This window comes from Zingiber officinale, chromosome 5B (assembly GCF_018446385.1).
Source record: "Zingiber officinale cultivar Zhangliang chromosome 5B, Zo_v1.1, whole genome shotgun sequence".
NCBI classification, from domain to species: domain Eukaryota; kingdom Viridiplantae; phylum Streptophyta; class Magnoliopsida; order Zingiberales; family Zingiberaceae; genus Zingiber; species Zingiber officinale.
Window position 1 is genome coordinate 41,363,745 of NC_055995.1, and position 72,089 is coordinate 41,435,833.

The 72,089-nt window shown below is 38.9% G+C and overlaps 1 protein-coding gene and 1 long non-coding RNA gene across 3 annotated transcripts; one reads left to right on the top strand and one right to left on the bottom strand.

The window, feature by feature from the left end:
* The first annotated feature begins 35,134 nt into the window (after positions 1-35,134).
* LOC121984372 lies at positions 35,135-52,083 on the top strand. Of its 2 annotated transcripts, XR_006112865.1 has the most exons (4): positions 35,135-35,749; positions 47,278-47,362; positions 47,448-47,510; positions 48,944-52,083. It is a non-coding gene; the product is annotated as an uncharacterized LOC121984372 (long non-coding RNA). The 2 variants fall into 2 exon arrangements; XR_006112864.1 differs by lacking the exon at positions 35,135-35,749 and having other exon boundaries at positions 44,099-47,362.
* LOC121984371 (probable inactive receptor kinase At5g58300) lies at positions 38,026-56,182 on the bottom strand. Its single transcript, XM_042537273.1, has 3 exons — positions 56,017-56,182; positions 52,771-54,118; positions 38,026-39,013 (listed from the first exon to the last, which is right to left on the bottom strand). Exons 1-3 carry the CDS (start codon positions 56,020-56,022, stop codon positions 38,403-38,405), a joined length of 1,965 nt encoding a protein of 654 aa, XP_042393207.1. The 5' UTR covers positions 56,023-56,182; the 3' UTR covers positions 38,026-38,402.
* Between the last annotated feature and the right edge of the window lie 15,907 nt (positions 56,183-72,089).

Consider the following 72,089-nt stretch of genomic DNA (forward strand, 5'->3'; position numbering starts at 1 on the left):
ATGTAACTTTCGGCGACACTAAGTTTTAAAGCTAGTATGTGTAGATTTTTTTTAACTAAGTTTACTCATGTTGTTCCTTGTTATGATGTCATGAAAATTGAGTAGGGTTTCCATGCTTTTAGGCCATATGAAAAACAAAAACCTAACTCACATGTTTCGGCCACCTTTGGATTAAAGGACTAGGAAAACTTAGAACTCAACTCATATATGTTCATGATGCTTCTTGTGGTAAGTACTATGAAATGTAGTTGTGGTTCCATGCTCTTATGCCACTAGAAATGTAGTTCATGCTTGTTAGGGTTCGGCCAATACTAGTGCAAAGGCCTAGAGAAATTTTGAAACCAACTTACATTTGTTCATGATGTTTTTGTGATAAGTACCATGAAATGTAGTTGTGATTCCTATGCTCTTATGTCACTAAAAATCTAGCTCCATGATTTATATGTTTCGGCCATTACAAGTTTAAAAGCCTAGAGAAAACTTAGAACCCAACTTATATATGCTTATGATGTCTTGTGATATATGCTATGAAATGTAGTTGTGGCTACCATGCTCTTATGCCACTAAAAACCTAATTCCATGAGTTATGGGTTTCGGCCACCTTGAGTTAAAGGGTCTAGGAAGTTTGGAATTTAAAACAAATATGCTTATGTTGTTTCTCATGAAAATGTATAAGATATTGGCTTAAGGTTCAATACTTCCATGCTACTTGTAACCTAGAAGGAGACATGTTAGGGTTCGACCATGATAAGTTTGGGAGCTTAAGGAACTTAGAACCCAAACTAAATATGCTTAAGTGGTTCCTTATGAAATATGATATGATATGAGCTTAGGGTTTACATGTTTGCATGTTATTTAGAACTTGTTTGCTCTACATGAAAGGTTTCGGCCATGAAGAATTTGAAACCTAGGAGGGCTTAAAAATTTGGGTTAACATGCTTATGACCTTTATTATGCTAGTATGTGATGATATCATGAGATTTTTATATTTGTATGTTGTCTAGATATCATGCCTCTATTCATGACTTTTGGCCATATGGGTTTAGTGACCTAGATGTACCTCACATGTTATGAATGAATCAAGAGATGTTATTTAATGATTCCATGAATGGTTATGTCTTTTAGGATAAGTGATATGCTCTCTTATGTATGCTTATGATCCATGTATGTGCTATGTGCTCAATCATGCATGCTTTAGGATATGATAAAAATGATATGTTCATTATGCAAGCTTATGATTCATGCATGTGCTGTGTACCCAAATATGCATGCTTATGATATGCTAAGTGATATGTTCATGATGTATGCTATGATTCATGCATGTGCTGTGTGCCCAAAAAAATGCATGTTTTATGATATGTCAAGAAACATGATATGCATGTAAGAATAAGAACTACGATATGTATGACATGCTACTTTACTTTATGTATGGCTTGTACCAAGGGTGGGCTCCATAAGCGCCCCAGGGTCGATGGACTAAGAAACGGGCCTCGTTAGGGATGGGCTCCTAAGTGCCCCTAAGTCGATGGACTAAGAAACGGGCCTAGTATGTATGCCTTGTAGGGTTCAAGACTTGCTACCTTGGACCTACATAGGACGCGCGCATTTATGTATGTGGTACAAGCCGGGGCCCCAATCATGTTGAGATTATGTTTAAGTATGTATTGTATAAGTTTTCAAAAGACATGTTGCATATGTTGCATGATATATGTTTAGGAATTTACCATGCTTATACTTTATGATTATGCCATGATACTTTATGTTATGTTATGATATGCCATGATATGCTCTTGACATGATACATTTGTCTTTATGCCTTATGACTTATGTTTTTAATATGCTTTACGGTTTTTATGAGTAGGAAAGGAACTTACTGAGCTATGAGTGCTCACAGCTTACTTTCTTGTACCACAGATAAAGGCAAGACATGGATGGACTAGGGGAGCAGTAGGAGGGGCTAGAAGGATGTGTGCGGTAGTGGACTGGCTAAAAGAAATGACCTGCTTTTATTTAATAAGAAATTTACCATGCTGATGTTTTTACCTTATGACTCCATGACCTTAAGTATGTGTTTGGGTATTTAAGACTCAAAAATATGATAGGTATGCTATGTGGTTCTTTTATATCTATGGTGAATTTTTAAGTAAGAAAATATTTTTTTAAATTCTCTAAGTAAAACTTCCGCTGTGTTAAGTATGTATGTGTCGCAAGTAACCCCCGTCGCCTTAGCAGGAGGGGCGGGGCGTTACAGTGTGAGTCTTTCGAAGACTCAAGCTCCCTCTTCTAAAGAGGAGAGAGACCGCATGGATCAGATCCCTTATGCTTCAGCCATAGGATCTATCATGTACGCCATACTATGTACTCGTCCTGATGTCTTGTATGCTTTGAGCATGACGAGCAGATACCAGTCAGATCCAGGTGAAAGTCACTGGATAGCGGTCAAGAATATTCTTAAGTACTTGAGAAGGACTAAAGAATATTTCTTGATATATGGAGGCGATGACAAGCTAGCTGTAAAGGGTTACAGTGATGCTAGCTTCCAAACTGACCAGGATGATTATCGATCGCAGTCTGAGTTCGTGTTTTGCATAAATGGTGGTGTTGTGAGCTGGAAGAGTTCAAAGCAGGACACAGTTACTGATTCTACAACAGAAGCCGAGTATATTGCTGCATCAGAAGCAGCAAAGGAGGCAGTTTGGATCCACAAGTTCATTACTGAACTTGGGGTGGTTCCTAGCATAACTGATCCCATAGAGCTCTATTGTGACAACAATGGAGCAATAACACAGGCTAAGGAACCTCGCACACACCAGCGGACCAAACACATACTACTACGCTTCCATCTCATTCGAGAGATCATCGATAGAGGAGATGTGAAGATTTGTAAAGTACCCACTGAGGCTAAAATCACAGATCCCTTGACCGAGGCTTTGGCATAGAGAAAGCATGATGATCACACTAGGTCATTAGGCCTTAGAGTCTATACTGATTGGCACTAGTGCTAGTGGGAGATTGTTAGTAAGAGCTCTAGAGCCAATCATTTGATGATTGTTGTATGGACTCATTGTATCATATTTCTTATGTATATAAAGGTATTTGTTTATGGTTATTATACTTACTTATATTGGTACCAAATAACTAAGTATAATAGCGTCCTTGAGTAGAAGGTTCTTACCTATATCAATCGATTGGTTGAATCGATATTGAGATGATATAGGAAACACTACTCTTAATCATTTCTAGTCAAGTATTAACATTCAGGGACAATGTTAATGCGACGAGACTAGCATGTAGGTCAACTCAATGACTTGATCTCACAAGTCATGGATATGGAGATATCAAGTTGACACATGGGTATGCATTGGAGAATGTATACTAAATGACCCGCCATGAGAAAGTATCATGGATCGTTATATAAGTGTCATATACTTTCTCATGTAGCTATTAGTATGACTATTAGTCCTTGGACCTGAAGTCACCATGGTTCCCTACATAAGGAGTTACATACTTTGGCTTCCTCAAATGTCACCCGTAACTGGGTGGACTATAAAGGTGATTACTGGGTATGTAACGAATTATGCGGAGGGATGTGAGTGATGTAGATGAGATCTATTCCTCCTATATGACGGGAGTGACATCATTATTCTTGATAGAGTGAGACCACTAAGTGCATGGTCATGCCCAAATGAGTCAATATGAGATGTTGAGCTCATTTGATTGAGTGAGTCTACTTGGGATTCAAGATTTAGATTGATTAGAGGATGACACGGTCTATGCCTCATATTGATCAATCTAGATGTCAAGGATAGAAGGACACTTGTCATATATTGTGAGGGGTCACAATTAGTAGTCATAAGGTGATGTTGGATCTCAACATTCTTGTAACTTGGGTAGTAATGATGTGTTGCTAGATACCGCTCATTACTTATGCTTCTAAATGGGTTTAGGAGTATTGCCAACATTACAAGAACCTATAGGGTCACACACAAAGGACAATTAGATGGAGATTAGGTTCATTTGATGTACCTATAGGATTAGGTTCATATGATGAACCAAATTGGATTAAGAGTAATCCAAAGTAAACTAATTGAGTTGGACTCAATTTGGTTCATGTGTTAAATGAGTCTAATTTGGACTTAGACTCATTGAGCCAATTTAATTCAATGAATAGAGATTCATTAAATTAAAATTGACTTGAACCAATGGTTAGATTTGATCAACCATGGAAGAGAAGTGGTCAAGTTTGACTTGACTTGAGAGGAAGATGAAAGGTCAAGTTTGACTTGACCATTGCCACCTCATTTGTGAGTTGGTATTAAGTGGGCTAATGAAGATATGCCACATCATCAAGATTAGCACATGTGTGTGCCACATCATGAGGGAGATCAAGAGTTGTGACTGTTGATATCCCATGGGGTTTAAAAGCCCCTTCTTGAAGTGGCCGACCATTTTAACACAAGTGGGAGTTTTCATTTTGTGCGTGTAACCTCCTTCTTCTTCCTCTCTACCTTTCTTTTCTCCCTCTCCTCCGCCATTACTGATCCTCTAAGGTTGATAGCATATCTTTAGAGGTTCTCTCCATCGATTTGTTCGATTGGATACATATAGAGGGTTGTACACTTGACAACCTTGAGATCCGGTGAACCTTGTACGAGCGGGATACGCGAAGGGCTTCGCTACAAAGGTATAGGTCTCTTCCTTGTAGATCTAGTGTAGACTAGGCTAGAAAACATGTACACGAAGTTTTTACGAAATTTTATAACTTCGCACAGATCCGGTGGCATGGGATTCGGGATTTCCGCAACGCAAAAAGCGATTTTTGCGGCCCGGAAAACCCAATACAATCATCTCCAATTCATCTAGATCACACCCCAATACTAAAGCTATCTGAGTTAACAACCCTCCTAAAACAATAGGTGTGGTAGAATCTGATTTTCCCAATTTTACTAAATGTTTAAGAAAAAAATAACCAAAATTAATTGCAACATTTTCAACCATTGCTCATAGACAATACAAATCCATAAGTCTTACTAATCCTTCTTTGTCCTCTCTCCCAAATATAGTGCTTTTCATGAATAAATAAACATATCTGAAAATGGGATTAATAATGTGATGAGCTCTAGAATTGTGAGAATTAAAATGTGATTGTTTAGAAATTTGTTGCCAAAAGTGTGAATTTTCAAATTCAGGTAAGATCGTACACACATCATTCTTTGGCAAATCATAACAAGTATTAAAATCACTTAATGTCCATTCATAATCTTCATTTAATAGGAAAAATTTTAATTTCCCCCCACCTTGAACATTGCCAACTATTATAGAATTTAAAAATTCGAAAATAATTCTAGGGTAAGTAGGGTATTTCATATTCATCAAGCCACTCCAACCTATTCTTCCAAATAACCAAGTTATATCATCCCTAAACCCTAATGTATCCAAAGTTGTATTATCCACAAATTTGGTACTCAAGAGAGAACATTTACTTAAAGAAGAATATCTAAGTTGTTGTTCATTGCTAGAAAGATAATACCAAAGTTATTAGAAATACCTTTGAAATAAGAGTTTCTTTCTTTTGTGGCAAGCATCTTTTCCTTCCCTTTTCTTGTAGATGAAATCTCCTTGATCACATTTGACATGGTAGAGGTTAGAAAGATTTATCCTTTGAAGGAAGAATGAGAGGAAGAAATTAGAAAAAGTAGTTTGAAACCCTAGGGAAAAGGAAATTAGAAAGGAGGGAGAAGAAGAGGAGGGTGTGCGGCGGGCACGACCGTGTGAGCCACACACCCCGTGCCCTAGCTTCTTTAAAAATTTGGGTTGGGCCGTGCTTTAATCTTCACACGACCGTGTAAAATTACACGGGCCACACATTCCCCTCTTCGGGTATACCTACATGGTTGTGCTTATTTGAACGGCCGCAACAATCTTCCTCTCGGTCTTGTTCACACGATCGTGTGTGAGGCACTACCCCATCCTTCTCCTTCTCGGGTAACTTTGCACGACTGTGCTAGATGGCACAGGAAGTGCATATTTCTTCTTTGGATTTTTACACGGTCGTATCTGGGACACGACCGGGTACATCTTCTCTTTTGAAATCATCACACGCCCGTGTGTGAGACACGGCCAAGCAATTTTCCCTCTTGGGAGCCCTTACATGGCTGTGTCTTATTAACATGGCCCATGCATCCTCCTTCTTTGCAAGTCATACACGACCATGTATAACACATGACCGAGCTCTATTTTGCCCTGTATTAGATGATCTTTCTCCTTCCCGACTTCTCCAACATTTCCATGCCCATGAAGTAGTCATGGCCAGCTCATGGAAGCAAAATTACAACCTGAAAATAAATGTAACACAAATTTAAAAGTACTACTAATGAAATGAAAAACTAAAACTGAAAAATACTAAAGGAACCCTTGGGTTGGCTCCCAAGAAGCGCTTGTTTAAGGTCTTTAGCTCGACCGATCTTCTTGATTTGGAGGACGAGGTTCAGAGAAGTACAATTTTTGTTTCTCTTCTAAGCTCATACCATGTACATATCTCTTATGATGTTGACCATTAACCTTAATAATTCCCAACTCTTCATTCTAAATTTTCACTGCTCCAAAAGGATAAACCCTTTCAACTTTGAATGGACCCGTCCATCGTGACCTAAGTTTTCCTGGAAAAAGTTTTAACTTTAAATTGAATAGTAAGACTAAATCTCTCTCTTTAAAATCTCTTCGTAAAATATGTTGATCATGTCATTTCTTTGTTCTTTCCTTATAAGATCGGGTGTGTTCATAAGCATCCATCCTTAATTCATCAAGCTCATTTAACTGGAGTTTTCTTTTTTCTCCTGCCAACCTGATATCCATATTTAGTTTTGTAATGACCCAATAAGCTTTATGTTCCAATTCAACTGGAAGATTATATGGCTTTCCATAAACTAATCTAAATGGAGTCATACCAATGGGAGTTTTATAGACAGTACGGTATGCCCATAAAGCATTGTCTAACTTTAATGACCAACTTTTCGTGAGGTGGAGACTGTCTTTTCTAATATAGCCTTGATTTTACGGTTTGATTCCTCAGCTTGCCCATTGGTTTGTGGATGATAGGGTATTGCTACTTTGTGGCTTACTCTATATTTCTTGAGCAAGTTTTCAAACTGTCTTTCTATAAAATGTAATCCTCCATCACTAATAACTGCCTTAGGTACGCCAAACCATGGAAAGATTATTTTTTTAAACAAATTAATGACCGGTTTTGCATCACTTGTAGGTGAAGCAATAGCCTCCACCCACTTTGATACATAATCTATTGCCACTAGAATAAACCTATTTCCATATGAAAAAGGAAAGGTCTCATGAAATCCACTCCCCAAACATCAAATAATTCAACTTCAAGAATGTAGTTTAGTGGCATTTCATTTGTTCTAGAAATGTTTCCTATCCTTTGGCATTGATCGTAAGATTGCACAAAATCCTTTGTATCCTTGAAAAGAGTAGGCCAGTAAAATCCTACTTGTAAAATTTTTGCAGATGTCTTTGAATATCCCAAATGTCCTCCATATGATGAAGAATGACAATAAAACAAAATATCCTTAACTTCATCCTCTGGTACGCTCCTTCTATAGATCACATCATTACATTTCTTATAAAGAAGTGACTCATCCCAAATATAATCTTTAACATCCGAAAGAAATTTCTTCTTTTGTTGTCTAGAGAAATTTGGGGGAAGAACTCTACTTGCTAAATAATTTACAAAGTCTGCATACCAAGGTGTTTTGACACAAGTCAATGCCAATAGGTGTTCATTTGGAAAAATATCATTAATGGGTATATCATCCTCTATATTCTTTTCTTCATTCTGCCATACTCTAGATAAATGATCTGCCACTACATTTTCTGCACCATTCTTATCTCTAATCTCCAAGTTAAATTCTTGAAGAAGTAAAATCCATCTGATAAGTATTGGTTTAGCATCCTTCTTATCCAGTAAATATTGAATGGCCACATGATCACTGTAAACTATCACTTTTGAACCAACAAGATAGGATTTGAACTTATCAATTACAAAAACTACCACCAGGAATTCCTTTTCTGTGGTATAGTAATTTACTTGAGATGCATCAAGTGTCTTACTTGCATAGTTAATTGCATGTAAAATCTTATTTTTTTTCTTTGCCCTAGAACTACTCCTACTGCACAATCACTAGCATCACACATAATTTCAAATGGAAGCTCCCAATCTGGTGCTTGGATTACTGGGGCTGAGATAATAGCACTTAATTTTTTTGAAAGCTTCAATATAATCATCATCAAAACAAAATTCAACATCTTTATTCAACAAATTTGTAAGTGGCTTAGAAATTTTTTAGAAGTCTTTAATAAACCACCTATAAAATCTAGCTTGCCCCAAAAAACTTCTTACTCCTTTTACATTGATTAGTGGGAGTAACCTTTCTATTACTTCCACTTTGGCTTGATCTATCTCAATCTCACGCTCATATATCTTATGCCCCAAAACAATTCCTTCTTTAACCATGAAGTGGCATTTCTCCCAATTCAATACTAAGTTCTCATCTTCACACCATTGAAGGACTATAGAGAGATTTTGTAAACAAGAATCGAAATCATTCCCATAAAATGAGAAGTCATCTATAAATACCTCCATGATTTTCTCTATTAAATCTGAAAAAATTACCATCATACACCTTTGAAAAGTAGTTGGGCGTTACAAAGTCCAAATGGCATACAACGATAAGCAAAAGTTCCAAAAGGACATGTAAATGTAGTCTTCTCTTGATCTTAAGGGTGAATTGGAATTTGGAAAAAACCTGAATATCCATCCAAATAACAAAAGTATGAATGTTTTGCTAGTCTTTCAAGTATCTCATCAATGAACGGTAAAGGAAAATGATCCTTCCTAGTTTCTTTATTCAGTTTTCTGTAGTCAATACACATTCGCCACCCCATAACTATTCATGTTGGAACTAATTTATTATTTTCATTTCTGGACACAGTCATTCCTCCTTTCTTTGGAACTACATGCACTGGACTCACCTATTCACTATATGAAATAGGATAAATGATTCCGGCATCCAGAAGTTTAAGTACCTCTTTCTTTACCACCTCTTTCAAATTTGGGTTTAACCTTCTTTGATGTTCAATTGAATTTTTATATCCTTCCTCAAGTAGAATTCTATGCATGCAAAGAGAGGGATTAATTCCTTTAATATCATCAATGGTATACCCAATGGCTTTTGTATGCAATCTTAACTCTTCAAGCAATCTTTGTGTTTCTAACTTAGTTAAATTTGCATTGATTATAATTGGAAAAGTGGAATTTGGTCCGAGGAATGCATATTTGAGGTTGGGGGGCAACGACTTTAACTCAAGCTATGGTGGTATAATTTCGGGCAAAGTTAAGTCTTGCTCTACCATCTTTATTTCCTCTTTTTGACTCTCCTCAGTTTCCAAATCCATCTATATATTTTTCTCATCTTCATAAACATCAAGACATTCTACCTTTTCAAAAGGTTCTTTTGATGATATCCCTTTACCCAACATTTTTGATAGAGATTCACAACACCAGGGAGCTAAATTTTGAAAATCCTCTTGATTTAAAGTGATGCCTCCCTCAAGCTCATCTTCACATACACTCAACAAAACAGTTGTGAAGTTCTGCTCTAACCAATCATTAACATTTGCTGTTATCCTGCAGATTATCTCATATGTTTCATCCAAGCTTCTCTTCATGAGAGATCCTCCAGATGCTAAATCCAACTGACTCTTATTTTTGAAAGAAAGACCAACATAAAATAAATGTACAATTAGACATTCCTCAATACCATGATGTGGGCATGAATGCAAAAGAGATAAATATCTCTCCCAAGCTTGATGTAATTCCCATCCATCAAGTTGCTTAAAGTTCAAAATTTGATTTCTCAACTGTATGGTCTTTTGTGGTGGAAAATATTTGTTTAGAAACTTCTGCTCTAACTCATCCCAAGTTCTAATACTCTGAGATTGCAAAGTATTAAACCACCTCTTCGTAGCATCTTTGAGACTAAAGGAAAAAACCAATAACCGTATAGCATCGGATGGAACTTTCTCATATTTCATTGTATTACAATATCTGTGGAACTCCATGAGGTGTGAGTAAGGGTTCTCCATCTTCAATCCTCCAAACTGATCCTGCTGAATTTTTGAGATGAAGGATGGTCTAAGCATAAAATTTCTAGCTTTAATTTCTGGTTGAACAATTGGCCCTAGTTCTAGAACAGACTTTGGGGCTCCATAATCTTTTAATGATCTGAATGTCATATTTGAGTTGCTCCTGTTCTTCTTAAAGTCTTTGTAAGATTTTCCTTCTATGAAATGTTCTATCAATCTCGGAATCAAATGGAAGTAGATCTCCTGCAAAGTTAGATCTTCGTATACAAGAACAAGATTAAAGAATTTGATTCAAAGAAAAGAAAAGAGTAGAAAGAATTTAGTTTACAAAAAGAATTAAAGATCAATGAATGCAATGAATGAATGAAATGAGAAAGAAAAAAATAGATGCAATGAAAGAATGTAATGAGAGAATGTAAAACAGAATTAGAAAACTAGTTACAAGTTAGATGTAAAAAAATAAAAGAAAAGTTTAGTCTAACTCAAATGATAATCTCTAATATTATAGACGTAGTCCCCGGCAACGGCGCCAAAAACTTGTTACGTCACCGCAAGTGTACGGTTTTGTCGTCAGTAATAAAAGAATATTGAATCCATAGGGACTGGTTATAAGCACTAAAGATGTCTTAAAAGTGAATTAGCTAAATAATTGTGAAGAGATTATATGTCTTAAGAAACAACTAAAGATTAGAAGTCAAAGTTAAATGTAGAAACTTAGTTTTGTGAAAGTTCTAGGACATTTGGTTTCTTAGTGATACTCATTATGTAAAGCAATCTACAAATCCTATCCTCAATTGAAATGTGTTTGCAAGAAGTCACCGGTTATTTCCTGCAGAAAATACTGATCAAGGACTCATATCTAAACCTTAAGCAATCAAATAGTTATGATCCCTATGAAGCATGTTTAATGGGGCAGCCCTGTTACGACGCCCCGTGGTCATACAATATAGATTGTTAGGACCAAAAAGTAGCTAGAGGGGGGGGGGGGGGGAATAGCTCTTCGCGTGCTCGTTGTGCTTCGTTGCTTGTTTCTTCAAGGATGCGCAGCGGAAATACAAAGAAACAAATACAAACACGCTAACACTTGGATTTTACTTGGTATCCACCTCCAAGGGAGGTGACTAATCCAAGGATCCACACAACGCACGCACCCTCCACTAATGAAACTCTCCTTTATGGTAACTACCAAGGGCGGAGAAGCCCTACAAGACTCAATACAAGAAGAAGAAAGGGTAGTAAAGAAATACAAGCTTACAAGCTTACAATGAGTGCACAAACCCTAACCCTAGTTTCTTCTTCTTGCTTTGATCCGCCTCTTGACTTGGAAGAGCCTCCAAGAACCTTCAAGAACTGGCGATCTCGAGCTTGAGAAGAGTTGTGGAGGAGCTGGTGAAGATCTGAAATGAATCTGTGAAGTGATGCCGCAGCCATCGCACGCCTGCAGCTCAAATACGACGCAACGGTCGGATCCCAATCGATTCGAAAACTCCCAATCGATTGGGGAGGCTTTGGATCGATCCACGGATCGATCCAGAGCGCCTCTGTGCTCTGGAGAAAATGCCTGGATCGATCCACGGATCGATCCAGCGCTTATTGCGCGAACCAGCAGTGTCCCAATCGATTGACTGATCGATTGGAAGCTCTGGATCGATCCAGAGGCTCTCTGTTCGTTGGGAAAGTCCTGGATCGATCCACTGATTGATCCAGAGGCTTTCTGTTCGCTGGGGAAAAGCCTGGATCGATCCACTGATCGATCCAGCTCTTGGTTTTTGCCCAAAACCAAGTCCCAAGCCTCTCAAACCAACATTCGGTCAACCTTGACCTGTTGGTACATCATGCCTAGCATCTGGTCACTCCCTTGACCTGCTAGGACTCCCTCACCAAGTGTCCGGTCAATCCCTTTGACCCACTTGGACTTTTCTCCTCTTGCCAAGTATCCTGTCAAATCTTTTGACCTACTTGGTCTTTCCTTCATCATGCCAAGTATCCGATCACTCCCTTGACCTACTTGGACTTTCATCAGATGTCTGGCCAATCTTGACCCATCTGGATTTCCCCATGCCTGGCTTCACTCACCAGGACTTCCAATCTACCTAGTTTCACTCACTAGAACTTCTCTTCTGCCTGGCTTCACTCACCAGGACTTTCACCTAGCTTCACTCACTAGGATTTTCACTTGGCTTCACTCACCAGGATTTTCACCTAGCTTCACTCACTAGGATTTTCCTCACTGCCTAGCTTCACTCACTAGGTCTTTCCTTCTGCCTAACATCCCAGTTAGGACTTCCCAGTCAAGTATCCGGTCATCCTTGACCTACTTGACTCTTCTTCAATCAGCCTTGCATTGTCAAACATCGAAACCCAAACCAAGGCTCAAGCTTGGTCAACCAGGTCAACCTTGACCTGAAGGATGTTGCACCAACATAGATATATCATCACTAATCAATCCACAATAAGATATAGAATTCAGTATATCAATCTATCCTATTTCTTTGTAGATCCCTGCTTCATCCCCTCAAAGTAATCCCCTAAATGTCCATTTAATGGGGCAGCCCTGTCATTGTTGGTGCGGTTAGCACTAACGATTTAACCCAGGTTTTGATGAATGACAAATAGGTTAAGCTAGGTTTGTCGTTATCTAATTCTTTGATCGAGTATGCAGGCTAATGTTGGGTTTTTCGGGCCGCGAAAATCGCTTTTCGCATCGCGGAAACCCCGAATCACCCAAAGCCGTAGATCCGTGCAAGGAAAAAAAACCGAATGAAATACAAGTACGAGTTTCAAAAACTTTAGATCTACTCCTAGATCTACATGTTTAGAAATTTACCCTTGTAGCGAAGCCCTTCGCGTTCCTGCTCGTCCAAACGGTGCCGGATCTCGAGAATGTCAAAATAGACACTCCTCTAGAAGTATCCACACGAACTAATTAGGTGGAGATGACCAAAAACCAAGGTGTGCTAGCACCTATGTGGTTCGGCCAAGAAAGGAGGAGAGGGAGAGCTTGAGAGGAAGAAGATGCAATAATCATCACTTGAATGAAAATGAATCCATTTTCATTCAAATTGTGGCCGGCCACATTTCCCAAATGTAACCCCCTCATTAATGCATTAAGTTGTCATCAAAGAGGGAATCTAACCTCCATGAAGTGGCACTCACTAGTAACTCCCATGAGGTGGCAACCATGATGATGTGGTGCATCATCATTGGTCCACATCAATGCCAACTCACCAATGAGGTGGCATAAAGTCAAGTCAAACTTGACTTTTAATCTTCCTCTCAAGTCAAGTCAAACTTGACCAAATCTCTTCCATGGTTGATCTAATCTAACCATTTGATTCAAGCCAACTTAATATAATGAATCTAATTCATTAAATTAAGTTGATTTAATGAGTCATAATCTAAATTAGACTCATTGAATACATGAATCAACTTGAGTCCAAGTCAAGTTAGCCCAATTAGGATTACTCTTAATCCAATTTGATTCATCAAATGAATCTAATCCTTTTGGTTCATCATATGAACCTAATCTCCAACTAATTGTCCTTAGTGTGTGACCCTATAGGTTCTTGTAATGTTGGCAATGCCCTAAACCCATTTAGGACCATAAGTAATGAGCGGTATCTAGCAACACATCATTACTACCCAAGTTACAAGAATGTCAAGATCCGACATCACCTTGTGACTACTAATTATGACTCCTCACAAAATATGACAAGTGTCCTTCTATCCTAGACATCTAGATTGATCAATGTGAGGCATAGAACGTGTTATCCTCTGACCAATCTAAATCTTGAACTCCAAGTAGACTCACTAAATCAAATGAGCTCAATATCCTATATTAACTCATTTGGGCATGGCCATGCACTTCGTGGTCTCACTCTATCAAGAATACCGATGTCTCTCCCGTCATATAGGAGGGATAGATCCCATCTACATCACTCACATCCCTCCGCATAATTAGTTACATACCCAGTAATCGCCTTTATAGTCCACCCAGTTACGGGTGCGTTTGACGAAACCAAAGTACATAACTCCTTATGTAGGGAACCATGGTGACTTCAGGTCTAAGGACTAGTAGTCATACTAATAGCCACATGAGAAAGTATATGACACTCATATAACGATCCATGATACTTTCTCATGGCGGGTCATTCAATATACATTCTCTAATGTATACCCATGTGTCAACTTGATATCTCTATATCCATGACTTGTGAGATCAAGTCATCGAGTTGACCTACATGCTAGTCTTATTGCATTAACATTGTCCCTGAATGTTAATATTCGACTAGGAATGATTAAGAGTAGTGTTCCCTATATCATCTCACTATCGGTTCAACTAACCGATTGATATAGGTGAGAACTATCTACTCAAGGACATTATTATACTTAGTTTATTTGGCACCAATACAAGTAAGTATAATAACCAAAATCCAAATGCCTTTATTTATATAGAATATGATACAATAAGTCTAAAATACAATCATCAAATGATTGGCTCTAGGGCTCTAGCTAACAGCTAAGTCTAGACAGGTCGACGGGCTGACCGGATGTCTGGCACGAAGTCCAAGCGGGTCGACGGGCTGACCGGACGCTTGGCGAGAAGTCTAGCTAGGTCGATGGGTTGACCAGATAATTGGCACGAAGTCCAAGCAGGTCGACGGGCTGATCGGACGCTTGGCACGAAGTCCAGCTAGGTCGACGGGCTAACCGGATAGCTGGCATAAAGTCCAAACGGGTCGAAGGGCTGACCGAACGTCTGGCAGGTAAGTAAAGGTAAGTCACTGGAGGAGAGTGACTGTGAGGACGCATCCCAGTTAAGGGACATTAGGCGTCGGTCCAGTTTAGGTACATTTTGGATCCCTAAATTGAGACCCTGACTAGGTTCTGGTCTCGGGAAGACAGGACCTAACTCATAAATCTATATAAAATGTCTATATATATATTTTTCTAACTCTATTTTGTAGATACAAATGTATAGCTTCAAATTCTACACGCGTAGCAACTGACAGAGCTTGATTCCGAGTTCGGAGTCAAAAGTTATGACCTTCGGAAGATGACTGTGTCAAACAAGTAGTTGGAGACGACTCGGATCAGCCAGATTTGAACTCTCCTCATCTGATCCAAATTTTTGGGATCTGATATGCTCTGGAGACCCCTCCAAAGGGTTATAAAAGGAGGGGGTGAGCAAGCTTCAAGGACACAACTCTCAGAACGAAGAATCTGCTTCCTTGTGCTCCTGCTACGCTGCGATCTCCGACAAGCTTTTCCTTTCTGTTCTAAGTCTTTTTATTGTCGGTAATTTTGCTTTATTAGCAATATTGTACTTAAGTTGTAATCTATATTTCGAATTGCTAGTGAATTGCCCAACGAAAGTACTCATGGAGTACGGGCCTTCGAGTAGGAATCGTCACAGGCTCCGAACGAAGTAAATCCACTGTGTTTAATTTTCTTATTCCGCTGTATTTATACTCGTTATTTTTCGAATCGATATTCACCCCCCCCCTCTATCGACGTTTCACGATCCAACAAGTGGTATTAGAGCAGGTACCGCTTTGATTTGGTGCAACCACCAATCAGACAGGGGGAGAAACATTTCTTTTAATTTTTTTTTTCAACTTTCAGTTTTTCACATAACTCCAAACTGGTATTATTACCTTTTTGAAATTTTTTTTCGTAATTAAAACTAAATTGGTGCAACACCGATTTAGCTTTTTTCATTACTATTCTTTCTTCCCGCACTGCTAATCCAAGACCAAGTCTTGGCACCACTTTTTAGTTTTCCATCTTCAGCATTCAATGACTCTTTTAGAAGGACGGAACCCTCACGAACCACCACCATACGATCAAGATTTTAACTACTGGAAGCGATTAATGGAATGCTTCTTAGGAAGCTTAGATTTTGATATGTGCTAATATTGAGAAAACCCTCTCAAGACTCGGAACTGAACAAAAATGTAAGTAAAAATATTTGTAGTGTTTTACCTAACAATGTTTTATACAGACTAGAAAAGTGCAAGAATGCGTGTGAGCTTTGGACCCAGTTGATCAAGCTTCACGAGAAGTCGTTGGAGTCAGACGATCAAGCCAAAATAAAATCCAAAGAAATCCCAGGACAAACCCAACACCTACCAATTGAGTTCACTCAAGGTAATCAAGAAGAAACCAATCAACCCTTAAATCATGAAGAAGAAGAACAACCTCAAGAAAATCAACCCCCTAGAACTATAAGAGTGAATCTAAACCATCCAACTGATTAAATAATTGGTGACCCAGACCTGAGGGTTCAAACTAGATCATCATTTAGAAATCTAAGTCAAATCTCTTTAATCTCAAATATTGAACCCAAAACTGTAGCTGAATCCCTACTTGACCCAGACTGGATCATAGCCATGCAAGAAGAACTAGCTCAATTTGAGCGTAACGAAGTCTGAGACTTAGTACCACCACCCAAAAATAAGAAAATAATAGAAACAAAATGGGTATTTAGAAACAAATTAAGTGAAACTGGGGAAATTACTAGGAATAAGGCTAGGTTAGTTGTCAAAGGGTTCAGTCAAGTTGAAGGACTTGACTATGATGAAACCTATGCCCCAGTAGGTAGATTAGAATCCATTAGAATGTTACTAGGTTATGCGGCCCATAAGGGATTCAAACGATACCAAATGGATGTTAAGTCTGCCTTTCTCAATGGGTTAATAAAAGAAGAAGTTTATGTAGGTCAGCCTCCTGGATTTGAAAGTCTAGAACACCCTGACTATGTCTTTAAATTAAAGAAAGCATTATATGGACTTAAACAAGTACCCAGGGCATGGTATGAAAGGTTAACCTCCTACTTAACATCCAAAGGATTCAACCAAGGTCAAATTCATCTGACCTTGTTTGTTAAATCATTAAATAACGACATATTTATAGCACAAATATATGTAGATGATATAATATTTGGTTCAACTAACTCAAATTTTTTAGAAGAATTTACCAATCTAATGGAACAAGAATTTGAAATGAGCTTAGTAGGAAAATTAACTTATTTCCTAGGATTACAAATCAAACAAACAAATGAAGGAAATTACATTTATCAACACAAATACACTAAAGAATTACTTAAAATATTCGGAATGGAAAATACAAAAGAAATTAAAACACCCATGGCAGTAAACACAATCATAGACAATGACACAAATGGAAAACCAGTTGATCTAAAGTATTATAGGAGTGCAATAGGTAGTCTACTTTACTTAACTGCAAGCCGACCTGATATTTTATTTGCAGTTAGTATGTGTGCTAGATACCAAACCTGTGCTAAAGAATCCCATTTGACTCAAGTCAAAAGAATTTTTAGATACCTTAAAGGAACAACAAATGTAGGAATTTGGTATCCTAGGACCACCAACTTTGAATTAATAGAGTATTCTGACTCAGATTATGCTAGGTGCAAATTAGACCGCAAAAGCACAAGTGGTGGATGACAACTACTAGGTCCATCACTTGTTAGCTGGTTTAGTAGAAAGCAACACTGTGTTGCGCTATCTACAACTGAGTCAGAATACATAGCCATAGGAGAATCTGTAGTCCAATTATTATGGATGATGCACACCTTAAAAGATTTCAACTTAAATATCACAAATGTAAAAGTCTTAATTGACAATATTAGTTCAATTAATTTAACAAAAAATCCAGTGCATCATTCAAGAACCAAACACATTGAAATTAGGCACCACTTTATTAGGGATCATGTCACTAAAGGTGATATTGAACTCAAATAGATTGAGTCCAAGTCAAATTTAGCCGACATATTTACCAAACCACACCCTGAAAGTGAATTTAGTAATTTACGTAGAAAATTAGGAATGTGTTTAATAGACTAGGATTTTCAAATTACAAAATTGTTTTAAAAAATGGTTATTTTTTAGGCTAAAATTATTTCTAGTCTTATTTTTCAAAAACTTCCCTATTTTTAGATTTTTAAAACAGTTTTAGCCTTAGACTAGTTCAAACTCCTTAAAAAGCATGTACCTATAGGACTAGTTTTTGAGCATCTCACCAACTGTCACGCCCCGGAGGAGTCCCTGTCCGAAGAAATTTCGGCAGCACCTCCCCTATACGGGTGAAAATCTGAAACATTTATACAAAGCCCTCAGGGCCACATATACCTCGGCCAACACGGCCGGAACAATAACAGTAATAAAAAAATATAACACAAAGTCATCCACGCAGTTTATATCATCAGCCCACTCGGCTGGAACAAAAATCCAAAACACAGCAGAAAAATGATAGAAAACCAAAATACATGACATGCTAGCCGGCTAGGCTTACACCACACCACAAAGCACCACTCCGGAAACAAAACCGAAACACAAACTAGATACACAAATACCAAAGTACAAATGGACAACAGCGAAGACAGATCTTCTGAGGTGACATGGGGACCAGCAGGCCGGATACTCCAAGCGACACCATAAACAATCTGGTACCTGAAAAAGATAATGTCGACGGGTGAATTCAACAACTCAGCGAATACCAATAGACATGACTAGTAAGATATATCTAACAACAATAAACATGGAATACAACTTCCTAATCATATATAGGAAATATGCAAAACTGAAAGGTAACTGAGGAAGCTGTACTTACCAGGAACTCCTATCCAGAACAAAAGGGTCGTCAAACCAGATACACAATATGCCTCCTGTATGCATGTCAAACAAATGCATCCACCAAAATGCAGCATATAAGTGCAGCAAACACAAGCAAATAAATGCAATAAATGCATATGGTACCAATGACATGGTCACCCCTGACGCCAGTCAGTCATCTCACACACAATGGTTAGACTGAGTGGGTAGGGCTGTGACAACCGTGCACTCTGACGTCACTGCTCCTGATGAGTGACCGAGTGGACGGGATGCTGTCGGAGTACACACATACTCCTACCCCAAATCATAAGTGGGGGAGTGCAATGCTCTCATCTCCCGGTATACCATGACGGAGAGGGATCCCGGACGTGCTACCATGCTGCGTCACACTAACCCATGAGTGGACCAACGGAGCACCGAAGAGAGCAAAACTGACGTGCTACCACGCTGCGTCACGCTACCCATGAGTGGACCAACGGAGCACCGAACAGTGATGAAACTGGCGATATACTCTACAATAATGGAGCAGCCTATCACGCAGCATGCAATCATGCGAATGGTGCATGAAACTAAGCATGATAATATCCTGAACCAAATCCACATATATATATAAAAATGTGTACCTTAGTACAAGTAAGTCAAATCCACAGATCTAGGGTATACAGGTCCTCTATAGTATAACAACCTAGGTCTTGAACATATCCACCTCCATAAAATATGTACCAACAATGTACATGGATCAAAGCAAAAGGTCTAGGTACACAGATCAGGTACGATATAATAATATAGATACACATGTCAGATAATAAAAATCCAGAATCTAGTTCTAAACTTAGTAAAGCATGGTATGTCACTTCCTCTAAGAACTAAGGTACTCATGTCAATAATCACGAGATATAAACATAGATACATAACAAACGCCCAACAGAACATGCTATGGGTAACAAACAATGACATACCAAAGACAAACATGATTATTGCTTGTAGCTATAAAATACTATGCATATCCAATTGACAATATCATAAAAGATAAGTCAAGAGGTACCCGCCTCCGATAAGAGGATCGTATCCGAATAGATCCCTCTTCGAGACACCGTCTCGAATCAACGTCTTGTAATAAATCGTACAGTTTAGCTAAGTTCTATTTTAACAAAATAGCTAAACAAAGAATCCTATTCCTAAAAAAATAACAATTGATTAGCTAATCCCTCTTGCTAACATCATGAGTCGGATCTAACCCCAACTTAGGTTAGATTCCACATTTCAACCACAATTACCTCCTCTGAATCAGTTATCCCATACCATACAACATTAATTGATAGTAAACTAAATCAGAAATGAATTTCCAGCCCTTACCCTAGTGCAATGTCGTCCCTGTGGACACACGGCCAAGAGATGCAGATGCTGGACAATGCTAGCCGGAAGACCTTGCTGCCACAAACCTGTTGTCGACACTGCAGAGAAACCATTACTCTCTATGTCAAACATCCACAATCAACACCTACTGGACAGAAGCAACAACCTACTGACCTTACCTGAAATGGAGCCCCTCGTTCCCTCTGCCGGCAACAGGTAGACGAGGAAAAAAAATCGGCCCGATGATGAGTCTAGGGAACGGAAGGTGAGACTAGGGCTCAGCTCCTTCGTGTAGAAGGGGAGATTACTCTGAACCCTAACTCGACGCCGGTGATCTATGCTGAGATCCTTTGATGGTGCGGCGACAACTCACGAAGAGGGAGAGGCTCGGCAGTGGCACGACTGTGGTGCTAGGGCACAGGGGAGGATCGGCGACTGGGATCTCCCGACGAGTGGTGACGACGTTGGCAAGGCACAGTGTTGGCGGCCGGTGCCAGGGCTGAGGAGGAGCTCGCTGGCAGCACAGTGGAGATCGGAGAGGGCGTCGGAGTCGGTGGCACCTAGGGCAAATCGGATGATGCGTGGACTCGCCTTGGTCGATCACCTTGTACACGAGAGAGAAGGTGGTGTTGCGGCACTGGTTGGGAAGGGAGGTTAGGGCATGGGTGAGGAGTTGGGAGGAGAAACGGCGAAGAAAAAGAAAAGCACGCGGGGAAGAAAAAAAAATAAGAATAAAAGAAAAAGAGAATAAAAAGGAAAAGAAAAATAACTTTTCCTCGCTTAAATGGGGTAGCCTAAACAGGCTTTCCAGGACCCAGTTTTTTTTATCCCCGTAACCGAAGCCACACGGTCTCCGAAAAATTCTCAGAAAATTTTTAAAAATTCCGAAAAATTTCCTTATTATTATTCGCCATTTTTTGGTATTTTACATTCTCCCCCACTAATAAAAATTTGGTCCCCATATTTCGTTATCTCCCATCAACAAGTACTAACAACAAATAGAAAGTATAAATGCTGAACAGAAAATAACTCACACACCTCAAGTAAAAAGGTGGGGTATCGAGCTCGGATAATATCCTCGAGCTCCCAGGTAGCCCCTCGTCGGAATGATGCTGTCATAAGACTTTAACCAGTCAGATAGTATCCTCGAGCTCCCAGGTATTCTTTCGCCTTTTACTCACCACGCAGCTGCGTTCTTTCCGATCCAAAATCTGTACTGGAACCTCCTCATGTGTGGCGTCAGGCTGAACGGGAACTGAGATATCTGTCAGTACATGTGTCAGGTCGGGTACGTATCCCCTCAACATAGATACGTGGAATACATAGTGCACGCCTGACAGGGACGGTGGTAGTGCCGCCTATAAGTTACTGCTCCAATCCTCTCCAGGATTTGGAAAGGTCCAATGTACCGCAGAGCTAGCTTACCTCTGAGGTCAAATCTCTCAACCCCTTTCGTGGGTGAAAATCGCAGAAATACAAGGTCGCCAATAGAGAACGCTAGGGGTCTGCGTCTCCGATCAGCATAACACTTCTGGCGATCCTGCGCCTCTAACATTCTCCGTCTGATAATACGGACCAACTCTTCGTTCTGCTGAGCTCTATGAGGTCCCAACAACTGGGCCTCCCTAACCTCATCCCAGAGGGTGGGTGTCCGACAAGACCTACCATACAACGCTTCAAACGATGCCATCCTGATAGTCGAAAGAAAGCTGTTGTTGTAGGCGAACTCTACCAATGGCAAATAGTCATCCTAACTGCCTCCAAAATCCAATACATATCACCTCAGCATATCCTCTAAAGTCTGAATAATCCGCTTTGACTGTCCATCTATCTGCGGATGGAAACTGTATTAAATCAGAGCTGAGTGCCCAAGGCCTACCGCAAACTCTGCCAGAAACGAGACGTGAACCGAGAGTCTCTATCCGAAATAATACTCAATGGGCCACCACGCTTCCGCTGCGCAACTCTGATGATTTCTCGGCAATACTGCTCTGCCAATCGATCCAGGAAACAAATCTTCTGGATCATTAAGAAATACGCGGATTTGGTTAATCGATGAACGATTACCCAAATCGCGTCATGGCCTCGTCATGTCCTAGGCAAATCCAATTTAAAGTCCATAGTAATGTGTTCCCATCTCCACTCAGGAATAAGAATCCGCTGAAATAATCTGGCAGGTATCTGGTGCTCAGCTTTCGCCTGCTGACAAACAAGACATCTAGCTACAAAATCCGCGATGTCTTCCTTCATGTCGTTCCACCAATAGAAACACCTCAAATCTTGGTACATACAGGTACCGCCTGGGTGGACAGCAAATCATGAGCGATGAGCCTCTGGAAGTAACTCCTATAAGACCGGATGAGACTGAAGTACGCATAATCTGCCTCGGAAGAGTATAACACCCTTCTCGTCTCGTGTGAACTCGGTCTGCTGCCCGGAAGCTATCTGGCTGCAAATAAACTGCAAATACTGATCAGCAGCCTAGGGTTCTCGGATCCTCGTCCTGATTGATGACTGAGCAACCATGATAATAAGAATACCTTGCTCTGTCTGTCCCTTCTCCTCAAGTCCTAACTCGGATAATTCCTAAATTAAATTTGTGACCACAACTCGGTGGCAAGCTAAAGTCCCTCTGGACTTCCTGCTAAGTGCATCGGCAACCATATTAGCTCTCCTTGGGTGATAGTTAATGGTACAATCAAAATCCTTCAGGAACTCCATCCATCTCCTCTGTCGGAGATTAAGTTCCTTCTAAGTAAAACTGATATTTGAGACTCTTATGGTTAGTGAGAATCTCAAATGTAACGCCATATAAATAATGTCGCCAAATCTTCATGGCAAAAATAATGACGACTAGCTCCAGATCATGTACAGGGTAGTTCTTCTCATGCTCCTTCAACCGACGAGAAGCATAGGAGACTACTCTATCGTGCTGCATCAGAACATCTCTCAAACCCTGAATAGATGCGTCGGTGTAGAGGACATATTCGTCCTCTCCAGAAGGTAAAACCAAAATCGGAGCCGACACTAGTCTCCACTTCAGCTCCTAGAAGTTGGTCTTGCAATCCTCAGTCCAAGTGAACTTCACGCCTTTCCTGGTCAGGCGTGTAAGTAGCATAGCAATCCGTGAGAAACCCTCAACGTATCTCCGGAAATATCGAGCCAAACAAAGGAAGTTGCGAGCCTCTTCTATAGACTCCGTCTACTCCCAACGGTAACAACCTCGATCTCCTGTGGAACCACGGTATACTCCTACTGGTCACCATGTGTCCCAAAAATCTCACAGAAGACAATCCCAAAACGCACTACTGAACTTCGCATATAGATGTTCCCATCGAAACATCTCTAAAACTATGCAAAATGGTGTGCGTGACTCACCGCGGATCCGAAATAGATCACAACATCGTCAACAAAGACAATGGAAACCGATCCAAACATTCTGGGAATACCAAAATAAGTCTCTAAAAACATCTAAGGCTTCCCAAACCCTAATGGTAAAATCAAGACACATAATGTCCGTATCACAAACATTTCTAACCATAAGATCTCCGATAATAAGTCAGAAATCTGATCACCAACAACATAAATCACCAAAGAATAAATCCTCCAGTGTGAGAGCAACGCTCCATCACAAGAAATACAACATATGTGGGAGCAACGCTCTACCACAAATAATCCATAATATGTAGGAGCAACGCTCCACCACAAATAATCTGAAATATGTATCTGCAATAAATATGGGAGCAATGCTCCGCTAAAAGCAATCCACAATATGTGGGAGCTACGCTCCACCATAAATAACCCAAAATATATGGGAGCAACGCTCCACTATAAACCAACAATAATATGTGGGAGCTACGCTTCACCACAAACGATCCATAAGTGCCCAGGACACCTAACTATCTAGCTAGAGACTGCGTGAGGTCACTCTATCACAGATCACTGTGGGCAGCCAACGGTATAACACCCTAATAAGCAAATCAAATCCATCGTCAACTGTATCATCATCCTAGTGGGTCGACCACCCACTAATAGGAGAATTAATTGACAGGGTAATACAACCAATAACATAATGGAGGCACTCACATTCTACATTCAACATAGGTAGAATCATCATGATGCTACCAATCATACACCTGACACACGTGCACACACAACATATGTATAATCGACATAATCCTCCAACTAGTACACAACAAACATACTCACAACATAGGTATAAATCATCGTGATACCTCCAACAATGCATACCAACCCGTGTGCAAAATCAATGTAGGTATAATCGACCATACACCTCCAATAATACTCACAACACATACCAAATGAGTATAATCACTAAATACTTCCAATAAAGCCTAATAGACACAAGTATACCCATAAATCATATATATTCCACAAGATACCTCGAATCTTACACCGAACACATCTGCTCATATCACAACTCAGATTAAGTGGATAAGATACCTCCAATAAAACACTCAAACACATGTGTACATTTCACAACATAAATTTAATCAACAAAATACCTCCAATATACCAATCAGACCACTCGGGTATAATCTACTAAAAACCCACAATAATTATCATCTGGACAAATATACACTCACTACATGCAATTTTGACCATCTATCATAGAACTCCTACAACACATAATAATCAAGTGTATAAACTACACAGGTATGTATAATCAGCATATTTAATCCAATCTACCATACAAACCCTATGCTACCTACTATCATGGTTTAGGGGTATAACTAAATAAAATCAAACATAAAGATCATATAGGAAAACTCAATCATAGACAATCCAATTAGGAACATACAGTCTAAAATTAAAGTCCACATGGAATAGGATATATCGATCTTCTATAGACTGACCAAGCCGACAATGGTATATGGCTATTTCAGTCTTTTCCACGTCAGTACAAGTCATGTACTCAAATGTGCTCTAGATACCTAACTAAGCACAATTAATCTAAAGATTCGAACCTCTAAAAGAAAATAGAGTATGACAGTACCCTACTGATCGGACCAACTTAACCAAATCAGTCATCTACTAACTAATCAAGAATACACTAATCCTCCGCAATCACTAAGGTATATCGATCTACGACTACCCAAGTCGACAAACGTAAATCAGTCTTCTACTGACCGATCTAACAAGAGTAAATCAATATTTACTGATGAAATTAACTAAGATAAAATGGTATATTACTTGGCTAGGTCAACATGATGATATAGATACTATCCACTACCCAGCTAATAATAGCAGAGGCTGGTATGTGCCTCCATCTCCTAACCAACTAGTAGTAACAGAAGCTAATACTACTAGTATATGATATGAAAAGTCTCCTGAGACCGTAATCCATGATCTCTATCTGAGTCGACCATAATCAGTGGTTTACCTAATACATGGAATATATGCTATATCAACTAGACAGGTACTAATAAAGAATGCTAATACATGTCATAAACTGTAATAGTCAACTGTGCATATACTAACAAAAGGTAGGATAACAATATACCACATACCTCCTATAGCTTGGAGATGTCCTGCTGCTGCCAGATCCCAAAACCTGAAAAGTCACATCGAGAACACCAAAATACGAAATCCGAAACATAGGGAAAATAAAACTCGTAAGCCGATCTCTGATACCAAATAAATTGGTATCAGATAAATCTCGAAAATCCAGAACACATAGCAAGTATCGTAAACCTGCTCTGATACCACTAAATTGTCACGCCCCGGAGGAGTCCCTGTCCGAAGAAATTTCGGCAGCACCTCCCCTGTACGGGTGACAATCTGAAACATTTATACAAAGCCCTCAGGGCCACATATACCTTGGCCAACACGGCCGGAACAATAACAGTAATAAAAAAATATAACACAAAGTCATCCACGCAGTTTATATCATCAGCCTACTCGGCTGGAACAAAAATCCAAAACACAGTAAAAAATGATAGAAAATCAAAATACATGACATGCTAACCGGCTAGGCTTACACCACACCACAAAGCACCACTCCGGAAACAAAACCGAAACACAAACTAGATACACAAATACCAAAGTACAAATGGGCAACAACGAAGACAGATCTTCTGAGGTGACATGGGGACCAGCAGGCAGGATACTCCAAGCGACACCATAAACAATCTAGTACCTGAAAAAGATAATGTCCACGGGGGTGAGTTCAACAACTCAGCGAATACCAATAGACATGACTAGTAAGATATATCTAACAGCAATAAACATGGAATAGAGCTTCCTAATCATATATAGGAAATATGTAAAACTGAAAGGTAACTGAGGAAGCTGTACTTACCAAGAACTCCTATCCAGAACAAAAGGGTCGTCAAACCAGATACACAATATGCCTCTTGTATGCATGTCAAACAAATGCATCCACCAAAATACAGCATATAAATGCAGCAAACACAAGCAAATAAATGGAATAAATACATATGGTACCAATGACATGGTCACCCCTGACGCAGTCAGTCATCTCACACACAATGGTTAGACTGAGTGGGTAGGGCTATGACAACCGTGCACTCTGACGTCACTGCTCCTGATGAGTGACCGAGTGGACGGGATGCTGTCGGAGTACACACATACTCCTACCCCAAATCATAAGTGGGGGAGCGCAATGCTCTCATCTCCCGGTACACCATGACGGAGAGGGATCCCTGACGTGCTACCATGCTGCGTCACACTAACCCATGAGTGGACCAACGAAGCACCGAACAGAGCAAAACTGACGTGCTACCACGCTGCGTCACGCTACCCATGAGCGGACCAACGGAGCACCGAACAGTGATGAAACTGGCGATATGCTCTACAATAATGGAGCAGCCTATCACGCAGCATGCAATCATGCGAATGGTGCATGAAACTAAGCATGACAATATCCTGAACCAAATCCACATATATATATAAAAATGTGTACCTTAGTACAAGTAAGTCAAATCCACAGATCTAGGGTATACAGATCCTCTATGTTATAACAACCTAGGTCTTGAACATATCCACCTCCATAAAATATGTACCAACAATGTATATGGATCAAAGCAAAAGGTCTAGGTACACAGATCATGTATGATATAATAATATAGATACACATGTCAGATAATAAAAATCCAGAATCTAGTTCTAAACTCAGTAAAGCATGATATGTCACTTCCTCTAAGAACAAAGGTACTCATGGCAATAATCACAAGATGTAAACATAGATACATAACAAACGCCCAACTGAACATGCTATGGGTAACAAACAGTGACATACCAAAGGCAAACATGATTATTGCTTATAGCTATAAAATACTATGCATATCCAATTGACAACATCATAAAAGATAAGTCAAGAGGTACCCGCCTCCGATAAGAGGATCGTATCCTAATAGATCCCTCTTTGAGACACCGTTTCAAATCAACGTCCTATAATAAATCGTACAGTTTAGCTAAGTTCTATTTTAACAAAATAGCTAAACAAAGAATCCTATTCCTAAAAAAATAACAATTGATTAGCTAATCCCTCTTGCTAACATCATGAGTCGGATCTAACCCCAACTTAGGTTAGATTCCACATTTCAACCACAATTACCTCCTCTGAATCAGTTATCCCATACCATACAGCATTAATTGATAGTAAACTAAATCATAAATGAATTTCCAGCCCTTACCCTAGTGCAATGTCGTCCCTGTGGACACACGGCCAAGAGATGCAGATGCTGGACAATGCTAGCCGGAAGACCTTGCTGCCACAAACCTGTTGTCGACACTGCAGAGAAACCATTACTCTCTATGTCAAACATCCACAATCAACACCTACTGGACAGAAGCAACAACCTACTGACCTTACCTGAAATGGAGCCCCTCGTTCCCTCTGCCGGCAACAGGTAGACGAGGAAAAAAAATCGGGCCGATGATGAGTCTAGGGAACGGAAGGTGAGACTAGGGCTCGGCTCCTTCGTGCAGAAGGGGAGATTGCTCTGAACCCTAACTCGACGCCGGTGATCTATGCTGAGATCCTTTGATGGTGCGGCGACAACTCACGAAGAGGGAGAGGCTCGGCAGTGGCACGACTGTGGTGCTAGGGCACAGGGGAGGATCGGCGACTGGGATCTCCCGACGAGTGGTGACGACGTCGGCAAGGCACAGTGTTGGCGGCCGGTGCTAGGGCTGAGGAGGAGCTCGCTGGCAGCACAGTGGAGATCGGAGAGGGCGTCGGCGTCGGTGGCACCTAGGGCAAATCGGATGATGCGTGGACTCGCCTTGGTCGATCACCTTGTACACGAGAGAGAAGGTGGTGTTGCGGCGCCGGTTGGGAAGGGAGGTTAGGGCACGGGTGAGGAGTTGGGAGGAGAAACGGCGAAGAAAAAGAAAAGCACGCGGGGAAGAAAAAAAAAAGAATAAAAAGGAAAAGAAAAATAACTTTTCCTCGCTTAAATGGGGTAGCCTAAACAAGCTTTCCAGGACCCAGTTTTTTTTATCCCCATAACCGAAGCCACACAGTCTCCGAAAAATTCTCAGAAAATTTCCAAAAATTTCGAAAAATTTCCTTATCATTATTCGCCATTTTTCGGTATTTTACACCAACACCCTAGGCTTACCTTGCTTGTGTTTGACAAACATAGAAAAGGGGTGAGATGCATAGGCCACTTGCCTAAGACTTAAGATGTTTATTTCAGTGCATCAATATAAGTCTGGGCGTTAAATACAAGATATACATTAATCAAGTTAAGTTATTCAATTTAAACTTAACTTGACTAACCTAGTGAAAACTACTGTCTTCTGATAGTCAGTCAGTAACTAACTGGTTAGACATTTGACTTGATGTCAGGTTTAGGGGAAGGAATAAAATCAAAATCTTTAAAGTTCAAAATTACTTAGGTTTTGGAAAATAACATCTTCTCAGTTTTTGAAAATTTGATTCTACTTAGTCTTTGAAAAATGAGCTTTTCAAATATTTTAAATCATGGTTTTGAAATTAGTACGTTAAACTTTGAAAATTTAATTTTGGAAAAAGAATTTTACAAAATTATTTTAAAAACTCCTACTACTTCATTTTGAAACATTATTTTGATTTTAATTCCAAAAATGTGATCTTACTTTACCAAAATTAGTTGTGACAAACTTTGAAAACTAAAAGTAAAGTTCAAAATCGTTTTTCTTAATGTTTGAATTCGATTTAACTTCACTTCGTTTTGAAAATAACCCTGAATCAAGTTCTGAAAAATTGGGCGTACTTAATTTTGACAATTTGATTTGACAAAATTAGTTTTGAAAATTACTATCAACTTAGTTTTGAAAATTATTTTAGAAAGTGATTTTTTTAAAAAAACTTATGTTTGAAAACTTGAATTTTTAACTTTGACCTTAAAAACTATACTTGAAAAATTAGCTATCTTTCAAAATTACAAAGTTATAAATCAGGTATCTTTCAAGACTTAGTTTTCTTCAAAGATTTAAGAAATAAAAGCAAAATAATCTATGTTTTAAACTCCCCCAGATTAACTTGACATTATTTCTTACTTTGTCTGAAGTCTGTATCTATGCTTACTTAATCCATGTTTACTTTTGATGAATGCCAAAGGGGGAGGGTTAGGTGATTAAGTTAGTTAAACCAAACTGAAAATACAAACTAACTTAAAAACCACATAAATGCATGTTGTTACTTGTTTTTTCTTGCATATGTTTTCATTAACTTAACCAGGTTGTCATTCCATCAAAAAGGGGGAGATTGTTGGTGCGGTTAGCACTAACGATTTAACCCAGGTTTTGATGAATGACAAATAAGTTAAGTTAGGTTTGTCGTTATCTAATGCTTTGATCGAGTATGCAGGCTAAGTCCAGACAGGTCGACGGGCTGACCGAATGTCTGGCATGAAGTCCAAGCGGGTCGACGGACTGATCGGACGCTTGGCGAGAAGTCCAGCTAGGTCGACGGGCTGACTAGATAGCTGGCATGAAGTCAAAGTGGGTCGACGGGCTGACCGGACGCTTGGCACGAAGTCCAGCTAGGTCGACGGGCTGACCAAATAGCTGGCACAAAGTCCAGACGGGTCGAAGGGCTGACCGAACGTCTGGTAGGTAAGTAAAGGTAAATCACTGGAGGAGAGTGACTGTGAGGATGCATCCCAGTTAAGGGACATTAGACGTCGGTCCAGTTTAGGTCCATTTTAGATCCCTAAATTGAGACCCTGACTAGGTTCTGGTCTCGGGAAGACAGGACCTAACTCATAAATCTATATAAAATGTCTATACATATATTTTTCTAACTCTATTTTGTAGATACAAATGTAGAGCTTCAAATTCTACACGCGTAGCAACTGACAAAGCTTGATTCCGAGTTCGGAGTCAAAAGTTATGACCTTCGGAAGATGACTGTGTCAAACAAGTAGTTGGAGACGACTCGGATCAGCCAGATTCGAACTCTCCTCATCTGATCCGAATTTTTGGGATCTGATAAGCTCTGGAGACCCCTCGAAAGGGCTATAAAAGGAGGGGGTGAGCAAGCTTCAAGGACACAACTCTCAGAACAAAGAATCTGCTTCCTTGTGCTCCTGCTGCGCTGCGATCTCCGACAAGCTTTTCCTTTCTGTTCTAAGTCTTTTAATTGTCGGTAATTTTTCCTTATTAGCAATATTGTACTTAACTTGTAATCTATATTTCGAATTGCTAGTGAATTGCCCAACGAAAGTACTCACAGAGTACGGGCCTTCGAGTAGGAGTCGTCACAGGCTCCGAACGAAGTAAATCCACTGTGTTCAATTTTCTTATTCCATTGCGTTTATACTCGTTGTTTTTCGAATCGATATTCACCCCCCCTCTATCGACGTTTCATGATCCAACAGTCACGACGCCCCGCGACAATACAATTTAGAGAATTCTTATAAAAGACTCCACAAGAAATACAAACAACCAATCAAGAATGGTATTAGGGCACAAAACATAACAATCCATATAAGATTGATTGATACAAAATATAACAATATCCTTGAATCAAGAAGATGGCTAATCCATGAATCTTACATCAATTTACATCACCAATACTCCCTCCATCCTAGAACAAAGGAATCTACTCCATAAAAAATAGGAAAAGAACTGAAGATAAGAGGATTGAAGACATTCTAATCCAAATCAAGAAAATAGAAAGGAACGCTTATCTCAATACAACGAGTGATCTCCAGAACCAATCCACCGCCCTTGGAGTCAAATCTTGGACGGAAAATGCCTCCTAATAGGTGGAGATCTTGCCCAAGAACTGATCTCCCCAAAGGGAGAGCCTCCTCCTTCAAAGAGGGGGAAACCCTTTATATAAAAGAGGGAATTTGAGCGCCACACGACCCAGGACACGGCCGTGTGAGATTCACATTGCTAGGGCGCTTCTCCTCTCGGCCAAGGTCACACGATCGTGTGACCCTCACACGGCCATGCCATGTTCTGCTTCTGTCTGCTTACACGGTCGTGTAAATCTACACAGCCTAGCCAATTTTTGTCTCTGGAAGTGTTGCAAGGCCGTGTGGCACACACGGCCATGCCATTTTTTGTCTCTAGAAAGGTTGCACGACTGTGTGGCACACACGACCGTGTACTGGTTGGCTTGAAAAGGTGGCACGACCGTGTAAGCTTCACACGACCAAGGCACTCTCCTTTACTGTTGATGCTATACAGTCTTGTCATCACCACATGGCCAGGGGCATTCCCCTTTGCAAGGGCGTGTGGCACACATTGCCAAAGTCGTTTTCCTCTATTTGATCGTTGAATTGGCTACGAATATCAATTCTTCTCCAAATTCGACTCCTGAAAGCATAAAACACACAAGAGCAGATCTCCGAATAAAGAAAAGTATTTATTCCAAAAGTAAAGTAAGGAGCATGAAAGTACATAGTTAAAGCATGTATAAAATATAAGAATGTGTGTCAAAACCTGCTTAAATAAGTGTATAAAATCTACGCACATCAGAGGCACCTTCCATGGAGGCTGAAGGCGCCTTCAGCAGGCTATATAAGGTTGTCTCGACCAGATGCACAAGAACAATATTTCAAGAAACTTTCCCTTATTCGCGTTGCTGTGAAAACGCTTCCTCGACGCTCAAAAGTTGTCCTGATGACCACCGTGCTGAAGATCTTTATTTTCGAGTCATTGGTATTCTTTAAGTCTTATAATTACTTGTAATCAATTATTTTACTTGTACTTCTTTTGATTGATTAGTGATTGCCCATCAAAAGTACTCTCACGTGCGAGCCTTGGAGTAGGAGTCACCACAAGCTCCAAACCATGTAACTCTTGGTGTTTGCAATTGTTTTGTTGTGTCTTTATTCCACTGTCTATCTCTGAGTTTAATTTTAAAATGAGCACTATTCACCCCCCCCCCCTCTAGCTTAACGATCCTACAATTGGTATCAGAGCTAGGCCGCTCTGAATTGGTGAAACCACCAATCGAGTAGAGGGGGTCTTTTTGAAAGAAAATTATATATCATTTTTATTTTTAAAATATTCTTACGCCTTTCATTTTTTCCCTCCAAAATTATTTTTGAAAATTTTATTTTCATTTTTTCACTAGTGGCTAGTGTTGACAAAATATTGCATTTAACAAAATTAATAATAATATATTTTTTACTAATATTTTATTAATATTTTATTATTTTTTCTTGAAATTAGTGAATGACTATTTTTATTTTTCTCCCACAGTACTAATCCAAGACCAAGTCTTGGAACATTGGTTTTTATTTTTTATTTTTTTTGTGCTAGATTTCTTTTTAGTAATGGCCCACCAAGAAGGCTATAGCACAGCACGCCCGTCTCTTTTCTCCCGTGAGAATTTCGATTACTGGAAGGGGTGAATGGAGTACCACCTCAAGACACTAGTCGAGATGTGGATGATCATTCAAACTGGCCTCACACTCCCACTCGACGGTGCTGGAAAATTAGTATCATGCGAGAACTAGGACGCAAGCCTGATGAAGAAGATCGAAGCCGACGCCAAAGCAATATGCACTCTTCAATGCGGCTTAACCAAAGAAGAATTGAACCGAGTCTACCCATTCTCAAGCGCCAAAGATCTATGGGAAAAGCTAATCGAGTTACACGAAGGGACCTCCAATAGTAAGGTAAGCAAAAGGGATTTAATTTTAAATAAACTATATAACATAAAAATGCAGGATGGAGAATCGGCAAGCCAACTTCATGCTCGGATCTAGGACCTTCTCAATGGTCTCCACGTAATTGGTCAAAAGGTGGAGAATCACGACATCATCAGATATGCACTAAATGCATTTCCAAGGAACAATTTGTAGGCATCCATGGTAGATGCTTACAAAGTCTCCAAGAATCTTTCCTTAATTAGGCTTGATGAATTATTTTCAGAATTCGAATTATATGAACAGACTAATACATCCTCGGTCGAGAAAAGTATTGCTTTTGTCACTGCTATAAACAAGACAAAGGAACCAAAAGTCAAGCGCTGAACCAAACCTAAGCCCGAAGACGAATCAGACTCAGAAGGCGACGAGGAGATCACCGCCGATAATCTTGTGCGAAAGCTATGCAAATTGTTGTTTCTTCTCCAAGTCGTGAGTTCGTGAGACAGACAGAGAGCGTGTTCATGTGGATACCGTAGAGGCGCGGACGTGATGATCGTGCTAAGATCTGCATCCTAAAGAAGCGTTGTTGCTGGGATTGTGAAAGGCACGCACCAAATGTATAAACTCCCTTCATTAAACTTAGTATGTGATTTTCCTTCGCATGGATCTTTTGGAAGGAACTTGTTTTCCGCTGCGCTTTCTGCGTATTTAACGTTATAGTTCCTTACAACTTTTTCCATAGTCAGAAATCTTGGCCAAAGTTTTATCTGTTCACATCAAGGGCCTTAGAACCTCATCGTCGTTCACATGACAAGAGCCAACCCAACAACAACTTACCTGATAATAGCTGATTGGCTAGAAAGATTCGATCCGGATGCACAGAGGAGTCTTTCCATTCTCTTATTTCAGTTGGATCAATATCAAAACACACCTTAATCCTACTTGTACACTAAGTCATTTTATGTATGACAAAAGGGGAGATGGAAAGTTAAGTTAGATAAACTTGATAGTTAAAGGAGAAGCTAATCTCAATTTAATGGGGAGATATCATTTTGTCTATCTTTATGGTCTAACTTACATGGTTTTCAAATATTAGTAAGGTCGAGATTGTTGATGCAATTAATATGAATGTTTTAGTAAAAGTTTAATTTAGATCAGGTACTTGATGATTTGTGTCAAATGTGTAGGTGTGGGTCATTTGATGATAAGTATTGCAGTGACAATAGAGGAAGTCCCAACATATAGATGTTTGAAAAACGAAAGTTGTAGTAAATTAAGTTGATTAGATACGGGACAAATTAAAATCACGGTAGGTCGTTGATTGGATGCTTAGCATAAAAAACCCCCAAAGCAATTTGGGTCCTAAAGACGGGCTTTCTTTCAACTTGACAAATTATTTTTAGTGCAATGATGAATGTGAGTGCACATTCTATTTGGGGCAATCAAGGGTTAATTAGGCTTGGACTAAAGCCTTAGAAGTGACTTAATTAGTGCTCTAGATCTAGCCAACTGGGATATGTTTTCAATTGATTCAGGTAAATGGAAAGGAAATAGAAACTTATTGTTTGCCTCTCCTTATATGCCACTTGATTAGTCAGTCAACTGATATTATTTGCTAGTTGACTGGTCAATCAACTAATAGTATCTTAGGCCAATTAAAGAAATATGTGTTTGTTAGAATAAAACACGTAATTTGTTGAGTAGTCTACTGATGGGATCTTGAGTCAATAGATTATAGGTCCTCGAGTAGGAGTTCGTTGAGTCTACAAATTATAATCAGTGAATTAATTGGACAAGTGAAACAAAATAGTAGGGAATTAAAGATGAGCTTATGGCTGTACTCGAATCCAACCAATTGAACTCAAGATTAGGATTATGAAGAAGTCGGTTTACCGTAGCACGGTTCAATTGGGAGCTTTGTTATGGTTTAATGTTGGTTCGTTCGCTGGTTCAATTTGATTGGGATCACGATCTCCTTCTTCACCCGTAACCTTCCTCCATGCCACGTCGCCACCCATCGCCAGCCATACACATCCATCTGCAGGAGACACCGTCAGCCGACCTCATAGAGAGAAAAGAGGAGTCCCTTCTTCATCGACATACCATCCACAACCATTCACCGATATCCATCGGCAGGACTGATCTCGTAACGAAGAAGGCGATTCCTTCCTTCGTCAACACCAGAAGCCGCCGACAAGCTGTCTTTAGCGAAGCTTTGGAGTTTCCCATCACCGAAAAGTAGCCGGAGATCTCATCTTCCATACAAGCATGCCTCCATTCTATTGGAGGAAAGGGGTTTCCCTTCCTAATCAGAGGCCACCATCCACATCCAACCGCCGGCAGCTCCTTCCTCTTCCGTCCATCTCACAGCCTCTCCTACAGCTCCCATCTGAAGAAACTTGTCCACAGTTCCCTCATCCGGATCTGAACAGGAAGTTTCGTCCATCCATAGCCCACAACATCACAACATCTCCACTCCGTCCGCAAGCTCCCTTCAATGTGTTGGTCTTCATGGTTAATTGTTTTTAAGAGTTCTTGATGTTAGTTGTCAATGGTTTTTGATAGATTACCTTAATCTTCAATCTTCATTTAGCTTCTTTGACTACGACGGGAAGGAAAGAAATATATTCCGCCTAATTTATTAACAAATCGATCCGTGGATGGATTCATAAATCCATCCGTCTGATAAAGGATAAATAATTCATCCTTCCTTGCCAAATAAATAGTGCCAAGTTTTTCGTACAGAAAATTTTTCCCACTTTTTGAATCTGTCCTCCCAACTAAACTGATCATTACTCTTCATTTAGCTTCTTTGATTACAACGTGTTTGATTTAATTCCCAATACACTTGTGCTACTTTAGTTGATGCATTTAAGTTCGTTTAATTTCTTGCAATACTTTGTTTTGTTGAATGTTAGTCATAGTTGTTGTTTGGTAGGAATGTGAGTAGGTTAGATTAGATTAGCATGTTTTGCCTTATGATAGATACCATGAATTCCTTTACGATGTAGTTTAGCAAGCTTTACTTATTGTAGTTTAGCATGCTCACATTTGTATTAGTTGCATTGCTTTTTCCCATTTATTAGATTTAGCATTTGAACCACAAAACCACATTTACAACATCAAAAATCCAAACTCCCAAAACAATAATATCTAATCTCGAGATTATCATCCACATGCTATATTCCTTGGTAGAGACACTTTGAGTCATCCTAGTTTGCATTAGTATAGAAGGGTTCGGTGATTTATTTGATATCATATCACAACAATATGGTCTAATCAAAATGACATCGTTGTTGAGGAATGTTAACAGTGTTTGATAAGCTTAGGATTATTTTTTATTTTTCTTTATTTTCTGCCTTATTTTTTTTATTGGTGAAATTTTTAGCATATCTGATTACTCTCAAGTTTGTTAGTGCAATCGACTTCCATGATTTTAATATTTGTTTGATAATATATTTAATGGAGTCTAGTTAGGTCATGATTGATCGAATGACTAGTAAGGGTAAGAAGTCTATCAAGTGACTAGTAAGTCTAGGCATGCCAAGGTGATCAGATGTCTGACTAGGGTAAGAAGTATATCGAGTGAGTAGTCCTAATTGAAGGTTAAACAAGGGAAAATCCTAACTGAAAGTTAGGTATGTGAGAAGTCTTAACTAGAGGTTAGGTAAGGGAAGTCTTCCTCCAGGTGAGCAGTTTATTAAGTGATTAGTCCTAACTGGAGATTAAGCAAAGGAAAGTCCTAATTGGAGTTTGGTAGGTGAGAAGTTTTGGAGGCGTGAACTCCAAGCAAAGGAAAAATCTTAGGGGAGCAAATCCTAGGTAGTCAGAAGTCTTAGAAAAGTGAATTTCAAGCAAGTAAACATAAGTATAGTGTTGCTAACACTATTTTGCATTACTATTATTTGTTATTATACTAATCTAGTTTGTAGGAAAGTAAAAGATTAGGACGATCAGACGCTAAGCGGAGAAAGTTAAAAAATATCTAAAGGATCGGATGTTTGACGAGTAAATTGAGATAAACTTCTAGAGTGGAGTGGAAAGATCATGTCTCAGTACAATTCAAACCTCCTGAGTCACTCCCACTATGTGATATCCCGAGTCACTCCTGAGTACTCAACGCAAGTACCTCATCCAGCTCAGTGACTAGGCTCCCCCACTTCCAAGTCACAATTATAGCTCTATAGCCTGAGCACCTAGCACTCACTCTATATGTATAGGACAACATCCCAAGCTCTTTTAATTGAACTTTAGTCGACCTTGTTCTTCAGTGTGACTGGCAGAAGGACTAATGATACCCTCATTAATAATATCCCTCCAAGGCACGAACTGCAATCCGCAACCCCCAAGATCAATAATTTACTAGGGTTTGAAGGCATGATTCTCTAAAAACTAACGTAGCTAATGGTAATATGAGATATCTATGATATCTAACCCTAATTTGATTTTATTATTATTTTTTTCTTCTTCATTACTGCCTTGCTATTTTTCCTCGATCCCAAGATGGCTTAAACATTGGAGGAGTTTTGCTGAAATGACTTCGCATGTTAATCTAAGTCCAATTATGTCACGAGAAGAGACTCTGTCATCGATCTTCAATGGGTGATAGATTTCCGCTGCATCAGCATCATATAACACATTTAGCACCTGAGTGTTCACCTTCTACTGGCAACTACCTAATATAACTGTGTCCATCTAAAAATCATTGTATTCTCTCACAAGTAGGCATTTGTGATGCTTTAATGCCTCAGCAAATATAATTCAAAAGAAATTTGGAACGCCCAGCAGAGTAATCATGATTTAACAGCTAGACAAATACATTCAAGACCTAGCCAGTCATACATTACAACCAGCCTATCGTGAGAGTACAATTAGTCCACGATAACATGAAAATGTTTTAACCTCGGCATCTGAGTTTTAGCTATGACAACACTACACAAGTTGTGCACACAGTCAACTTAAAGCATAAACATGCACACATTTCCTGTCACTTAAACAAATGCAAAGCTCTAACAAACTAAGACAAACCGAGGTCGAAAGATAAGATGACGAAATATGCAGGGGTTGGTTGATGCTCGTTCCTGTGAAATTCTTTGTTTAGAAAAAAGGACTCTAACTACTATCTTCCAGTGGCCATCAGTGAAATACTTGTTCCATAGTTAAGCTATCATGGTGTTCTGTCCTCTGACTCCTTGTGCTTGTCCTCTAAGCCAAACTGCCGTATCTCTTCAATCTTTCTGATCACCTCTTCCATTCTCGGGCGTTGATCAGGAGACTTAACAACACATGCCATTGCAACCTGGAGCATCTGCACCATCTCCTCCTCAGTCTGTTGACTTCTCATGAGTTCCTTGTCAAATACTTCGGCAGTCCACTCCTCTCGCACCACAGACTGGACCCACCTTAACAGATCTGCCACATCATCATGTCCATGAGACTGGAGTGGAGCCTTCCCAGTAAGCATCTCTAGGAGGAGAACCCCAAAGCTGTAGATGTCAGACTTCTGTGTGGTCTTTCGTGTCTCAATAGTCTCAGGGGCACAGTACCCCACAACAATTCGAGAAGTATTTGCAGGAAGATTTGTTAGTACAGTGAGGCCATAATCTGAGACAACAGGCTTAAGATCTTGATCGAGGAGGATGTTGGTAGATTTGATGTTTCCATGAGCCAGCTTTCCACCACCTTCAGAGTGTATGTGTGCCATGCCATAAGCTGTTCCTAGTATGATTTTCATTCTGGAATCCCAGTCCAGCAAGGCCTTCTCAGTGCCACTGGCCCCTGTTGATCATTATTTACAATGAAACAACAACAAAAAAAGGTTTTAGATACAAACCTACAAGCATCTCATGCTTTACATTTATTTTCCTAAACCTCAAGAAATTAGGAGATAAGAGTTCTACACGCACGTTTTACTGGTTTTTTTATTTAAACCGAATAGAATCAAATCAAGAAAAAAAATAAAAAAATAATTATTTAATCAAAGTGTTTCATACAAAACTACCATAAAAAACTCAATTTTTTTTTAAAAAAAATGTGCCATTAAACTTAAATACAAAATAACAACCAAGCCTAATTTATTCATATTTTTTAAAATTTTAGAGTTTTAATTAAAAAATACAAAATAAGATTAATAAAAATTTAAAATTAAAAGAACATTTTAAAAAATAAAAAATATTTTTTCCTTTTTTAATAGATAATTAAAAGAGAAAAAAAAATAATTATAAAATAACAACCAAGCTTTATCCCATTAGGTGATGTCGGTTATATGAATCATTTTACACCATTGAGTTCTATCTCCTACTATATCATCGTCTATACTTAAATAAATTTTATATTATTTTATTATTACTAACCAAGTTTTTTTTGTCTTCCTTTTCCTTATTTGATATGCGTGTTTGTCATAGCATTTATTGGTCGTCTAAGTACATACTCATACCATTTTAAACGTCTCTCGAAGGTTTTCCTCAATAGATACAACTCCAACTTTCTCTCTAATGCTCTCATTTCTTATTCTTTCCATCCTCGTATGTCTGCACATCCATCTTAACATCCTCATCTCTGCAACTCTCATCTTCTGCTCATGTGCTCGAGTCATAGCTGAACATTCAACTTCATATAACACAGTAAGTCTAACCATGATTTGTATAACGTTCCTTTAAGTTTTAGAGGTACATAAAATACCCGACCCTCTCCTCTATTTCAACAATCCTGCTTGTATTCTATATAAGACATCTCTCTCGATCCCTCCATCGTTTTACAAAAATAATCCTAAATATTTAAACCTCTTGCTTCCGAACAATTCATCATCTCCTATCTTAACAATTGTTTCATTACGCCTAATATTGTTAAACTTAAATTCTATATATTTTGTCTTTATTCTACTAAGCCTAAAACCTTTCCCTTCTAGTATTTTACGCCAAGATTCTAGTTTATCATTTACTCCTTCACGTATTTCATCTAGCGAAACAATATCATCTGCAAACAACATGCACCATGATACTGTGTCTTGAATGTGTGCAGTGAGTTCGTCCATAATTATTGTAAAATATAGGGACTTAGAGCTGATCCTTGATGTAACTCTATCTTTATTGGAAATGCTTCAGTTACTCCACCTGAAATCTTTACTCTGGTTGTTACATCCTTATATATATCTTAATTAGTTCAATATATGTTACGCTAACACCTCTCTTTTCTAAAATTCTCCATATAATTTCTCTAGACTAACTCCACCCATGACGACCGGATAAAACTATGACAAATATTCAATGAATAGATCCATTAAACTATTGTGCTAATGCTAGGTTATTCCCAGGAAGGAACGCGTTGCAAGGTTCGACTGTAACATTTCGGCAAGGACCGCTACATCTCCAAAACTCAAGTGTAGTGCTAAATATACAAGAGTTCGCATTACAGGGTCCGATTATAATGTCTCAGCAAGGATCGCTACATCTCTATGAAAATTTGGGTGTAGTGTTAAATAGGCAAGAGTTCTCACACCATAGGTTGGATAAGAATAAATATGATAGGAAAACTAATAATCTAAAATTTGGAATATGGAACATAGGAACTCTCACTAGTAAATTAATGGAGGTAGTAGATACGATGATTAGGAGAAGAATTAATATTTGTGTGTACAAGGGACAAAATGGGTAGGTGAAAAGGTAAAGGTGATAGAGAACTCGGGTTTTAAGTTATAGTACACTGGAAAGAGTAAAGCAAGAAATAGAGTAGGTATTATTATAGATAGTTTGTTAAAGGATGAAGTTGTAGGAGTAGTTAGAAAAAGAGATAGAATTATAGCCCTTAAGATAATAGTGGTGAAAGAAATTATGAACATAATTAACGTATATGCACCACAAGTAGAATTAGATGAAGCTACCAAATCAAGGTTTTGGAATGATTTAGATGAAATATTATAAAATATTCCAACAAATGAAATAATTTTAATAGGAGACGATCTAAATGGTCATGTCGGAGTGAAAAATGAGGAATATGAGAGGGTACATGGGAGTAATGAGTTTGAAATGAGAAACGATGAAGGAAAAATTATATTAGATTTTGCGATAGCATATGACCTTATATTAGCTAATACGTTTTTAAGAAAAGAGAACACTTAGTCACATTCAAAAATGGAAATAATAAATCGCAAATTGACTTTCTTATGCTTAGAAAGAATGATAGAAAGATTTGTAAAGATTGCAAAGTCATCCCTAAAAAAAGCTTAACTACCCAACATAGGTTAGAAGTGTTGGATATATGCCTCAAATATAGTATCAATAGAAAGAAAATATACACGATTCTTAGAATTAAGTGGTGGAAGTTAAAGGATGAGAAGCAAAATATATTTAAGGGGAAGGTAGAAGTTCAAGCATTAGGTAAAATATACGATGACTTTAATATAACATGGGATAAGATGGTATCAAATTGAAAATAGTAGCTAAGAGTGTACTCGGTGAGTTAAAGGGACATGCACCACTAAGTGAGGAATCTTGGTGGTGGAATAAGAAAGTATAAGAAAAAGTGAAGGAAAAATGAATAGATTATAGAGAATTATATATTTGTAAGAATAAGGAAAACTTAAACAAATATACAATAGCTAAGAAAGTAGTGAGTGAAGCAAAAAATGAAACTTTTGAACGATTATATCAAAATTGGATTAAAAAAGGGGAAAGAGACATTTATAGAATAGCTAAAGTGAGAGAAAGGAAAACAAGAGATCTTATCCAAATAAAATATATTAAAGATGAATGTAATAGGGTATTAGTAAACGATGGAGAAATAAAAGAGCGGTGGAAAAGGTAATTTTATCAACTTTTTAATGAAAGTTTAGATGACCAACATAACTTAGGTAATTTAAGTAGGTCAAATGAGCATAGAAATTTTAATTTTTATCGTAAAATTCAAACTTCAGAAGTAGAACAAACTTTAAATGAGATGCACAATGGAAAAGTCATTGGACCAGATAATATTCCGATAGAGGTATGGAAGTGCCTAGGGAACAAGATATTGAATGACTTACAAATTTAACATGATATTAAAAACGAAAAAATACTTGATCAATAGAGATAAGTACTCTAGTTCCCTTATATAAGAATAAGGGAGACGTGTAGGTGATCGGTGACCGGCTAGAAGGGGGGTTGGATAGCTAGGTCACCCCGACTTCGATTTCTTCTCTACAAAAAATTAGTGCATAGCGGAAATACGAAAACTAAAACAATGAAAGAAAACAAGAGAGAATACAAACGCTAACACGATTCCTTTATGTGGTTCGGAGATTGCTTGCTCCTACTCCACGGCGTGTCCTTGAGGTGGATAAACCCTTGATCCTTCGGTGGATCAGTCCCCGACAATCTCCGGCTAGATCTTACTCCTTTTCAGTGGAGTACAACCTCTCACAAAGCTCTCTTCCTCTTACAAGATGGAACTTAGGTTTGAGAGAAAGAGTCGGGGCTTGGAAGCTTTGGGCACAGACTTAGGAGTTATTCAACAAGCATGAGTAACCTCCTTCGTGCCCCAAAACTACCTATAAATAAAAGGAGAGAGTTGATCATCATATCAACTAAACCCCGACACCAGTCGACTGATCCACGCATCAGTCGACTGGTGTGACCATTAGACACAGCCAATGACACTCCGCAGAATCCGCGATCCTGCCAACGGCTATGTACCAGTCGACTGATTCCCGTAGCCGACAAGCACAGAAGCATTCTGTGCTCTTCGTGAATTTGGACCAGTCGACTGGTCAAAGTACTAGTCAACTGGTACCTTACTCACACTTATCCTGTCCGGAGTCGCCTTTGAAGCCCTCTTCCTTGGCCTTCGTCCCTCAGATGCACTCGAGTCCACGGCTGCTCTCCGTGTCATCTTTCACGTTGCCTTGAAGTCCGCTTCCCTCAGCTCCACTCCATTGCTCCTCGTCCGACGGTCCCTCGAATGTCTTCCACACCATCCTTCACCGACTCAAGGATCCAAGCCCTTGGATAAGCTTCTCGAACTTGGTCACACCAAGTTCCTCATGTGTTTCACCAAGTCCTGCAAGACTCAAATACATATCAAATACATATGAAAGTCTAACTTAAACTCTTTGACACACACATCAAAACCATAATCATACCGATCAAACTTGGGTCGATTGCACCAACAATCTCCCCCTTTTTGATGTGTGGTAACATGTTTAAGTTAGGCACAAATAATAACTTTGAAAATTACACGCAATATGTAAACATAAAGCATAAAACCAAGCTCCCTCTAAATATATGCTCTCATCTTTAATTTTCAAGTTTTGCACACAAGTATGGAAATAAAGGTTTCTAACTTAAACCTATCCATTTCTCCCCCTTTGACACCATCAAACAAATTGTACCAAGCAATCATACACTATATAACATCAAGAATGACCAAATTTTGACAAAAAAATTGATTTCGGAAAGCAACATAATGCTGGAAGGCTGGTACAGGCTGGTACCAATCGACTGGTAACTGATGGAGTCGACTGGTACACAAGCAGCTCGAATTTTAGCCTTTTGAAGCCAACTTCAGAAATTCATAAAAAAATTCCAGAAAATTTGAAAAATCATGAAATTTAGACAACATATTTCTTGAAATGTCTTTTAACTAAGAAAAATATGTTTTCATGAAAAGTCAAAGTATTTTTGAAATTTTGACCAAATCTCAAAAATCATAAAAAAAACATGCAAGTTTGTATCAAATTAACCCTAGTTTTGAATTCATATGTTTCAAAATAACTATTCACTGTAAATAAAACATAGAATTATTTTCAAAACATTTGAAATGTCCAACTATGATCTATGGACAAGATGTCTATTAATTAAACATTTGTTTTCCCCATAGTTGGTCTATGATTACTCAAAAATTTGATACATTTTATAACTCATCAAAATGTCATAAGCATAAGTGAATTATTAGTATCATCCTATCATTTCACATTTATATTTAGAAAATAATACAAGCCATTGTGAGATGAGATAAAGGTAACCTCTACTTAGCCCTCTTTATCATGAATTTCTATCAAGGCTAAGTGTTCCCCCTTAAGGTCTCAAGTCAACCACAACAAATTGGAATTATGATTTCCATGGTTGACTTGACCTAAAATCCTCTAACCCTTGAGGATTGATTTTGGTACCCAATAGACATTCTTCTTAATTGGGTTTACCAAATACTCCTTAGGAATCCATTTCCTATCTATGGTCTTTGTCTTGGGTTGCCCCCTAGCAATTAGACAATGATAGGCTTTTTTATTGTTAGATTCCTTATACCCTAAATCCTTTTTGTTGAAACTTACCCTTTGGCTCCCAATTATCATGTTTAGGGTTTTGGATTCAATTTCAAATTTTCTAAGAGCATTGGTAAAGTATTCTACCTTTTCCCTTAAAACCTTATTTTCGTCTACTAAACATGAATCATTTGAATTTGTAGAAGAAGCATACTCATCATTGTCCTTAGAACACATGGATTCTAATTTTTCTTCAAGGCAAATAATATCATTTTTCAAGGAGTTATTTTTCCAGAAACACGTATTATATCTACTCTCCCTTCTAAAGTATTTGAATGCACAGTTTATGTCTACTTATCTAATAAAGGATTATCCAAATTAGATCCAACGGGGCTGAAGATTGTGTTTTTATTGGTTATGCTTTAAACATGAAAGGTTATAAGTGTTTTAATCCAAACACTAGGAAGACTAAAGTAACTATGGATGTTACTTTTATTGAACATCAACCTTATTTCCACAAAATTTCTCTTTTGGGGGAGAACCAATGAGAAGAAAATTTTTGGGATATTATTCCCACTACTTTACCTCTACCAAAACCTATTCATTGTGAGAATAGAAATGAAATTACTGTCCCTAGTTCCATTTTGCCTAGCATTTCTGATTCTACCAAGGGGGAGAAGTACTATATGAAGTTCCAAAGGAACATAATACAGAGTTCCATGCCTATACGAGGAGAAAGGATCATCAAAAGAGCAGAGAGCCTACTACTCCTTTAGCACAGAATCAAGCTAACACCTTGGGTAATGAACCTGGAGAAGATTTAAGTACTCTAAACACTTCTTCAATAAATATTCCTAGTTGAGATAAATTATCTATTTCTGATAATGTTTCTAGTCCTAATAACCCGTCTATCGATCTTAATATTCCCATAGCTAATCGGAAAGGAAAATGCTTGTGTATTGACTATCCAATTTCCAAATATTTATCCTATGGTAAGGTATCAAAAAGACAACCTTTATATCCAAATTATTGACTTGTTTGTACCAAGGAACATTCAGGAAGCAGTCAATCATCCAGACTAGAAATCAGCAATAATGGAAGAGATGAATGCTCTAAAGAAAATTGGAACATGGGAAATTGTAGATCCACCTAGTGATCATAAAATGGTCAGAAAAGTGGGTGTTCATAGTAAAATTGAGAGCAGATGGAGAAGTAGAAAGATATAAAGCAAGACTTGTGGCCAAAGGATTTACACAGACATATGGATTGGACTACCAAGAGACCTTCACTCCAGTTACAAAAATCAACTTCATTCGTGTATTATTATTTGTAGCTGCCAATGTAACTGGCCCTTATATTAGTTAGAGGTCAAGAACACCTTTCTAAATGGAGTGTTAGAAGAGGTGTTTATGAACTTGTCACCAAGATTCGAAGTGTCTCGGCCGCGGAAAAGTTTGCAAACTAAGAAAGTCTTGATTTGGCGTTAAACAATCTTTAAGAGTCTGGTTCGAATGTTTTACGAAAGTTGTAAAAAGCTATGGATCCTTTCAAAGCCAAGTTGACCATACAATGTTCTATAAAACCTCTGATAAAGGTAAAATTTCCATCTTTGTTGTCTATGTGGATGACATTATCTTAACAAGAGATGATATTGAAGAATTGACACATCTGAAGAGAAAGATGGCACGAGATTTTGAAATTAAAGACCTAGGACCACTATAGTATTTTCTAGGTATGGAATTGGCAAGGACTCAAGAAGGAATATTTATGAACCAAAGAAAATACATTTTAAATCTACTCAAAGAGACGGGGTTTCTAGGATGCAAAGTTGTTGAAACTCCAATTGAAGATAATCTAAAACTTAATCCTGCTAAACCTGAAGATGTGATTGAAAGAGCAAATTTCAAAGGCTGGTAGGGAAATTAATCTACCTATCACATACTCATCCTGACATAGCATTTGTAGTAGGCATAGTAAGCCAATTTATGCATTCACTAGGACGGGAACCCTTTGATGCTATATACAAAATATTAAGGTATCTCAAAGGAACCCCTAGGAAAGGTTTGATGTTTAGAAAGCACGACAACCTACAACTAGAAGTCTATACTGATGCGGATTGGGCTAGTAGTACTACTGTCAGACAATCAACTTCAGGCTATTGTACATTCTTTGGGGGGAACCTTGTTATATGGCGAAGTAAAAAACAAAGTGTTGTCGCTCGAAGTAGTGCGGAGGCAGAATGTAAATCTCTTGCACATGGAATTTGTGAGGCAATTTGGATAAAGAGATTACTAGATGACTTGAAGATATCGTTTGCGTTACCAATGAAAGTTTATTGTGATAACAAAGCAGATATTTCAATTCCTCATAGTCCCGTTTTACATGATAGAACGAAGTATGTTGAAGTTGACAAACACTTCATCAAGGAGAAATTGAGTGTGGCTTAATCTGTGTTTCATATGTACCAACCACTCAATAGGTAGCTGATATACTCACCAAAGGATTGCACAAAGAGTAGTTTGAGGCTCTAGTAAATAGGCTAGCTATGGAAGACATCTACAAGCCAACTTGAGGGAGAGTGTCGAAAGATATGATATTATATACAAAATACATCACAATATTCTATTAATTGTATGTATCATTTTAATTGATTATTGATTGATTTAGTTTCCTAGAATAGCTCCATTGATTTAGTTTCTTAGAATAGCTCCACTGTATTGACATATAATTTGTACATTGTATTCTTTTGTCTATCATTGAGAATAAATTCTCTCGCACCTTCCAATCTTCTTACTTCATGTTGGGACAGTGAGTGTCGGCGGATTGGCAACAATTGACCCACTTTTGCAGTGGTAGGAAAGCTGCTTTCCTCATTTGGATCAAGCAAATATTTGGTAAGCTAAGTGAGAATTATAAATTGGTATTGTTTTTGTTCCTTTTTCCTTTTGTAAAGTTTCCCTAATGGTCTTAACCCTTTAGTTTAGGGCAGTAGATGCATCAAAGATTGCTCGGTGTTTTGACAACAAAACAGTCTTCGAAGAGGTAGGATCCTTTCCTCACCTTTAAGGCCCTTCCTCCGCTGATTTAGGAGCATCACTAAGAGTATATATTATGAGGAAATCATTTCCCCCTACTTTGTGGTTGTAAAACATGAGGCGGTTAAATCCTAAGATGAATTACACAGCTTTAGGAATGTTTTATTTGGAATTTCAATTGCTATAACCACGTACCAGGGCAACAAGGGCTCGACGCTATCAGGTTGACTTCGGACCCTTGTTAAGGAATTAGAACCTTAATTATATCCACAATATGCTTCTTTTCCTTATTTCAAGTTCTTACGTGGGAGTCGTGTTGTTGTCCTATATTTGAAACAAAAACAAATATGACTATCCTTATGTTGGCTAAGTATAATTCCAATAAGTTGTCAATGCCTTGGGAGCACTCTTGTAGGGTACTATTGTGGTGATCTTAAAAAAGGGACTACTACAGTGTAATGTTTCTCTTGCCTTACAACTTCAGATAATACATTTTGAGACAAATAAGGTCTCAAACTTTAAATACTACACTTTGAGACAAATAGGCTCTCTAACTTCAAATATCATATTTTGAGATAAGTAGGTTCTCTGTGGTGATGGTTTCAAAGGTAGTCCGGTGCACGAAGCTTCCGATAATACGGGATCTTAGGAAAAGGTTTATTGTATGCAGTCTTATCCTACTTAACAAGAGGTTATTTCCAAAACTCAAATCCGTGACCTCTAGGTCACACGATAGTAATTTTACCATTGCGTTAAGGATCTCCTTCTAAGTGGTGATTTTAAGGGGTATTTAATAGTATATAGCACTATGATTTAAGGGCAAAGTATGGTGTTTTCATGGCTTGTTAAAGTCCCTAGCAGTTGTACGATAAAGGAACAACATGCCCTTGGTTCGGTTATTTTGTTTTGGAGTGTTATGTAGGTGATAAACAAGTTCCTAACCTCAAATGGCATAATAATAGCATTAAGTTGGTAGATTATTATATTATTTTTGGAGGTGGAAAGTCAAGGGTCATGATGGACACCATAAGTCAGTGAAGGATGAACCCTTTTGACCCTTTTTACTCATAGCTATTTGTTTTAATCATTTTTTCCATTGAATCTTACTATGCTTCCTTTATACATGTACGCATACATCATGCTTACTCCTTGCTTATACTTAAACCTTAATGACATATGTTATGCTTAGATTTCTTATTCTTAGAAACTGCTTAACTTACATGACATATTATCACTAGCTCAATATCACTGCTTTAATACATACTATATTAATTGGAATCAACAAAATGATTATATGTCATAACCCATAACATGCTTAAAAGCTAAGCTAACAAATAAAATGACTCTTAATTGGACCTAAAGTAGCTCAATAGTTCAAAGGTAGGATTCGGATAAGATATGGATCAATCAACTGATGGGTGACATACAATCAATTGATAGGTGGCAAACAAACGATTAATAGTTGGTCGTCACATCGGCAAAACGACAAGATTCAAGGATAAAAGACACTATAAAAGGTGCTCCAGGAGCTGCGAAATGGAAAATCTATTAAGTGATATCACATACACTGCCTCCAACAAAGCTTCCATTCTTCTTATTTTCTTCTCATTTATACTTGTTGTAACTGCATTTGTAAGAAGTTTCTCCAAATCCGATACTGACGAGAAGGAGAAAATATAGTGTTCTCAAGAGTGATCCACTAGACAGATCATAGGTTGTGGAGTAGAAGTCTAGGCTGTCCAACCACGTTAAATTACGGAGACTAGTTCGATTGTTTTTAAGTTCTTTATTTACTTTCCGTTGCATGTATACTTTTAGAATACTCGCAAGAATTAGTATTTAGCCCCCTACCATCAACAATACGATCTAATATGTGGAATCAAAGTAAGCACGCTCTAAAAGAGTTTTCGAGCAAAAGGGAGCTATAGGATCTGCAAATTTGAAACCAACACTTGGTACAATGGCTAGAGATACAACAATTGGAGATAGAGGGCAATTTTAGTTATTGGAAAAGGAGGCTTTCTTCTTCAAATTCGACATCAACATGGCGAAAGGCATAGAAGAAGGTATGAGTTTCAAATTAATGATAATAACAACATGTTACCTCTTTCCAAGTTGACGAAGAAACAAAAGGAAGAGGTGGTCGCAAAATGAATGCAAAATTCGTGCTGGAATAAGTATTATCCAAGCAGGAGATGAACAGAAAGTACACGACTTCCAAGGAGCTATGGGAAAGAATCATGACCTTAAGAGAGGAAGCTTGCACGAGTAAACCTCCTATGCACAAAACTTAACTCATTCACAATGCTAAAGGGAGAACAAGATTGTTCATGAATTGATAGCTATATCACAGTACTGGAGCTTAGCCGTCAACAACTATCCCCCGCACAGGATATACTTTAGATGAGTTATTTTCAAAATTAGCAAGCATACACTCAATATTAACTAGCACTAGTTAGTAAAGAAAAGGAAAAGAAATGGAAAGCACATCCTTAAATTCCAAGGAATATACCTTGGAGGAGGATAGCGAGCGTGAAGGATGCGTGGTAAGCTAAGGAGTGAATTCAAAAATAAACTAAAATTGAAGAAGAATCATCAAAAGAGGAACCTGAAGGCCCACATGGGATGAAATAAGCTCCTCATTAGAGGATATTGAGGTTAACAACATAATTCTATTGGTGCTTCTAGCAATTTTGACTAGTGTGGTACCTTGTGATAAATTGCATGACATTAGGATTGAAGAATTAAATTAGAAACTAAAAAAAAAAAAAAAAGGACACCCCGGTACACGAAGCTCCCGCCATGCGGGGTCTCGAGGAAAAATGGCATCAGAACAAATTACCATTGGTCCACCAATTGTTTAACATGTTAACAAGTTGTCAAAGGGTGAACTTAAGCAAAAACAATTTGGGCTATAAGTGACTCAAGAAAGAAAAATCCTATTTTAGCCTAATAGCGAGAGAACGAGGAAAAATGAAACTTGTAGCTAAGACATGGGTGCTGAACCAATACTTAGTTGACCCACTTTGTTTTCGCTACCAAAATCATTTACTTAATTATTAAAAGATCTTTAGGGTCAACCATAATAGACTACTAGGGATGTCAATTCTAGTGGGTCGGGTGGGTTTAGGTCAGGTTGAAACAAAGATTTTATAAAAAAAATCCCAACCGGAATCCGACTTGAACCCAGATAACCGGATCAACCCGATTAAAAATGACTTTTTTGTTAGTGCAAGAAGCACCAAATAATCGAACCTGCTTTTGATATTGATAAAAGTTCAAAATTAAGTTGGGTTGTGATATAAAAAGATTGACTAAGTATGCAGGTAGCACTATCAAGAAAGACCTAGTAGGTCAAGTCCGGATACTGGACAAGTGGAAGCCCTAGGTCAGTTGGACTAAATATTAGGCAGAAGACTTGGTAAATCGAGGACACCAGGTGGAAAGTCTAAACGAGTCAGTGGATCAGACATCTAGCTGGTCGATGGGTCAGCGAGGACCGAACATTGAAGGAAGTCCTAGGGTTAGAGGATTGGATGCTAATCAGGAAGTCCAAACACGTCTGGAGCATTAGATGTTTCGCAAGTCTAGTAAACTCTCTTGAGTGGAGAGATTCTTCCGAAAAGGAAGAATGGTGAGAATGGATTCCTCTTGGGGGAACAGTAGGAGTTGATCCAACCGAAGGATTTCACTGGAAATCCTAAGTCGAGATCGAAACAGGTGTAATTGTCCATTTGCTAATACTATTGTTATTGTGCTAATATTGTGATGCAGGGAATTGATTTTGGAGGTTGGTCAGAAATAGTGCACTCCGGAAGCCCGAATAATTCAAAGAGATAGAAGATCCTGGCACTGATGCAGGGAATTGATTTTGGAGGTTGGCTGAAAACAGTGCACTCTAGTCGCCCGAATAATTCATCCAGGCACCCGGATGGCCCGAAACTTAGCCCCACAACCAGATGAGGTGGCACACTCTGATTGGGTGGCACGCATCAGCAACTAGGCACTCGGAAGAAATCCAGGCGCTCGGAAGAGGATAAAGTCGTCATATAGAGCTTCATCCGAATCGCGCTATGTCAACAGTCTAGGAACCTGGAAGGGATCCAAGCGTCCAGAGGAGGATAATCTGCAACGTAGTTAGATCGGATGAGACTCAGTTGGGGTGCTCAAGGTTGATCCAAGCGTTCTCAGAATGGTCAATAAAAGAAGAACTGCTTAGCAGCATTCGACAACTCTTCTGTCAAGTTCTCCACACTCCAGAAACATCGTTACGACGCCAAAATGCTGCCCCGACATTGATACTCTAATTCAGATCTCATTTCGTTATCGACATCATATTTTTTGTTCATCTTTTTCATGCTTGATTTTTAAAGAACGGTAAACTTGTTACCATTCCTCATCTTTGTAAAAAGACAAATCTCCGAGTCGTTATTCGGAGGAGATTTTTAGTGGATTGTCCATCAGACGCGATCAACGACTCATGCCTTGGTCTAGCCGCATAGGCAGTGAACCAAGTAAAAACGAAGTGTGTTAATGCTATGTTTTGTTTTTATTTCCGTTGTTAACTCTAAAATGAGAGAAACAAGTTTTTGAAAAAGTAAAAAAGAAACCCACGCTATTCACCCCCCCCCCCCCCCCCCCTCCTTCTAATTTTCGATCCTACATTTTTGGTATTTTCCACATAATTTTTCAATTTTATGAATACTTTATTATTATCATACTAACCTTGATATTGAGCTACTATATTGAGCCCTTTTATGTTATTGGGCTTTATTTCCTACTATATCATCATCTATATTTAAATAAATTTTATTTTATTATTGCTAACCAAGTTTTTATTATCTTCCTCGTTTGATGTGCATAATTGTGATACGTTCGCATCACCTAACTAAAATATTTATTGATCATCTAAGTATATATCTAACCATGTTGATACAAAACGAATAATCTATTTTCTACTGTGAAAAAAATAACACAAGTGATAGCTAATTGTACTATAACTGTGTTATTGTTCAGACAATGGAAGGAAAAGCCTCTTTTTATGTTTAAAATAAAAACATATGGCCGAATGTTAACTAACCGTGGTGCTTGGTCAAATGGCTTAATCCTCTCAGCTAACTTCATCCAAATATATGCATAATTTTTCATAGTTATCATATCATGAAAATCATGAATTAGGCTTTACTTTCTAATTTCATCATCAACTTAGGAGACAATGCTAGAGTTATGTTTATGCACAAATTGGAGAGTAGAGATTCAGAGCATACCATGTAAGTGGGCTGAGAAACTGCCACTTGGAACATAGTCATAAACAAGAAGCTTCTCATCCTTGGAGTAGTAATAAGCACGAAGAGGATTAAGGTTTGGATGCTGCCCAGCCTTCCCAATCAGTTCCATCTGTTGCTCAAATTCCTTTTTTCCTGCCACCACCTCCTTCAACCTCTTGACTACAACAGTAGTTCCATCCTCTAAGGAAGCCTTGTATGCAGTTGCATAACTCCCCTTGCCCAGAACTTCAGCTGAAGCTCGCAGCAAATCTTCCAAATCAAAGTTATAGGTGCATCCTTCAAAGAAAACAAGCTTATTCCTTTCAGCAGCTTGAACCCCACTACTATAATCCTCTTTTGGCTTTGCAACCCTTCCACCACTTGGACCCATCTCTTTTGAATCTCCATCACCACCTCCTCTATCTGTCTTTCTGGAGAAGCATACAAAAAGAACAACTACTAATAGAACAAATACAGCCAATCCTCCAGTAGCAATTGCGGTAATGAACCCTGCATTTATTTTCCTCCTAAGATTGTTCTCTTGATTCTCAGGTATTGTCGGTGGGGGTGTCAAAACAAGGTAAAAAGGTGATGGTGAAGGAAGAATTGTGGAGCATTTGGATAGAGGCGGCCCACAAAGGTGAGAATTTCCTAAGAACGAAAATTTAGAGAAGTTTTGAAGAGAAGATGGGATTGAACCATTCAGATTGTTGTTGCATAAATTCAAATGTTTCAGCCTAGGAAGATTCAGATCAGGGATAGGTCCAGACAGAAGGTTGCTCTCCAGATTCAAGACAGAAAGCTGAGAGATATGAAGAATTCCTGTAGGAATCTCCCCAGTTAATAAGTTATATGAAAGATCAAGAGAGTTGAGGCTCAAAGAGACTGAAGCTGGTATTTTCCCAGAGAAGTTATTGTGTTGAAGAAAGAGAAACTTCAGAGAGGCAAGGGAGAAGATATCAGATGGAAGATTTCCAGTCAGGCGATTGGACCGAAGGCTTAAGACTCTGAGATGATCAAGCTGGCCAAGTGTGTTTTCAGGAATTGAGCCCAAAAGCCCAATCCCAGGAAGCCGGAGGGAGAGAACATGACTTTGATCTGGTGAACATGAAACACCAACCCATGTAGAACAGATCAAGATGCTGGAATTCCAATTAAGCTTGCTTCCATGGTGAATTGAATTAGCAAAAGCAAGAAGAGCTTGCTTATCTGAACTCAAATCAGCTTTGGCACCACTTAGAACACACAGGATGATGAAAACCAAGTGAAGGGATGACAGTGGAAAGCATCTATTCTCGAGCGTAGCTGTTTTGAACAGAGACATGGAGCTGGCCTCAGACTCCCTTGGCTGTTTCAATGTCAGAAGAGCAAGTATCAGTTGCAAAGAACAAAGAAAGAGTTGTGTGCGTATATGCTATGATCCAAAAGCATCTCCTGCATCTCTGACAAACATGGGCAAAGCACAAGAAAAACAATGGCAGTAAAACATTAAAAAGGCTAAGAGTTTTCCCTGTAATAAGGAAAAGACAAAACCAAAATAGCAAGAATCCTAGATAACAGAAGAACAATGCAGTTATAAAAATCTATAGTTAGAAATCTTGAGTTGGAGTAAAATCCATGCAGACCTAGTAAACTTGAACTAGGAAAGATGCAATTATAATTCAGAATCACGGAGAATATATTTACTCAATATGGTTAGGTAGGGGCCATTACATCTGTTGCTTCCTCAATGTAATATTGATATAGGAGATGATTCTTTTAACACTGTCTTGACTTAAATTATGTTTAAAAATTCCAAGCACTTGTACAAACTTTATGCTAAAGTTATATCAAATAAGAACTCATTGTGAAGGCAAATCTAGGGCACTTGGGTGAAAATCCTGGCAAAATTTGATAGTTGTAATAGTTAGCTTAGGAGTTTCTCAAGGAAATTACACTCAGCAGGGCCTGTTTACTGAGGGGTGTAGAGGTGATTGAAAGTAAGCAAGATTTTAAGTAGAAAAGATTATTTACTTGGAGAGAAAATAGGAGGGAAGAAACGTGGGAAGATCAAAATATCTCGTTGTCACCTAAATCAACGTTCCTAAAATCAGGAAGAAAATCAAGGAAATCATTCCAAATGGCATTTGCCTCATCATCTTTCTCCTTTTTTACTTTTGACTTATTTTAGAAATTATATTAGATAAAATTGGCTTTTAATTATTTCAGGTTTTTTATATTCTCACTTGTCTCTCGACTCAAATAAGCAACATCAAAATTTCTCCCTCTTAATTTCTCTCTTTCTTTCAATCTACACACCCTACTTTCCCTACTAAAAGAAAGCGGGATGCTTTATGAAAGGCACGGTTTATAAAAAGAACAATAGCACTTAAGACATGGATTAGAAGGAATTAGATGCTTATTAGTTCTCAAGTGGAGAGATAAGAACAACTCAGCAACCCTTTCCATAAAGAGGAACGGCGCAGAATGCTACACTATCTACTTTTTCTCGTATTTAAATGAAGCAGCTTGAAATAAAGTCTGCCAAAAGATTAAATGCGGCCCAAGGCCATCCACGAAGCAAAATAAAAGCAAGAACATGTTCCCCATCAAAAGAATAAAGAAAGAAAGACTAGATGACAAAAAAGAAAACAATTAATTAACAAATCAAGTGATCGCATGTAACATTTGCAAGATTATAAGCGGCTAAAAGTAAGAAAAAAACCCTAAATAAACCTGCTTCTGCCCTTTACTAATTGAAGAACTCTGCTCTAAACTCTCAGTTGGAACGGACATACTAAAAAAAAAAGAAGACAAATTGTTACCTCATGACAGGAAAAAGAATCTGATCCCGAAACTCTAAGAGGCAGCAGATAATTATGTGGAATACAAAGAGAGGTCAAAATCAAAATTGAAATAAAAAGGTTACCCGAGAAAAGAAAAAGTCTCAGTCTCAAAAGCTCGCTACGGATCAAAATTGAACGACAATAAAGCACAATAAAAAACTCAGGTCAGAAAAGGGCACTACTACTACTACCATACGCCTTCCCAGCACACGGCGCTTAAGCATTACAACATTTCCCTAGGACTTAGGACAGCGGCTAATCCCACAGCATCCTCCGAGATGGAGAATATTAAAGTAAACATCGACCTAGAAGGCGCAACGCAAGAATACTCGCTAAGCACCACATTTGCAGCGAAAGGGGCTGGCATTGTTGCTCAACCCAAGCAATGAACAACGGCACTAATTTCTTAGCAAAATAGTACCAGCATTCCTTAGATAACCCACAAAGTGAGCTTTGAGGCTTTGAGCGTGACGCCTCTGCTCGTAGAACTTGCCTCGTTGTGCTACGGAGAAGGAATTAAAGTAGGGACTGGGAGTAGTCCGATGACTTGCTTTGGAGTGGCGAGTGTGCCGGCGGATGGAGCGCGACAGAACAAGGAAGAGCAGTCAGTGAAAAGGAAATGACGTCCGCGTTTCGCCTTAATTACGATGGTCGCTGTGGTTGGATCAGAGCTGTCAGAAAAAAATGATCAGGCAAAATATTTTGAGAAATTTTACATGCAGTCCCTATTGACAAATAAATCTTTGTATGTAGTTCCCACCCATTAAAATCTTTGTTTTCACTCCCCAGTTAAGCATCTTTATCAAATTGCCCATGATATTTTTAGGTAAAAAAGTCTAAAAATCAATATAAATCCTCTTAAATTGAGTATATTAACTTAGAATCTAGTATATTTTCTATAAAATTGAGTACGATTCTAAACCCTAAACCCTAAACCCTAACCCTAAACCCTAAACCCTAAACCCTAAACCCTAAACCCTAAACCCTAACCCTAAACCCTAAACCGTAAACCCTAACCCTAAACCCTAAACCCTAAACCCTAAACCCTAAACCCTAAAAAATAAGAGGAACAATTTTGATAGAAAATATACTCGATTTTTAATATAAAGTACTGACTTTAAGAAGAATTATACTCATTTTTGGACTTTTTGTAGTCAATTTTGATATTTTTGTATTAAAAAATCTGAGGGGCAATTTAGGTATCAATATTTGCATGAGGGAGTTGAAACAAGTAATACTTTGCATGCAGGGAGTGGAAACAAAGTTTTTTGAACATGGGGATTGCATGTAAAGTTAACATTATGATTGGGGATTTTTCTCTAATTTACCAAAATATTTTTATGAAAAAAAAACACATTTAAATTTCGAATTTTAAATTGAAGCGAACAATTACTTGCAAAATTGCCCCCGCAGCGGTCTATGTTCAAGAAAGTTAACATGTGCGTGCAACAAATGGAAGTTTATCCACACACTCATCATATTAGTCCTGAGATTGGGAGATTTATTGGGACGCATACTTCATCAAGCACAAATTGCTTTTGTTCATGACAAATCTATTGTTGATAACATCCATTTACCACAGAGCTACTAAGAAGGTATATAAGAAAGAGAATATTCCTTCTACGCATCTTCAAGATTGATCTTCAAAACGCATTCGACTCAGTGGATTGGGATTTTTAACATGAAGCATTGATTGGATTTGGGTTTCCATATCAATTTGTTGCATGGATCATGGAGTGTGTCATCACCACAGCTTTCTCAATGGATGTCAATAGAGTGATTCATGGAAACTTCATAGGAGGCTTAGGGCTAAGGCAAGGTGATATTGTTTGGACTATGCATGGAGGTATTCTCATGCTTACTATATCAGGCCACTTCAGATTCAGCATTCTATTATCATTCCAAATGTGCTACCTTGTGGATCACACGCCTTACATATATTAATGACTTGTTTTTGTTTGTCAGAGATGAGACTTCATGTGCGGGCATTTTGGTTCATTGTTTGAGGCAGTTTTGCAACATAGCAGGGCTGCACGCCAACTAACTCAAGTCCAAGATCTTCATGGCTGAGGTGGATGATAGAACTAGTTTGACGTAGATTTCTGGATTCCAAGAGAGTACTCTCACATTCGTATACCTTGGCATCCCATTAGCGTACTCAGGATATCAAATTACAATTAATTGATTGACACGATACGGGTTATGATAGGTCAACCTATTAAATGAAGAGGGAGTTAGAATTGAGAAAGATGGGAGAAGTATATAGCCAGGCAAATGTATAATTAATAATGAATGACTAAATAAAAGGTTTTTTTGAGGGCGCTCGGTCAGTCAAAGTCCGACCGAGCATAAAGTCATTTAGCCTTAGGAAAATTCTTAGTATATTATCGGCCGAGTGAAGCCCGACTGGGCACTAATGAGTACCTGCACGTGCTCGGTCAGGCAAAGCCCGATCAAGCGTAAAGACATTTAGCCTTATAAAAGCTCGTAGTATACTACGGGCCGAGCGAAAGGCAAGCGAGCATCAAGGTGTCTGCACGCGCTCAGTCAGGCTCCGATCGAGCGTAAAGACATTTAGCCTTATAGAAGCCCGTAGTATACTACCGGTCAAGCGAAGGCCGAGCGAGCATCAAGGTGTCTACACGCGCTCAGTCAGGCAAAGTCCGATCGAGCATAAAGACATTTAGCCTTAAAAAAGCTCGTAGTATACTATCGGCCGAGCGAAAGTCGAGTGAGCATCAAGGTACCTGCACGTGCTCAGTCAGGCAAAGCTCGACCGAGCGTAAAGACATTTAGCTTTAGGGAAATTCTTAGTATATTACCAGCCGAGCGAAGGTCGAGCGAGTACCAATGAATGTCTGCACACATTCGGTCAGGCAAAGCCCGACCGAGTGTAAAGACATTTAGCCTTATAGAAGCTCGTAGTATATTACCAATCATGCGAAGGACGAGCTGTTGGGTTTTTCGGGCCGCGAAAACCGCTTTTTCGCGTAGCAGAAACCCCGAATCACCCTAGCCAACAGATCTCGTGCGAAGAATATAGAACAAAAATTTACGAATACGAGTTTACAACTTAGATCTACTCCTAGATCTACATGAAGAAAGAATATACCCTTGATGCGAAGCCCTTCGCAATCCCGCTTGTCCTCGGTTCGCCGGATCTCGAAAGTGTCAAAGTAGACACTTCTCTATATGTATCCACACAAGCAAGAGATGGAAAAAAATCTCTAAGGATGTGCTAGCAACCTTAGAGATCAGTAGGGAGGAGAGGGAGAGCAAGCAGAAAAACTCAAGAGGAAGAAGAAGATGGAGTTACAACCACTTGAATGAAAAATCAATTTTTCATTCCACCTAAAAGTGGCCAGCCACTTCAAGGCATGTAACCCCCATGGAATATCAAGAGTCAAGTCTCTTGATCTCCTCCATGAAGTGGCATTTGATCAAGTCAAACTTGACCAAATGAAGAAGCCTTGATGATGTGGCATTGGTCAAGTCAAAGTCAAGTCAAAACTTAACTCTTCATCTTCCTACTTAAGTCAAGTCAAACTTGACCACTTCTCTCCCTTGGTTGATCTAATCTAACCATTGGTTCAAGTCAATTTTAATTTAATGAATCTCTATTCATTGAATTAAATTAATTAAATGAGTCTAAGTCCAAATTAGACTCACTTAACACATGAACCAAATTGAGTCCAACTCAATTAGCCTACTTTGGATTACTCTTAATCCGATTTGGTTCATCATATGAACGTAATCATTTAGGTTCATCTAATGAACCTAATCTCCATCTAATTGCCCTTAGTGTGTGACCCTATAGGTTCTTGTAACATTGACAATGCCCCTAAACCCATTTAGGAGCATAAGTAATGAGCGGTATCTAGCAACACATCATTACTACCCAAGTTACAAGAATATTGAGATCCAACATCACCTTGTGACTACTAATTGTGACTCCTCACAAAATATGACAAGTGTCCTTCTATCCTAGACATCTAGATTAATCAATGTGAGGCATAGACCGTGTCATCCTCTAATCAATCTAAATCTTGAACTCCAAGTAGACTCACTCAATCAAATGAGCTCAATATCCTATAGTGACTTATTTGGGTATGGCCATGCACTTCGTGGTCTCACTCTATCAAGAATATCGATGTCGCTCCCGTAATATAGGAGGGATAGATCCCATCTACATCACTCACATCCCTCTGCATAATTCGATACATACCCAGTAATCGCCTTTATAGTCCACCCAGTTACGGGTGACGTTTGACGAAACCAAAGTACATAACTCCTTATGTAGGGATCCATGGTGACTTCAGGTCTAAGGACTAGTAGTCATACTAATAGCCACATGAGAAAGTATATGACACTCATATAACGATCCATGATACTTTCTCATGGCGGGTCATTCAGTATACATTCTCCAATGCATACCCATGTGTCAACTTGATATCTCTATATCCATGACTTGTGAGATCAAGTCATCGAGTTGACCTACATGCTAGTCTTATTGCATTAACATTGTCCCTGAATGTTAATACTCGACTAGGAATGATTAAAAGTAGTGTTCCCTATATCATCTCACTATCAGTTCAACTAACCGATTAATATAGGCGAGAACCGTCTACTCAAGGACGTTATTATACTTAGTTTATTTGGCACCAATACAAGTAAGTATAATAACCAAAAACCAAATGCCTTTATTTATATAGAATATGATACAACAAGTCCAAAATACAATCATTAAATGATTGGCTCTAGGGCTCTAGCTAACAATCTCCCACTAGCACTAGTGCCAATCAGTGTAGGCTCTAAGCCCCAATGACCTAGTGTGACCATTATGCTTCCTCTGTGCCAAAACCTTGGTCAAGGGATCTGCGATGTTAGCCTCTGTAGGTACTCTGCAAATCTTCACATCTCCTCTCTCGATGATCTCTCGAATGAGATGGAAGCGCCGTAGTATGTGTTTGGTCCGCTGGTGTGAGCGAGGTTCCTTCGCCTGTGCTATAGCTCCATTGTTGTCACAATAGAGCTCAATGATGAACTTGCGGATCCAAACTGCCTCCTTTGCTGCCTCTGATGCAGCAATGTACTCGGCTTCTGTTGTAGAATCAGCTACTGTATCCTGCTTCGAACTCTTCCAGCTAACAGCACCACCATTAATGCAAAATACGAACCCCGACTGCGATCTATAGTCATCCTAGTCGGTCTGGAAGCTAGCATCACTGTAACCCTTTACAGCTAGCTCATCATCGCCTCCATATATCAAGAAATATTCTTTAGTCCTTCTTAAGTACTTAAGAATATTCTTGACCGCTATCCAGTGACTTTCACCTGGATCTGACTGGTATCTGCTCGTCATGCTCAAAGCATACGAGACATCAGGTCGAGTACATAGCATGGCGTACATGATCGATCCTATGGCTGAGGTATAAGGGATCTGATCCATGCGGTCTCTCTCCTCTCTAGAAGAGGGACCTTAAGTCTTCGAAAGACTCACGCCATGTGACATCGGCAGAAATCCCTTCTTGGAGTTCTGCATGGCAAACCGTAGGAGTACCTTGTCAATGTATGTATTCTGACTTAGGCCAAGCAATCTCTTAGATCTATCTCTATAGATCTGTATTCCTAGAATGCGGGATGTCTCACCTAAGTCCTTCATTGAGAAGTAACTCCCTAGCCAGGTCTTGACAGATTGAAGCATAGGGATGTCCTTCCCAATGAGTAGTATGTCATCCACATACAATATGAGGAAGACAACTATATCCCCTACAACCTTCTTGTAGACACAAGGCTCATCTTCGTTCTTGATGAAACCAAACTGTTTAATTGCATCATCGAATCGAAGATTCCAGCTCCGAGAAGCTTGCTTTAGTCCATAAATGGACCTATGCAGCTTGCATATTCTACTAGTATGCTGTGGATCTACAAAATCCTCAGGTTATGTCATGTACACATCCCCGAGCAGATTTCCATTCAGAAACGCTGTTTTGACATCCATCTGCCATATCTCATAGTCATGGTAGGCTGCAATAGCAAGCATGATCCGAATGGACTTAAACATCGCTACTGGAGAAAAGGTTTCATCATAGTCAATACCATGAATCTGCTTGAAACCTTTAGCTACCAAGCGACCCTTATAGATAAGTCCATCCATGTCAGTCTTTCTCTTAAAGACCCACTTACACCCAATGGGTTTTACCCCTTCAGGTGGATCAACCAAAGTCCATACTTGGTTGGTGTACATGGATTCCATTTCGGATCTCATGGCTTCTAGCCATTTCTCGGAATCTGGTCTCATCACAGCTTCCTGATAGGTGGTAGGCTCATCCTCTATGAGCATAACGTCATCATGGTCAAACAAGAGAAATGAGTATCTCTCAGGATAACGACGTACCCTATCAGACCTGCGAAGAGGTATGTCTACTTGAACTGGTTGTTGTTCCTCAACTCCTTGTGGAACAACATCATCCACAACGCTTTGTGGTTCCAGTTTAATTTCCATCGAGGCATAAGTGCTATTGTTCGCATCTTGAACTTCTTCAAGATCGAACGCGCTCCCACTAGTGTTTCTAGAAACAAAGTCCCTTTCTAGAAAGACCCCAGTCTTTGCCACAACTACCTTGTGTTGACTGGGAATGTAGAAGTAATATCCCTTAGTTTCCTTGGATATCCAATGAAAAAGCACTTTTCAGATTTGGGTCCTAATTTATCTGAGACTTGACGTCGAACGTAAGCCTCACAACCCCAAATCCTCATGAAAGACACCTGGGCATCTCTCCCAGTCCATATCCTATATGGTGTCTTTATCACGGCCTTGGATGGAACTCGGTTGAGTATAAAAGTTGTCGTGTCTAAAGCATAGCCCCAAAGGTATGCCGGAAGATCTGTGTGACTCATCATAGATCGTACCATATCTAATAAAGTACGATTACTCCTTTCGGATACACCATTCCACTGTGGTGTTCCAAGAGGAGTGAGTTGGGATAGAATCCCACACTCAGCTAGATAGTCACGGAACTCATGGCTAAGGTATTCTCCACCTCGATCGGATCGAAGTATCTTAATACTCTTGCCAAGCTGGTTCTGTACTTCATTCTTGAATTCTTTGAACTTTTCAAAGGATTCAGACTTTTGTATCATCAAGTACACATAACCATATCTACTGAAGTCATCAGTAAATGTGATGAAGTACCTATAAGCACCTCTAGCAGCGACATTGAAAGGGCCACATACATCACTATGTATAAGTTCTAACAAATCAGTCGCTCTCTCGCTGTGCCCACTAAAGAGAGTCTTGGTCATCTTGCCTTGTAGGCATAACTCGCATATCTCATATGATTCAAAATCAAATGAGTCCAGCAAACCATCCTTATGGAGCTGGGATAAGCGCTTGTCATTTATATGACCTAAGCGACAGTGCCAGAGGTAGGTTTGGTTCATGTCATTTGACTTGAACCTCTTGGTATTTATGTTATAGATAGGGCTCTCAAGGTCTAGAATATAGAGTTCGTTTATCAGAGGTGCACTACAATAGAACATATCGTTTAAATAGACGGAACAACATTTGTTCTTTATAGTAAACGAGAAACCTTTCTTGTCCAAACAAGAAACTGATATAATGTTCTTAGTTAATACATGCACATAACAACAATCGACTAACTCTAGTACAAGCCCAGAGGGCAGAGATAGAAAGTAAGTCCCTACAGCAACAGCAGCAACCCGTGCTCCATTGCCTACTCGTAGGTCCACCTCGCCCTTTGTCAATGCCTTGCTATTTCTCAGCGCCTGCACGTCAGTACAAATGTGAGAAGCACATCTAGTATCTAATACCCATGATGTAGAAATAGATAGATTGACTTCTATAACATATATACCTGAAGTGGAAGTCTCACTTCACTTCTTCTTAAGATCCTCCAAGTATACCTTGCAGTTCCTCTTCCAGTGCCCGGTCTGACCGCAGTGGAAGCAGGTAGCATCCTTGGCGACCCCTCCTTTAGGCTTCAGTGCCTTACCTTTTCCCTTGGTTTGGGACTTTCCCATGCCTTTGGGCTTGCCCTTGCCCTTATGTTTCTGAACTATCAGAACAGTGTTGGGTTTAGCCTTCTTAAGGTTTAGCTCAGCAGTTCTTAACATGCTAAGCAGCTCGGGCAGTGGCTTGTCAATCTCATTCATATTGTAGTTTAGAACGAATTGACTGTAGCTATCCGGCAAGGATTGCAAGATCAGGTCAGTGGCCAGCTCTTGGCCAAGAGGGAACCCCAACCTTTGTAGGTTCTCTATGTACCCAATCATTTTGAGTACATATGGGCCTACTGGAGCCCCGTCTGACATCTTGCACTGAAATAGTGCCCTTGAGATCTCAAATCTCTCATGCCTCGCTTGACCTTGATACAGTTGACGAAGATGTTCAACCATATCGTAAGCGCCCATTAACTCGTGTTGCTTCTGAAGTTCAGAGTTCATGGTCGCGAGCATTAGACAAGACACATCTAATGCGTCATCTTGATGCTTCTTGAAAGCATCTCGGTCAGCTCGCGGGGCAGTGGCAGGAGGAGCCTCCGGAATGGGCTGCTCCAGAACGTACAGTTTACGTTCTTGGGTGAGAACTATTCTTAGGTTCTTGTACCAGTCCAGGAAGTTTGCTCCGTTGAGCTTGTCCTTCTCGAGGACAGATCGCAGGGAGAAGGTGTTCGTATTTGACGTCATGGTAATCTACAACAGAAATAAAAGCAGAAATAAATATCATATTCTTAATCATTTAATTAGGCCTTTAACTAAATGGTGCTCCCACTGAATTCTATAATTCATGTGGGACAAGATCCACATCATACTAACCCTTGAGTTAGCTTTGGCTAATACACCCAAGACTTAGTATTATCGGTAGGTAACAATTACCAATTACATCTCTATGCAACTCTTGTTTATAGAATCAAAATCCGCATTTATATTAAAACTCGAGTTAACTTTGGCTAATACACCCGAGAGTTAATATATATGTGATTTTGACCTAACTTTCCAACCGTTGGAAGAATGCCTATAGTTATACTCGATCCAACCAAGTTAACTAGGAATACTCAATCTAATTGAGTTGTACTCACCCATGCGTTGATAGGCGGAACCAAGATTGTCCCTCCGTACCCTACCAAGATAGTATGTGTTGCTCTGCTTTGGCAGATTCAACAACTACATGCGATCGAGGTAGTGGTAGGTATCACGACATGGTAGGCATTACGAGTTGACGTGATTTAGATCTAATCTAAACGATGATGCGTATCATATACTCGATAGATCTAATCTAATCGAAGGGTGCATCATGTGCACGACTTAGATCTAATCTAATCGTTAGGCACTAATTAATTACTTAATTAACTAGCATGCATCACATACACACAAAAACAATTAATTAAATTAATTTGTGATTTAGTCATGGCCCTACTACATCTTCTCAAGCCAATGAGAAGATCTGATGGTCAACCTAAGGTCAACAGCTTCTCAAGCTCCTTCCGTTGACCACCTCGTGTTGCTCGTGCCCTCCTCGTAACTCCGTCTCGTGTGGACCTTCCACCGCTTCAAAATTTACATTACAATTTTGAAACTCGAGTTACATTCGAGTCTAAATCTAATTTACAACCAGAATATAAGAGAAAGGCACGACGCGCAGGTCGTGAAAATAAAAATAAAAATAAATACAGCACACGCATCACAAATAACGGCGCGCAGGCCGTAATATGAATTACAACATAATTCCAATCTTATTGGGTCTTTTTGGGCCATGACTATCACAAAATTAATATATAATTCTAAATTATATATTTTTCATAATTTTTTTCTATAATTTTCATAATTTTTACAATTTTATGAGTAAATTTTTCCCGGCGGTCCCGTTTAGTATTTTCGGGTGCAATCGCGGAACGAATCCCCTTGCGGGGCCAGGGGCAGCGCCCCTACCCGCGATCTAACTATCGAGAGGGTTCCTTTGCGATCTAACAGCGCCTAAGCCCGCTGTCCCAAAAAAATTTTGGGGCGAAACATTGCCGTTTCGGAAAATTCTTCTCGGTAGTCGAAGCCTACAAGTGTCTAAACACTTGTGCTTCGCTTCTACGAGAAAATTACCCATTAAAACTATAAAAACATGAATTTACAGAAAGTTTACAGATCTATATTTTTCGTAAAAATAAGAATCTAAACTCGTACTCGCTTCGCACGTGGCTCTGATACCACTGTTGGGTTTTTCGGGCCGCGAAAACCGCTTTTTCGCGTCGCGGAAACCCCGAATCACCCTAGCCAACGGATCTCGTGCGAAGAATATAGAAAAAAAATTTACGAATACGAGTTTACAACTTAGATCTACTCCTAGATCTACATGAAGAAAGAATATACCCTTGATGCGAAGCCCTTCGCAATCCCGCTTGTCCTCGGTTCGCCGGATCTCGAAAGTGTCAAAGTAGACACTTCTCTATATGTATCCACACAAGCAAGAGATGGAGAAAAATCTCTAAGGATGTGCTAGCAACCTTAGAGATCAGTAGGGAGGAGAGGGAGAGCAAGAAGAAAAACTCAAGAGGAAGAAGAAGATGAAGTTACAACCACTTGAATGAAAAATCAATTTTTCATTCCACCTAAAAGTGGCCATCCACTTCAAGGCATGTAACCCCCATGGAATATCAAGAGTCAAGTCTCTTGATCTCCTCCATGAGGTGGCATTTGGTCAAGTCAAACTTGACCAAATGAAGAAGCCTTGATGATGTGGCATTGGTCAAGTCAAAGTCAAGTCAAAACTTGACTCTTCATCTTCCTACTTAAGTCAAGTCAAACTTGACCACTTCTCTCCCTTGGTTGATCTAATCTAACCATTGGTTCAAGTCAATTTTAATTTAATGAATCTCTATTCATTGAATTAAATTAATTAAATGAGTCTAAATCCAAATTAGACTCACTTAACACATGAACCAAATTGAGTCCAACTCAATTAGCCTACTTTGGATTACTCTTAATCCGATTTGGTTCATCATATGAACGTAATCATTTAGGTTCATCTAATGAACCTAATTTCCATCTAATTGCCCTTAGTGTGTGACCCTATAAGTTCTTGTAACATTGACAATACCCCTAAACTCATTTAGGAGCATAAGTAATGAGCGGTATCTAGCAACACATCATTACTACCCAAGTTACAAGAATGTTGAGATCCAACATCACCTTGTGACTACTAATTGTGACTCCTCACAAAATATGACAAGTGTCCTTCTATCCTAGACATCTAGATTGATCAATGTGAGGCATAGACCGTGTCATCCTCTAATCAATCTAAATCTTAAACTCCAAGTAGACTCACTCAATCAAATGAGCTCAATATCCTATAGTGACTCATTTGGACATGGACATGCACTTCGTGGTCTCACTCTATCAAGAATATCGATGTCGCTCTCGTAATATAGGAGAGATAGATCCCATCTACATCACTCACATCCCTCTGCATAATTCGATACATACCCAGTAATCGCCTTTATAGTCCACCCAGTTACGGGTGACGTTTGACGAAACCAAAGTACATAACTCCTTATGTAGGGATCCATGGTGACTTCAGGTCTAAGGACTAGTAGTCATACTAATAGCCACATGAGAAAGTATATGACACTCATATAATGATCCATGATACTTTCTCATGGCGAGTCATTCAGTATACATTCTCCAATGCATACCCATGTGTCAACTTAATATCTCTATATCCATGACTTGTGAGATCAAGTCATCGAGTTGACCTACATGCTAGTCTTATTGCATTAACATTGTCCCTGAATGTTAATACTCGACTAGGAATGATTAAGAGTAGTGTTCCCTATATCATCTCACTATCGGTTCAACTAACCGATTAATATAGGCGAGAACCGTCTACTCAAGGACGTTATTATACTTAGTTTATTTGGCACCATTACAAGTAAGTATAATAACCAAAAACCAAATGCCTTTATTTATATAGAATATGATACAACAAGTCCAAAATACAATCATCAAATGATTGGCTCTAGGGCTCTAGCTAACACGAGCGAGCATCAAGGTGCCTGCACACGCTCAGTCGGGTAAAGTCCGACCGAGCATAAAGGCATTTAGCCTTATAGAAGTTTGTAGTATACTATTGGCCGAGCGAAGGCCGAGCGAACATCAAAGTGTCTACATGTGCTCGGTCAGGCAAAGCCCGACCGAGTATAAAGGCATTTAGCCTTATAGAAACTCGTTGTATACTACCGGTCGAGCGAAGGCCGAGCGAGCATCAAGGTGTCTGCACGTGCTCAGTCAGACAAAGTCTAATCGAGCGTAAAGTCATTTAGCCTTACAGAATAATTCAAATCTACATTTTTTTTTTCTAAATTTGATACTTCTTAATAATTTAGGAAACTTTCCAAAAATAGAATATTTTAATAAATCTAAAATTTTTAGAAAATAATAATGTTTATAATTTAATTCATAATATCTCAAATCTAGATTTTTAAAGAATTTTAGAATCTTTCTAAATTTTGTATTACCTAACTAAGTAGATTTTTTTTAAAAAAAATAGAATATTTCTTAAAATTTTAGAAATGATAATTTCTAAATTAATAAAATATTTCTAAATTTAATTTTATAAAATAATTTTAGAAACATTCTAAAAGTAGAATTTCCTAACAATCTAGGAAACTTCCAAAAATAAAAAATCTTAATAATTCTATAAAATATCCAAAATATTAATTATAATAGTAATTACAAATTATAAAATAATTTTACGATCAAGTCAAAGCACGATCGGGCTCTGATATGACTGTTAGAACATACCGATGCGGTGTGTACTAAAAATATATTTCATAAACATGCACAGCGGAAGACTTAACTGTTGGTTGGTCCTAGGAAGATCGTACCGGTTCCACTGTATAAAAATTTTGTACAAGTGTTTAACCTTTCCTAAACAACCTATTGTGTTCTTTAGAAATTAAATTAGGAATCGCAAACGGAACTTAACATTATTGATTCCAAATTTAACTTATCTGTTCTTAATGGTTTAGATTTGGATCGCAAACGATGCTTAACATTATTGATCCAAATCCACCTATGTTATAAATTCAATTAAATATTAATTTCCAAAATTGGCTTCCAAGACTGCATGGCGAGGCACTAGTCCTTCTTGGGTATGGGATCATTCACCACCGCCAGCTATCAAACAGTGTGATGATCAGCTTTCACAAGCAGCATACCTACTGCAAGATTGCGTATCTCGGATGAGAAACTTTAAAGTTTGATGCAGCAACATGGTGGACCCAATGAATGACATAAAGAAGAAGAATCATTACAAGCTGTCAGCTTTACTTTAAGTAAAGCTACTTTTATGAAAGTAGCTTTAGTAGACATGTAACAATAATGATCTAAATTCCTTCTTATCTTCTTACTGATGAACGTGATGATGGGGCCCAATGAGCACCCAACGTCATCTATAAGAAGAACTCTTGCAAGGAATTCAGGCATAACCTGAACCTTACTTGAGTGTTCTGCTTGCTTAGTATTGTGTGTTCCCTACTTTTATGAAGTTTGTGTTCCCTAATTTTATGAAAGTGTGTTGTGTTTTCTTGATATATTCTTATTCTTCATATTCTGCGCAACCTCATTGGTATCAGAGCCTATACATATTTCTGATCGTTTGGGCTTGTTGGTATTAAGCAACTTTGAGAAGCAAAAGGATAGATCTTAACTTGGTTAAAGAAGGCAAGGAGGCCTGAAAGAAAACCAAGGTCACATCTATATGAGATTCTCAGGGAAGGAATTGCCCTCGCCCGAGCTTCAGGAATCCCTGTAAGTTCTGATCCTTTTATGAATAATTATATTATTTCAAGAAACACTTCCTCTTATAGAGAAGCTATTTCTACAACTGATTCTATAGAACCCCCTTCTACTGGATTTGCCAAACCAAGTGATTACCAGGGAACTACACCTAGTATAACAACAATCATTAAGCAAAATAACACTCAAATTCAACTTCTCATCCAAATAGCTGAAACCTTGAAAGAAATTCAGTCCACTTTACAAAAGCAAAACCCTACCCCTTTCCCACAAGACCTAATTGCCAAACTCCAAAACCTATCTATTTCACCTTCCAAACTCAAGGAAAAACCTGGCAAACTTCATGTTTTCAAAGATCCTTATAAAATCTTGAAGGAAGAACAGGAGAAATTAAAGGGATCATGGCAGCCACAAGAACAGAACAGCAACAAGTAACCACAACACCTTTATTTGAAGATCAAAAAGAGGGTACAGAAGAAATCAGCGAAGATTATATAACGCGCAGCAGGCGACAAGACGCGTTGGGCAAGCACTTACTGGTGGTACTTCCACAAGACATACTCTTGAGCAACAAATAGAACCAGAGGCACAATTACAATTATCTATGTAGGAACGAGCCTCTATAGTACCTGCAGAAGTACTCTACCATTAACGAAGAGATGATGCTCACCACAGAGTATATATGCATAGATCGGAAGAAGCCATGCTTGTTACTGACAACCACCAAGCGGACAGAAGCTTTATTCAGGAAGAAAGTTTTAATCAATTACGACACAGCGGAATGCAATATATCCACCTGGGAGTTCTTCAGGTACGAATACAAATATTGCATAGACAGCGAGAAGGAACAATGGCGCTTATTGTCTTTCGAGACAATAGATGGCAAGGCGACCAAGCAATTTTGGCAACAATGGAGGTAGATCTGACTCATGGAAGTCAGATGATTTATGTTATTCCATAAATTATGATGACAATTGGTGATTTCTATCGAAATATCCAAATATCCATTCTCACAAGAGGATATGAAGCCTGGCAGAATAGTGAAGCTAATCTGCTAATCACCAGAGGACTGGTAGGTAGGCTTTCAAACACACCTAATGTTGGTTTTGCTTATGAAATTCAAGGTGTCGTAGATTATTTAACATCTCATGGAGTTAAAGCCCTACCCGGAAGAAGCTTTTCAACAAGCAGACTTCAAGGTTTAAATTGGACCATCAATCCAACTCAAATAGCAATTCCTATGCAGCCAGCTGAAGTAAATAGTCAGACTATGATGGATGGATGAATATCACTGAGCTTCAGTAACTATATAGCAGCAAGCCATGCCTCTATTATTGAACCACACGGGAGGGATCTTATACATATTGGACTTCGGATAGAGATTCCATACGGTTATTATGGCCGGATAGCATCACGATCTGGATTAGCATGGAAGAACGGAATTGAGGTCGGAGCTGGAGTAATAGATTCAGATTTTCGAGGGGAGGTACAGGTTCTTTTATTCAATAGAACTAACCTTCCAATATTTATATCATCACAACAATATATTGCTCAGCTAATCATCGAAAAAATAGCTATGCCAGAAGTCTATGAGGTTCCACACCTCAGTTATACTGAACGAGGTAATAAGGGCTTTGGATCTACTGATCACCATGTTTTCTTACCAATAGATGAAGCCTCATCCTCACATGAACCACGGAAACTTACAACAGAAGACATCTTTTCTCTCCTTTTACCCCAAGAAAAGATAGCAGCCTTAGTAGAAGAAGGTCTCCAAAATAGTTTTGAGAAAGACCATGCAGCGACTACAAGCCCAGGGGCCTCTGTACCGCATTCCATGGACACTACTCCTAGCTATGAGGAAGATACTGACTCCTACTTAGACTATATTCAATACTTGGCATCCCTTTCAAATACCGAACCAAAATGGAATATATCTTCAACATCTGATACTGAATGAACTAATCCATTTGCAAGCGAAGGTGGTGGGAGACAAGAAAATTTCATCGAAATAATTCCAGCACATTGTGAAAAATTTGTTCAAATTATCGCAGCAAATTGCGAAATGGAGTATCCAAGCATATAAAGGCTTACAGAAAATACTTTATCAGGAGAACAGATATATTCAACCAGTACTGTTATTTCTCCATATAGACCACCTACAGATACAGCAATGGGGCCACCCGGTTATCCACCAGCCAATAACCCTTCGGACCTCCCAATTTTCAGCCAATATATGAACAACAACCCCCCAAGGCTAGATTTAAAGGAGGAATGAACAACGAATTATGGACTTTACCCTCTGCACAACAACAAAGTGGGGCCCTTTTTGTCATTCTTGAGCAGCTAAATTTATTTGATGATGCCTTTTCAAGATGGGAATCAATTACAAAAAATTTCGTGGCATCACAAGCTTTCTCGGATTCAAAAGAGAAAATAGAATTTATTGAAAACTTGCTGGGAGAAATTGAAAAAATTACATGGATACAATGGAGAATGACATATGCTACCGAATATGATGCTCTTATATCCATCAGTGAAGGTCGTGAAGGTACACAGAATATTTTATCCCAAATGAGGCGAGTATTCTCTGCAGAAGACCCAACTCAGGGTTCAACTGAAATCCAAAATTCAGCTTACAGAGATTTGGAAAAATTAGCATGTGACAATATGAAGAATATTATC

Excerpts from the sequence above, each read along its gene's own strand:
- LOC121984371 (XM_042537273.1), bottom strand. Across the intron at positions 39,014-52,770 it reads TTTCTCAGCCCACTTACATG|GGGCCAGTGGCACTGAGAAG; the intron begins GTATGCTCTGAA and ends AATGATCAACAG.